We start from the raw sequence: 66,724 nt of genomic DNA on the forward strand, positions 1-66,724 counted from the left end.
AGCCCAAGCTGGACAGGATTCAGTACCCTCCAGGTCCCCTCCTCCACAGCGGCCTCATTACCAAGGAAGAGTTGCTCGTTTCTCAGCATTGGGTTTTCTCAGAAAGGAGAATCTTTCTGTTGCCTCCAGCAGCGCCTCACTCCCTGCTTCTTCGGTAACCAAAATGCAGCAGCGCCTGGTCCCCACTGATGGGAGGAGGTATGTGGTAGTGAGTCATCGCAAGGGCCAGGTGTGAATCCCAGCTTCACCGCCTTCGCGCTGCGGCTGTGAGCGCGTTGTCTCTCGTGTCTTGTCTGAAACAGGAGGTGATAATGCCCGTCTGCAGGAATCTCATGAAGACCAGAGGGAAGAATACATGTGCTCGTGCTTAGCGGAACATGTTAGGGCCCTGTTGATGGGAGTTCCTCACTGCTAATGTTTTAACCATTCCAGGCCAGACTGAGAAGGAGCCAAGTGCTTATTTGTGGTAGACATCCAGTGCATGGTCAGTGAATGAGTGAATGAACGAAAGCCTCCCTTCTCAAAAGGTAACCGCAGCTTACATCTCTGCCATCCCTTTCCTTTACATTCACCTGCCCAGCCGCCCAGGGATACTTCGGGGCCTTGTCTGCATTTTACAGGTGGGAACCAGGGCCCAGGTGCACATGCACATCTGTCTGAGACAGACCAGAAGGGGAGGCAAGGGCTTCAGGTGTGGCCCCTCCCTTGGGAGACCTCTTTCCCACTCCCCCTGGACTTCCTGCCGCCGCCCCGGTGCTAACACATTTTCCTCCTTACTGTGACGTCAGTATATGCTCACGGCAGAAAATCAGGAAGAAATGTAGTCACTCCCTTCTACCATTCTCGGCCCCCCCACCAAGACAAGGTAGAAAGCAGATCTGCAGATCACCTGGGCACCTTTAATGTTCTGCATATTGAGATGAACCTTGGAGGAGCTTTTAAGAGGTAGAAGGTGTAAATGCAAGTTATTAGGAAATGTGTGCAGATCCCTAGGCCCAGACCCCAAGCATTTTTTTTTTTAAGATTTTATTTGAAAGAGAGCCAGCGTAAGCAGGGGAGAGGGGCAGAGGGAAAGGGAGAAGCAGACTCCCCGCTGAGCAGGGAGTCCGATGATGTGGGGTCCGATCCCGAAGGCACCCGCTGAGCCACCCAGTCGCCCCAGCCCCAAGCATTCTAATTTACTGTGATTCTGGGCCCAGAAGTTGACATTTTTAGCCGGTAGATTCAGGCCACAGTTTTACAAACCCTAGTCTCTGACCAAAGCCCGTGCTTTACCCTGAAGAATTTCAGATCCCCAGGAATCCAGCGATTCAGGCAGCCAGGGCCTGAGGCACTGGACCATTAGGCTGACCCCTGAAACTGCTAACTGGGGAGGGCAGCGGCTGAGAGCCTCACGGCTCCACGGGGCTCAGGCAGGCAGAACCCAGACTCCTGAGTGAGCTCTGTCGCAGCAGGAGGCTCTTTGATTTTTTTCTCTTTTAAAATGTATTGCACACAGAATGCACAAAATGTGTGCTTCACCTTTGAGCAGTACAAAGCAGATTGATGCCAGACTCCCGGCTTGTGAACAATCTCAGAGCCTTAGACCCAGGATGGTAGAGCCAGCTCGGTGTCTTACACATCTTTAATTTTCCAAGTTTGGTCTCGAATCGGTCCTGTGCTTCCCGCTTGCAGGAGGCAGCTTCACAGCCCATGTCCCTGGAGCCCTGTCCTGGTCCACGCGTATCAGGACACGCCCACGGAGACCTGCTGTAAATCAGCTCAAACAAAAAAAGGCACAAACTGAAAAAGCAAAATCGTCTGAAGTTCGCCATTTTCTGAATATCCTTCTAATCACCTCTCCCTCAATGCCGGATCTCTGTGTTTTGAAATTCTGAAGTCCTAGATATAAATTTATTGAAAGAGATGTGTCGTGAAACACCTTTATAAGATTGTAATTCATATTTTCTGGACTACATAAACACTTTATTTCTGGAACCCATACATTGCCCGCTTACATTCATGTCCCAAATTCTCTGTATCCCCATCTCAGACAATACGTATTTGGCAAGAAATATGTTTTTTGTTTTAATGAAATGTATTTATTGAAGTACAGTGTATACAGAAAAAAGTACAAATTACAAATGTGTAGCTCAGTCCATTTTTTCGAAAGAATGAAGTAGACAGGCTCCTATGACCACCACCAAGCTCAAAACATAGACTCTTAGGGGCGCCCGGATGGCTCAGGTGGTTGGGAGTCTGACTCCTGATTTGGGCTCAGGTCCAGGTCATGATCCCACATCGGGCTCTGCGCTCAGCACAGAGTCTGCTTGTCCCTCTCCCTCTGCTCCTCCCCTTACTCACTCTCTCTCAAATAAATAAAATCTTAAATATATATATATATATTGGGGCACCTGGGTGGCTCAGTCGTTAAGCGTCTGCCTTCGGCTCAGGTCATGATCCCAGGGTCCTGGGATCGAGCCCCACATCACGCTCCCTGCTCAGCAGGGAGCCTGCTTCTCCCTCTCCCTCTGCCTGCCGCTCCCCCTGCTTATGCTCTCTGTCAAATAAATAAATAAATCTTTATAAAAAAAATAGAGACTCTTAGAACACTACTGATACCCACGAGTCCCCCATGCCCACGCCCTGGATTAGGACTGCCTGGTTTTTGAGCTTGGCAGAAATGCAAGTTTACGGTACATAATCTAATTGTGTCTGAGATTCATTCACATCATTGTGTGTAGCAGGTTTTCATCCATTTCTGTGTAAATAACAATATCAAGGAACCGCACGGTGGGTGCACGTCACTGTTGATGGACATTTGGGCTGATACGGACGGTGCTACTCACACTCTTGTACGGGCCCTTTCGCGCACACAGGTGCACGTTTCTCACGATTACGTGTAGCGGTGAACCTGTTGTTGGCGCGTGTGTGCGGCTTTTTAGGGGGTTTTGCCGGTTGAGCATCCTGCGCACAGTGTGTGAGCGGTCCTGTTTCACTAACACCGGGTGTTGTCGGTCCTTAATTTTAGATGTTTCCATGGTGTAGACTGGTGTCTCATGGGTTATTGGTTTAAATATGAAAAACAAAATGATACAGCTTCCAGAAAGTCACACAAGAATATACTCATGACCTGGGCTTGGCAAACATGTTTAACCAGGATGTATAAATCAATTGTACTACATTGAAATCAAGAACTTCTCTTCCTCAGAAATCATAATCAGGGTGGTGAAAAGGGAGGCCCCAGAGCAGAAGATATTTATAATTTAGTCACCACACAAAAAACTTCAGTGTGTCCATCCAAATATATTAAAAATTACAGATCTGTTTTTTAAAATAGTTAGACAGCCCAACTGACCAGGCACTTCCCACAAGAAGACACCGAGGTGGCCAGTAAGCATATGAAAATGTGCTCAACTAATGTCACCAAGGAGAAGCAAATTGAAAACACGGGAATCCGCTTCTTTTTTTTTTTTTTTTTTTTTAAGGTTTTATTTATTTGACAGAGAGAGACACAGCGAGAGAGGGAACACAAGCAGGGGGAGTGGGAGAGGGAGAAGCAGGCTTCCCGTGGAGCAGGGAGCCCGATGCGGGGCTCGATCCCAGGACCCTGGGACCATGACCTGAGCCGAAGGCAGACGCTCAACGACTGAGCCACCCAGGCGCCCCGGGAATCCGTTTCTTAATGGGAAGAAAATGTCAGGAAGCCAAATCCTCTACGAGTGCACAGCTCAAATGCCCTGGCCATCCCAGGACAACATCACACAGCCGTGACCCGGGGTCAGGACTCCTCCAAAGACACAGCCACCTCCCGCTTCTTCAGTCCTGGGGTCACGGATGCTCGAGACTCAGCTTTAATACCTGGCCCAGGCAAACAGGGAGCAACAGTTACGGGGTGCAGGCCTCAGCTGGGTTTCTCCTCGCGACATAGGACGTCTACCTCTGCAGATCTTCAAGGAAGACAATTCGTGTGGCCTGCCGCCTCCACCATCCCAGCCTCCCACCTCGTCCTGCCCTGCAGCTCCGAGCTAGTCTTTCCAGAGTGGAATTGTTCCTCTTAATCACCTATAATGCCTGGAATTTACCCAGCGCCTGCCTTCTGAGGAGCTCAAAGTCATTTGCAGATCCTGCTGGTAAAATGGCTGCCCCGTGGTCAAGCTCTCTGCTAAATTACTTCTGTGCTAAGAGGTAGTTTTCACAACGGCTCCTCGACAGTCCCGGAGAACTGGGGCGCCTTTATGAGCTGGCTCTGTGCTGGCTGGAGCCCCAGGAGGAAGGCACTGTTCATCGAGGCTCTGCAGGGTTATCCGGGAGGGATGGTGGTCTCCATAATTACGGGAGTGTGCTGATCCAGGTGGGCTGATGCACCTGCAGACCCAGCCTCATGCTGCACCACCACTCACGCCTGGGCAGAGGGAAACTGAGGCAGGGCTGATCCCAAGCAAATGGGGAGACTGGACGCAGAGAAGAGGGGAGTGTGTTTTGGTTGGGGAACTGGGAGAGCAAAGCAGATGGGGAGAAGCTCAGGACCCCAAAAGTAAGTTAGGACTTACCTGCATATCTTCCCCTTTTCAGCCAGGGGTCCCTTGGCTCCCTTCCCAAATGCGTCTCCCAAGCAGCCCACCATTCAGACAGGCCCCATGAAGGCAGGGTCTCGGACACCCTTCTGTGGACCCATCCCTTCCAGACAGGAAGGGGCTGACATCGAAGGCAAGAGCCATCCCTCTGGGGAAGATGGAAGCCGTGGGCAGAAACATGTCCTGGGGGATGCCCGCCTGAGCAGTCAGAGAGGCAGGACTGAGCCAGGACCAGGGTGGCAAGGAGGGGTCAGCCCCAGGAGCTTGGGTCGGGGAGCTGGGGTGGGCGCGGAGAAGCAGGGCATCAGTGCCGAGGGAGGCTGGCAGAGGATGCAGGAACCCTCAGCCAAGGGGCTTGGGCCTGGGGGCCGGGGTTCCAGCTGACTAACTGGGATCTCGCCATTTCCATTCACACCCCTGACACCTCATGGAGGAAGTGTGGATGCTGCCCATACAGGCTCCGTGGGGTGGGGCAGGGAGGGAATATTCCAGAGACTCGGGAAAAGGAAGCCTTCCTTTGTGCAGTTTCCCTCCGTGCTGGTGACCAAGAAGCTCCCTGTGGTAAGGGAAGAGGTGGGATCCCTTCCTACCCCCTCCCACCTGGCCTAGTATCTCCCAAGAAACTGTCAGCAACTGCTCCAGCTTGCTGAACCCCACCCCCGAGGGCACCAGACCCACTCCAGAACCCCAGAAACACGTTGCAGGGAAGAGGCCTGGACGAGCTCCCCTAGCAGAGCCTGGCTGTCTCACTGTCCTTGGGTTAATTTGGGTATGAGATTGAGGGGCACTGGCTAAGTCTGACGCTGAATCAATCTTGTCGTTTATTGTCCCCGCTCCCCCAGCGCCGCCAGGTGGGGCAAGACCTCCCCGGCACCCCAGACAGTTCGGCCCAGGCTCTGGTTTGCTGAGTCACCGGGGAAGGTGCGCCACAGGGTGACAGCCACATCACAGCTCACCTCCACCCTCAGAGAGACGGATCTGCCAGCGCCCGCCCCCCGAGCCCCCAGGACCAGCAGAACTGTTTAGAGGCGGCACACTTAGCTTTCATTAGGTAGAAACTAACATTGCCCCAGCGCAGGCAAAACCTCCCCAGTCAACTGGAAAAGAGGAGGTGCCACCGCAGGGCCCCTCGACAGGCCTGGCCACCCAGCAACCCAGGCTCTGACAGGGTACGAAAGCCCCAAACGCAGGGCCTCCTTCCTGCAGCGCGCCCGAGCAGGAAGTGTCTGGTCGCCAGTTGGCAAGCTGGGTCGGCGTTGGCCCGGCCTCCGCGGCTGCTGGGCTCCTGGGACAGGGACTTCGACCCCAGCTGAGGTCACGAGGGCTGAGGAGGCCGAGGCTAGGTCGGATGACCCTCCAGGCCTTACCGAGTCTGCATCCCGTGGGCCCCGAGCAGGAGCTGGCCATGTCCTGGAGACGAAAGAATTCCAGAAGTCTGGACCAGGCTGGAAAACCGCCACAAGGCCATTTCCCTCCCGCTTCCAGAGGTGCCTCGGGGCTCCCTTGCTTACCCCAGAGGCCTTGGGTTCAACTCCGCGTCAGCTCCTGCCCCCTAGATCAGCTCTGTTAGGACCGATGCTGTCTGAAGTGTAGCGGGGAGCGTGGAAAATGAGCAGAGGCCGAGCTCGGCCATCAGCAACGTTTCCACCCAAGGATGCACAACCCAGCAGGCCATGGGCTGAAGCATCAGGATGGCAGGGCCTCCCATGGGGGCGCCTGGGTGGCTCAGTTGGTGAAGCGTCTGCCTTCGGCTCAGGTCATGATCCCAGGGTCCTGGGATCAGCCCCACAGCGGGCTCCCTGCTGAGCGGGGAGTCTGCTCTCTCCCCCTCTCCCTCTGCCCTTCCCCCTTCCCCCTTGTGCTCACTCTCTCACGCTCTTTCTCCCTCAGATAAATAAATAAAATCTTAAAAAAAAAAAAAAAGGATTGCAGGGCCCCTAAAGAAACTCTAGGAAGGGCAAGTCACCAAGGTGTCCCACAGCCCCCTCAGGGCCTGCCTGGACTGAGTCACGGGTCCTCGAACACTGAGGCATCCCATGGGGACCAGAAGACCCTCTGTCTGGCCCCTCTCCAGGACGATCTGCCTGTGGTTACGGCTGTGTTTCTAGGCACAGGGGTGGGGTCTGGGCCCTGGGCTGCCGAGCATGAGCACACCCCCCCCCAACCCCCACCCCCTGAGCCACTCCACGGCCTCGGGCTCCGGGGTCCACAGCGGCTGTAATTCCAGGAACACTCTACTCCTGAGGGCTCAGAGCCTTGTGCAATGCTTCCATCCGCACTCCAAAAGGCTCCGAAGCTAAGTGGCAGCCTGGGGAGCTCGCTGGGAGAAGAGACCCATCTGCTCACTGCCTTCCCAGAACCGGCGTGGCAGGTGGGTTCGGGTGGGCCTCGCAGGCCTGAGCAAGCGTCCTTGGCTTGTCCTTGGCCATGGCTTCCTGGAAATCCCTGCTCTCTCAGCCAGCCTGGTCTTACTACCACCGAGCACAGCTCCTGCCCCGTGTGACGTCCTTGCGGCTCTGTATATCCAGGTGCCCATCTGCTCTCTACCCTGGCCTGTTTCGGGTCGAAGCCCCCAGGCCAGGATCAGGTTGCTTTCTCGCCCTGGCTTGTCTGGCAGCTCCGGTGGCCGTCCTTGGAGCCCTCTACCTTCTCCCACCCACGTGCAGGTGCCCCTCCTGCTGCCGGCTGTGTTCTGCCCTTCCGAGCGCCGGGCCACAGGCGGCCTGCTCACAAGGGGAAACCCTCCCTCCCAGGCTAGCAAGTCATCGGGGCGACCAGCGTGAACCAGCGTGGTGACAGCGAGCCTGATATACCCAGACTCAGGCACTCACTGGGTCTTGAGGCAGCTCACCCCGGTTCTGATTGCCAGAAATTTCCCCTTCTGTTATACATAAACCAGCCCCCTTCGAACCCCAGTGTCAGCCCCCAGGGCCCCACAAGAGTCCCACAGCCACCTTCCCAGGAGAGCCTTCCAGAAACGGTGAAGTCCTCCACCTCTCCCCCGCCCACCCCCGCCCCCCATCGTGGTTTTGATTTCCTTCACCATGTGGGTTCTATCTCCGGTTGGTCCATCCCTCTATCCTCAAAGCCAGGAACTGGGGATATGAGCCAGGGATTAATTGCACAGAGTAAGCTTCCGAAAGTCACGGGGGCCATTGGAAGGTCTGAGCTTAAAGATAATTTCCCTTCTCTGCAAAGGCCAGGCATTTAGTCCAAATGGGCAGAGTCAGGAGAGGGCCAGGCCAGCAGGGGACAGGGAACAGCTACAGCCCAGATGGCCATCCCAGAAGAGCGAGCTACTGTCCCCAGCCTGAGACGCAAGACGGCCACTGATCTCTTCTCCTAGAGGTAAGGGGGCTGCTGCTGGGGGCCTTGCAAGGGGCTTCAGCGCAGGGCTCGGAGGGAAAAGCAGCCTCATCCACCTGCCCCATCTCCAGACCTCTCCAAGTTTGGGGGAGGAGCCCTCCTTTTGTCCTCGCTCTGCGACTTCCCATCAGTATTGAACACCGCCATCTGGGTGCCCAGCGCTGTGCCAGGCACTTTCCTGGACCTCTTCTCGGGAATTTTTAAACCTGTGTTTTTATTTTCTTAGAGCAGAAGCCATATATACCGCTGGGTTTTTGTTTTGTTTTGTTTTTTAAGATTACAGAAAGTTACAGCAGAGAAAGAAGCAGTAATGCGTCTCCTCTCACCCCACCAATCCACGGTTCAGTGGGAGTCGTCCCAATTTAAATTAAAAGGGATAGGAATTCAGTAGCAGGCAGAAAAGAAAGTTCATTTTCTTCTCGCTGTCGCTGGCTGTGCCCCGGGAGGAAGACGGTGCTCATCTGCTTGCACAGTGGCTTGGCTGGGAGAGGAGAGCCCGCTGCCCAGCAGAGAACCTCCAAGCCTTCCGAGTTTCGTCTTGAGGGGCAGGGAGCAGTGACTACCTTCCCTCCCCAGCGAAGGCAGCCAGGCCTTCCAGGGGAGTGAGCTGCTCTCCGGGGTCCCAGGGCACCTTGCAGGCAGACATAGGACCCAGAATCCCTCCTTCTGTGCACACCCCCATCCCGCTACATATTTTTATAGCTGGGAGACCTAAAGGTGGGGCTGCTGGTGGCCACGTCCTCAGCAGCGTTTACCTTAGTGTTAACTTGGGGCACACCTTTGAACTCGGTGCACTTGGAGGGCCCCTAAAGTCCGTGGGTGGCTCTTGTCCATTCCGGGGACAGCCATCGGCAGCCAGAGTGGGCACCACCTGCCTCTCCAGGGATTAGCCAGGGACCCAAGCATGGGACGCACCTGGGCACCTGCAGACTTGAAAAATGGTTTCAATCTCTGGAAAAGGAAAGCAAATCAGCACTGATGAGAGGCAATATATGGAAAGGGTGAAAATGCCAATCCTGAAAATGGCCGGCTGAGCTCAAATCCCGATTCCACCTTCAACCAGCTGGTAACACTGGGCAACTCAGCTACCCTGCCTCAGTGTCCTTCTCTGTAAAATAGTCTTGTCTTTAGGCCAGTTATTTTTTTTTTTAAGATTTATTTATTTGAGAGAAAGTGTGCATGCGTGAGCATGAGCACAGAGAGGAGCAGAGGGAGAGAATCCTCAAGCAGACTCCCCGCCGAGCACGGAGCCTGACCCGGGGCTGGATCCCAGCACCCTGAGATCAGGACCTGAGCCGAAATCAGGAGTCGGCCACTCAACCAACTGAGCCACCCAGGCCGGTTCATTAGTGTCGGGAGCACAGTAAGCAGTCAACAAACACTCACGAGTGCTGTTGATTCAGGGCTCCTGCTACCGATGCTGGTCACGAAAACATGGCCACACTTTTGTTCCACCTAAGCTCAGGGACACAGGGACTCTTATCCCCTCTTTGAGACGTGGAAACCAAAGGGCAGGGAGGACAGGTGACCTACGCAAGGCCGTTCTTTAATTCGTCTTTTAATTCAGAGGGGCTTTAATTTTTTAGCATGAAATATCTCAAGTACAGGGGTGCCTGGGTGGCTCAGTCGTTAAGCGTCTGCCTTGGGCTCAGGTCATAGTCTCAGGGTCCTGGGATGGAGCCCCGCATCGGGCTCCCTGCTCGGCGGGGAGCCTGCTTCTCCCTGTCCCACTCCCCCTGCTTGTGTTCCCTCTCTCGCTGTCTCTCTGTCAAATAAATAAATAAAATCTAAAAAAAAAGAAATACCTCAAGTACAGAGAATACCTTCTCGTGCACTCTTGCATTCAACACCTAGGAGCCTCTTGCTGTCGTTGCTGAACTTGTTAGAGTTAAAATGTTGAGGGGCGCCTGGGTGGCTCAGTCGTTGAAGCGTCTGCCTTCGGCTCAGGTCATGATCTCGGGGTCCTGGGATCGAGCCCCGCATCGGGCTACCTGCTCGGCGGGGAGTCCGCTTCTCCCTTCGCCTGCAGCTTCCCTTACTTGTGCTTGCGTGCTCTCTCTCTGACAAATAAATAAAATCTTAAAAAAAAAAAAAAGTTAAAATGTTGAGCTAAGACCCCTTTTGTCCTCCTCTCCCCTGCGGGAGTCAACCACTCATCTGAGGCTGGTGGGCCTCCTTCCCCCAGAGCCCACTAACGATGCCGTGGGAGCTTATATGCCGCTTTGTCTTTCCAAAGTGTTCCGATCATCATCCTACCGTCCAAGTTTGCGTTTTCCCGCTCAGTAAGCCTTTGAGTATTTCCCAGGTGGACGCCCATAGGTCTGGTTCATTCCCCTTGGCCGCTGTACGATCTCCCGTCGAATGAATAGGTCATTTGTGAGTGACCGTAACGTACCACAGACTGTCTATTCGTTCTTCTGACAAACAGCAATCCCTAGTTGGCAGTTTCACCCACAATGCTAGGTGAATGCCCTCGCGCCTGCCCACTCCCGCCGGCTTGTGTGGGTCTCCCGGGACACAGGCCCCCCAGTGCAGTGGCTGGGCAGCAGGGGACAAGCTCCCCAGATACTGCCTGGTTCCTAACATTGCACGAGCCGGCCAGAACCAGCACCTTGAAGTCGTCCGTCGGGCAGGCATGCAGTGGCTTTGCCTCGTGGTCCAGTCGTTAAACGCTGGCCAGCCCCTGCAGCTCGCCAGGGGCCGGGCGTCATTACCAAGGGACAAAGCAAGGACCAGAAACCCCGTCTCCTGAGCCCACGTAGGAGACTCTGGACAGACCATCTCTGCCCTTGCATCCTGTAGCCCCTCCCAGCACTGAGTTACGTAATGGGCTGTTTACATACCGGCCCCCCCGCCCCCCCACCGCAATGCCACCGGGCCGTGAGCCCCTCCAGGGCAAGTCCCGGTGTCACTCTTTTTGGTATCTCTAGATCTGTGGTGCCCGACACGGCAGCTGGCAGCCACGTGTGCCTCCTGAGGACTTAAAATGTGGCTGTTCTTTTTTTTTTTTTTAAGTAGGCTCCACACTTGGCGTGGAGCCCAGCGAGAGGCTTGAACTCATGACCCTGAGATCAAGACCTGAGCTGAGATCGAGGGTCAGATGCTTAACCAAAGGAGCCGCCCGGGCGTCCCCGAAATGTGGCTGTTCTGAACGGACACGCGCTCTAAGTGTAAAATACATTCCGGCTTTGGAAGACTGAGTGCAGAAAGAAAGAACATAAATTCCCCTCTTAATAATTTTTATATTGATGACGTGGTGAAAGGATCATTTTCTGATCAACCGGGTTAAATGAAAGAGGCCCTTAAAACGAATGTTGCCTCTTTTTACTTCTCTTGACAAGGCGCTAGGAAACCTGTAGATGGCACCTGTGGTGCGAATTAGATGTCGGAGGGACAGTGCGGCCCTGCACTCCGCCTGGCCGGCCCTCGTGGCGGGTGCCCTGGGCAAGTCTGATGGATGAGTGAGCGAAATCAGATGCTTGAGACGGGCACATCGCCCTGTCGCCGAGCACCCCACTCCCCCCAGGCTCACCCGTGGTGCTCAGATGGTGCAGAGCTCCTTACCTGAAAGCCCTGACACCCCTCCCTTCCTCCCTGCCCCTCCTGCCCCCAGGAAGCGGGGGGTGGGCCGCGGGAGACCAGCTGCCTGGGAGAAAAGCCTGGGCTCTGCCGAGCCAGCCTCCCCAGAGCAGGGCCTCCCTGAAAGGCCCACACTGACCGGGGAGACAGTGTCCTGAAGAACAGCTCAGGTTCCTTTGCGGTCTAGTGAGCACCCTCATCCCCTTCCCAGCCGGGGCATGTGACAGCCCTACCCTGCTGGCACTGTCCCCAAGCCCACGGGAGGCCAGGCCCACGCTGTAGAGGGTTGTGAGCCAGCTGGTCTGCCTGCCCAGGGTCTCGGGAAGAAGAATGCCCCTCGGCCTGGTGCCCAGGCCCTGCACTCCATGGGGCCACTTTGAAGCCCTGAGAAAGGTTAACTTTGAAGCTGCCATGGCTGAGCCGGGTGGGGCGTGAACAAAGAGCCCTAAGGCTTCCCGCTCTGGGCTCCCTGCAGAGTCAGCCCTGAGCAATGGGGGGCCAGGTCTGAATTGTCGGGGATTCCCCTCTCCTTCCAAAGACGTGCAGAAACCTCACCCATCTACAATCTTTGGGAAGAAATCTATGTCACTTGAGGTTTCGGGGGAATGACTGTTACCCCAGTACACATATTTTAATGGTTTTAGTGGGAAATGTTTACCAGTGATATTTATCCTTTTCTCTGTGACAAATGGAGACCGTTGGGTCCAAGGCTGGACCGTTGAATGGCGACACCCTCGGGCCCCAAGAGCATGGAAGGCTGTCTTTCTGCTGTCTCCAGTGGCCACATTTTCGGGGCCCCCAGTCTGCTTTTCCTAGTTCTTCATTCTCCTCCTCTGGTACCAGAGTCTTCATCAGCTCCTGCTGCATCAGGGCATCTGCCGTCCGCGTCCTTCCCTGACCTCACTGTCCCCCAGCCCATCTAGGTACCCTCTGAAGTGACCCCTACCAAGCTGAGCTGGAAAAACCAAACTTACTCAAGTGTGTGTAAACTATGCACTGGGTCTTACCTCTGACCCCTGAGCGGTCTTTGGACAGGTGAGGTCCCCAGACATCCCACACATGAATGGCATTCTGTCCTCATAAGCACACACTGGTATATGAACGAGAATGTCGATCAAGAGCAACAATTCCCTACAGATCACAAAGTACCAATCTTTTTGTCTTTAAGATGGTTCTAAGATCTGCTGTTTGCCTGAATTTGGCAAGATCAAAATTAATTCAACAAAGCAAACTCAACCCATGGGCTGAAGGAGGCACAAGACTGGGAGCCGTCCTTGATTCCTCCTGTCCCCATCCTGTCTACTGGGCACAGATCCTATCCTGCCCCCCCCCAGGGACCCCCCCTCTGCCCCCCAATCCACTAGCCACAGATCCTATCCCTGCCCCCCCCAGGGACTCCTCCTCTGTCCCCCTCATCCACTAGCCACAGATCCTGTCCCTGCCCTCCCACCCAGGGACTCCCCTGTCTGTCTCTCCACACTCAGGACCTCAACCCCAGACCAAGTTGGGGCCTCCAAATCTCCTGCCTTATGAGGTTCCACCCCAGAGCCCAGTACACTGATGAAAATTTCACCCACACCCACCATCAAACACCACTGGCTGCAGAGCTTTTTTTTTTTTTTAAGATTTTATTTATTTATTTGAGAGAGGGGGTGAGAGAGGGCATGAAAGTGGGGTGAGGGGCAGAGGGAAAAGCAGACTCCCCACTGAGCAGGGAGCTCGATGTGGGGCTGAATCCCGGGACTCTGGAATCACGACCTGAGCCAAAGGCAGGCACTTAACCCACTGAGCCACCCAGATGCCCCGGCTCCGGAGCTTTCTAGAAAATACTTTTTGTGACCTTGCACTTGCAATCATTTGGCTATAAGTAACTTACCAAGGTCAAAGTAGGTAGTGAGTGCTCAGCAATCTTGCACACTCTGAACGCTTGTGAGTTTGTCATACTGAAGTTTTGTGAAGAGCAAAGCTAAAACAAATGGATCACATTTCCATGTGTTTTAAAAATTTTATTTATTTATTTGAGAGAGAGAGAGAGAGAGAGCACAAGTGGGGGTAGGAGCAGTGGGAGAGGGAGAAGCAGGCTCCCCGCTGAGCAAGGAGCCCGATGCGGGGCTCGATCCCAAGGGCTGGATCCCAGGGGCTCGATCCCGGGACCCTGAGGTCAGGACCTGAGCCGAAGGCAGACGCTTAATGACTGAGCCACCCAGGCGCCCCACATTTCCCTGTCTTTATTACCTTTTGTAATTTTGCAGCTTTCTCTATATGTTAGAACCTATGGATTTTTTTTTTTCTTTTACATTTTGCAGCTTTCTCTATATGTTAGAATCTATGGATTTTTTTCTTTTCTTTTACATTTAACCTTTGGACTGAGTCATCCGTTGTCCGCATTCAGTTTCCCAGGAGACGAAGGGTGTGAAGTGGAGAGGGTCCCGGGCCCCCACCTGGCTGCACGCAGGCGGCCAGCAGCCCTCGTCTCCGGAGACCGTCCAGGCGCCCAGCGCTCAGGCAGACATGTGCCGAGCCGCGTCCCCCTCCCTTGTGAAGGCAAGGACGGGGCACCCCTGCCCCCCTGCCCTGGGGGAGCTTTCTGTCTCAGGACGTGAAGAGCGGGTCTCTCCTATGGCGGCAGACCGACTGTATCTGTTGTGTTTATTGTTCCTTTTCTCCAGCCCTGGCCCCACCTCACGGGCCGGCCTCCCTGCAGCAGAGCACACCTGCCCTCCAGCACGCCCCTCTGACCCGGCCAGTCCCCTGCGGAACCCCCATCACCCTCTCTCCATTGTCAGGACGGCCAACTCCAGAGCACGCCCCCAGGGCCCCGCGGGGTCCGGCCCCTCTGACCTCAGCCCCTCCACTCTTCCGCTGGGCCTCCCAATGGCCTTCAAGGCGGGCTGTCACTCTCTTCCTGCCATCTTCCCGCAGGACACCTTCTTGCCTTGTCCCTGGACCCACCATCTGCCCTTCCTCCCCTGAACTTGGCTTCCGCACCCCCATCACCCGCAGAGCTCTGCATACCGGCCCAGGGTCTCCATGAGGCAAGGGGCTTGCTCGTTCCCCAAATGGCCGGCACCTGCCAGAGGGCGGCCACCTGTGAGATGCGCAGTAAGGAATGAAGGAATGAATGTGGCCCGAGTGCAGGAAACAGCAGACTTGATGCCAAACCCCACAAGTGCCCCTAGCGCCCGGGTCCCTGGCAGAGTGACTGTCCTCTGCGGACTCCCCCGGGTGCCAGGCGATGCTCCTCCTGCCTCCTGCCCACAGGCCCCCACCTCCCCATCCTTCCACTCCCCTTCCGCTCTCCCCACCCTGCTGCCCGTTCTTCTAGGGCCCACCTTTTGCCCTCTTGCCTCCTCCCTGCCCGTGTGAGGGTCCCTGGCGTCCCCTCTCCTTCCTGCAGGGCTCTTCCAAAAGCCCCAGAGCCCGACTAGTGTTCTCGAACCTGCTGGCCGCCTGATCATTCCAGGCCCCACGTTCCCAGGGCGGGGGGGAGCCTGCCTCTTCCGAGGTGTCTCCGTGTCCTTGTTGCGTTACAGGTAATGGGGCGTCACTTACGTACCATAGAAGTCACCTGTTCCAGCGTGCAGTTCAATAACCCTTAGTAGGCGTCCAGCCCCCACCTGCCCATCTGCAGCCCTCCTCATTCTCAGCCCAGCCCTGGCAACGGCCAGTCCGCATCCTGTCTCTACACACCTGCCTGTCCTGCACGGTTCGGGTGAATGGACGCGTGCAATCTGAGCCCTTTCCTATCTGGCTTCTCGCACCGGGCATAGCGGTTTTGAGGTTCGTGCACGTTGTGGCGTGAGTGGGCGCCTCCTTCCCTCCTCCCCGCGGACCACTGCGTGTGCGCCCACCCCGCACTAGGAGGCCGCCTGGGCGGTTTCCACCAGTGGGTTGCTGTGAATACAGCCGCCGTGAACGTGCGTGCGCGGGGCTTTGTGTGGACGCAGGCTTCATCCCACCCCTCTGGGGGAACCGGTGGGGTCTATGGTAGACGAATGTTTCAGTTTTTAAGAATCTTTCCAGCTGTTTTCCAGCGTGGCTGCGTCATTTCACGTTCCCAGCGGTCAGGTCAGATCTTCGGCAAGTCCTCACCGACACCTGCTATTTCCCTTTATTATTATTACAGCCACCTGAGTGCACCTCATCGTGGGCTTGACTTGCATTTCCCTAACGACTAATGACCTTGAGCTTTTCTTCCTGTGCTTCCCGACCGTATGTGTATCTTTGGTGGACTGTCTATTCAAATCTTTTTTGAATTTAATTTTTTAACTTAAATTTAAGTTCTTAATTGGGTTCCTTGGCTCCTTGTTACTGAGTCCAAAAGCTTCTTTGTGTGCTCAGTCCTTTCTCAGGTACGCGACTTGCAGATACGTCCTTCCAGTCTGTAGCTAGTCCACTAATATCTATAACGGTGTCTCTTGAAGGTTTTAATTTTGGGGACGCGGCCATTGAATCTCGTGAGTTTCTATCTGTTGGCAGACGCTGCTTTGCCTGAGGGCTGTGGCAGGCTGGGCCCTCATGGGCCGGTTTTCTGCCCTTTCCCCCACGGGCAGCCCTGATCATCCCTGGGGGGAACGGGGACAGCCGTGCTCTCACACCGACTCTCACCCACAGTGTGTGTGGAGAGCAGAAGAGTGACCCCTGACTGCCGGGGGAAACCCAGGCTCTGTCACCCCTGGCCCAAGACCTGGGGAGTGGGTTGAGGCACCACAACCCTCAGCCCCTCGCCCATACGGGGGGGGTAATTATAGGGTCTGCATCAGAAGGCCACTCGGCTTACCGCAGTGCCCACGGGGACGCAGGGCTGAGACTCGGTCCCTGCAGCCCCAGGCCAAGCCCTCGGCCGTCGGCCCCATGAGGGAGACCAAGCCGCTGACATAGAGCCTGCTCAGCGAGGCTGGAGGGCCCTGGGCATTTGGGGAGCATGGGGGAGGGAGCCAGACCCAGCCTGGGCTTGAGAACGGGGCGTCTCAGCCTCCCCCACGGTGGGTTAAACCCCCCCGTGGCCCCTTCTGACGGCCTGGGAGCTGCGAGGGCTCTCAGGGGACCCTGTGGGGCAGAGAGCCCAGCACTGATGGGGTGTCCCACCGCCCAGCCACCAACTCCCTGTCTCCTGGGGCCTGTCTCCCCAGGGCCTGCGTTTCTTTTTTAAGTTTTACTCCGAGAATTTTCAAACATAGACATGGAGACATTTGAGGAAAAGTAAATTATCGTTGTAAGACTCGAATTGGCAGGAATGTCTCCAGCCAGTGTTTAGTTATATCTAGAACACTTATTGTGTCCTGTGTGAAGGAGAATGCATTTAGTGTAATATAGGAAATGAATAAAAAGGAAAAATTGTCATTAAAAAAAAAGAAGAGAGAGAGAGAGGATAGCACAACCCGTCCCGTGGGCCTGTCACCCGGCTCCAGCAATGGCCTCGTAGGGGGCTCTCATCTACTCTCCCATCCACTGGGTGAATTCCATGGGGTCCCATCAGTCCGTTCTCGCGGCCCCCATTTCCAACATCCCGCTGTACCGTGCAAGCACACACATGCACAAAATCTCCTCCGACAGAAAGAGCCGCCTGCCGCCCACTCCGTCCTGGAGGGTCCTGGTGCGAGAGGCCGGCCCTGCCCCTCTCCAGCCGGGCGTCCCTGGCCCACCTCTTGGAGCCCCATTTCTGCATCTGGAAAGTGGGACATCAGGGCCCGATGCTGGCCAGGAGCCTCCGTAGGCAAACCCCCCGGACGACCACAGACTGCCCTGGGTGCCGAGGTGTACCGCAGGGACGGTCGGCCTCAGGCAGGCAGGGAAGAGGAACGAGAGTGGGGAGAGGGACAGAGGGCTTCGAATATCTGTAGCAACAACAGCAGAAACTCAAGCAAATGTAGCAAGTTGTAGGTGTACATTTTCTCAAGCTGTATGCTTTTTGGACATTTGGAATAATTCATAAATCTAACTGCAGCATGCTAAAGCCAAGCTTACAGAAAGCAGTAACTCAGATCACGTCTATCACTTAGTAGAAGCTTGTCTTGGCTCTGTGGCCGTGTAACAAAATGTCCCGAAACTAAGTGGCTTAAAACAACCACCACGTTATATTCCCCACCCCCCAGCCCCGTTCTGTGGGATGCCCGGGCCCAACCAGGTGGTTCTTGGGCAGCTCATGACATGGGCGGGGACTGCTGTCACCTGATGGGGACTTGCCTATGCTGATGACCCAGATCCCTGCAAAGCCACCTGTGACAGGCTGGTGCTCCCCACGTGCGGGCCGGTTGTGCCGTAGTGACAGGAAGGCCCAAGCTTCTCAGACCCATGTGTGGGGTCTCCTAGGAGGCCGGTCTGCAGGAACCCCCACCCTGCCGCCACATCACAGGCTGTCCAGAGTCGGGATGATCTCCATCCCTCCCCCCCACCACCACCCTGGCTGAGCCTCGGGCCTGCCCTGATGTCCCTCCAGGCCCAGAAAGTGTTCAGGGCGGCCACCACGCCTGCCCTCCTCTTCGCTGCCTCGGGCCCCGTCTCCCGAAGCAGCCCCCATGTCACCACCGCCACTGTCCTCATCCAAGCTGCCACTTTATGACAATGGAGGAGGGGCACCAGCAAGCCGGGCCACAGAGACAGAACCAGCCTCCACCCGGGTCTGGGCACAGCACCCTGAGGGAGATGCTGTCCCCTGCAGCTCCCCCAGGCGACTGCGCTGGTTTGGCATTTTGGCAGATGGCTCCCTTTGGGAATGGGCTCCAGCATCTGCTTCTTTACTGAGGACTTGGGGTTCCTCATTCACTCATTCAAACCCCATTGGTTCTGAAGTATGGAGCACCACACTGGGCCGGGGATACGACGGTCAGCAAAGCGGACCTGGTTCCTGCCCTCTGGGGGCTTACCGGACAGTGACAGACCTTCAGCAAGCTCGCCAGTGAGCCCAGGACAGGCTGAAGTTCCAAACGGCAAAGGGCCACTTGCTCGGGGCTCTGAAAGTCGGGAGGGGGCTCTCGGGGCAAGGGCAGGGGGGAAGGAGACATTTCAGGAGGAAGAAGTTGTCCTACAACTCTGTCCCTTTTCTGCCCTCCTCTGGCCATACACTGAACCCAGAATCCCGCAGGAAGCCTTTCCTCTTGATGCCTTCCCAGGGGCTTTACTCCAAGAGCCTCTTCTCATCCACCTGCTCCAAAGTTTCAGCTCCCCAGCCCCGCCCTTCACAGCCTCCTACTGTCATGGTTTTCTGCTCAGCGCACAGATTCTAACATCCGTGGGGACAAGGGTTTTCGACTGTCTCGGTCACTCGCTAGAGCCCGGCACACGGTGGGCACGCAGTCCGTGCTGAGAACTCTTGTTGAAGCATGCACAGGAAGCTGTCCATGCATGCATCCCGTGGGGAGGAGTGGGGAGAAGTTGCTCTCGCGGCCATTCTTCTACTTCCTCTGCGGACCAAGGGGTTCTGTGCCGAGAAAGAAGGGTTTTGGGGGACAGGTGTCGGGGGCCTGACTTCACAGCCGCCCAGCCAGGCCCACACCTGAGGAATCCACACTGCTTGTGCTGCGGCACCTGCCTGGTCCCAAAGCTCCAGGTGATTCTGATCACAGGCAGGTGTGCGGCCGCTGCCCTGGCTTGGTCTCCAGGGTCTGCGGGTTCACGGCCGCCCAGCCCCCTCTTCGGTGATGGCTGCTGCCAGGTGGGGGTGCAAGGTGAGCTCACTGAGCCTGCCTCTCCTCCCAGAACCCACAAGGGCCCCACCACCAGCTTCCTGTTACCCGCCCACACCCCCAAACGGAGACCAAGTTCCTGGAGGTGGTCACCTCACCTGGCTGCCAGGAAAACTGTGTCCAAGTGGGCTCTCTCTCTTTTCTTAAAACAAAAAGGGTTTTTTTTTTTTTTATTTTGGAAAAACATCTTTTTTTAAAAGATTTATTTATTTAAGTAATCTCTACACTCAATGTGGGGTTTGAACTCATGACCCCAAGTCCACCAACTGAGCCAGCCAGACGCCCCTATGTTGGAAAATTGCAAACACACAAGAAGTAGAGAGAATAGCTTAACGAGTCTCCACATAACGTCAACAGTTATCAACATTTCCCATCATTTTGTCTCTCTCCTCCCTCTTCCATCTTTTTATTTTCCTGGACACCTTTTTTTTTTTCTTTAGATTTCACTTACTTATTTGAGAGAGAAGAGAAAGAGAAAGAGAGTGAGCACACGAGCAGGGGGAGGGGCAGAGAGAGAAGGAGAAGCAAACTCCCTGATGAGCAGGGAGCCCAATGTTGGGGGGCTCGATCCCAGGACCCTGAGATCAAGACCTGAGCTGAAGGCAGATGCTCAACCGACTTGAGCCACCCAGGCGCCCCTTTCCTGGACACTTTTAGAGCAAATCTGGTCTTCATACTAATTCACTCATAAATACATTTCCATATGTATCACTAACAGAGAAAGGCTTTTTTTTTTAAGATTTTATTTATTTATTTGAGAGAGAGAGAGTGAGCACATAAGCAAGTGGGGGCAGAGAAGCAGGCTCTCCGCTGAGCAGGGAGCCCGACGCGGGGCTTGATCCCAGGACCCTGAGGTCATGACCTAAGCTGAATGCAGCCACTTAACCAACTGAGCCAGCCAGGCACCCCCAGAGAAAAGATTTAAAAAGCACGATGATTGGGGTGCCTGGGTGGCTCAGTTGGTTGGGCGTCTGCCTTCGGCTCCGGTCATGATCCCAGAGTCCTGGGATCGAGCCCCGCATCAGGCTCCCTGCTCAGCGGGAAGCCTGCTTCTCCCTCTCCCACTCCCCCTGCTTGTGTTCCCTCTCTCGCTGTCTCTCTCTGTGTCAAATAAATAAATAAAATCTTTAAGAAAAATAAATAAATAAATAAAAGCACGATGATACCACTGTCACATCCATTCAAATTAGTAATAATTTCTTAATATTATCTAATACCCAGACTGTAGTCCATTTTCCACTATTAGTTCACACATACCTTTTTACAGTGGGTTTGTTCAGGATCTGTACACATTTCACACACTGCACTTGGTTGATTTGCCCCCTAAGTCTCTAGTCTTCCACATGGGCTCTGACACTACATTCGAGGTTCTCCATGGGAGCAGCCAATTAATGTCCCTGGGAGGTTTTTTTTGTTTTTTAATTTATTTATTTATTTATTTATTTATTTGAGAGAGGGTGCACGCCAGGGGAGGTGCAGAGGGGGAGGGAGAGAATCTCAAGCAGGCTCCACACCCAGCATGGAGCCGATGCGGGCCTCGATCTCACAACCCTGAGATCATGACCTGAGCCGAAATCAAGAGTGGGACACTTCACCGACTGAGCCACCCAGGCACCCCAGTGTCACCTGGGAGTTTTTACAAAACACCCATACCTGGGCTCTGCCTGGACCAGTTAGGTTGGGATCCCTGGGGTGAGCCTGGGCCTGAGTATTTGCATTCATTCACTTGTTAAGCCCCCCGCCCCCGCCCCTGCCCCCCCTCGGTGATCCCGGTAATCCCTGCATGCTGCTAGGGCTGGGAGCCATGGAATACACTCCGGGATTGCACCCCCCAGGGGGCAGGTGACAGTGTCTAGTTGTCACAGCTTGGAGAAGGGGAGGGGATGCTAGTGGCCTCTAGTGGGTGAAGGCCAGGGATGCTGCTCAGTATCCCACAGGGCCCAGGACGGGCCCCCATGACAGCGAATGACCCAGCCCCAGACATCAAGCGCAGACATTGAGAAATTCTGACCCTGAAACACAGCCCCCACTGTTCTCAGGGGACCGAGGACTCCTGGGGGAGGAAGCAAGTTAAACTGGATTCTTTCCATTCCTCATCTCAACCCACACAGTTGGCAAAACCCATCCACCTGGCCGCCTCTCATTAGCAGTCACCCCTCCCGAGACTGGCAGCTCCTCCCTCCTCCCTCGGCTTGGGGCCGCAGAGCCCACTGGTTGGGTGACCTGTGACATCCCTGTGCCACAGGCCCCGGGACGTGGACAGAATAAGTGTCTCCCCCTCGCAGGGCCGTCCTAAGCAGGTGGTGCCGGGGGGGGGGGGGGGGTCGCGTGCCTAGGTGGCGCTGTCAGTGACAGTTATCCTATTTACCGTGGTACCCCCGTGCCCGGCGCAGAGTAGGTGCTCAGAAAGCATGTGTAGAAATAATAAATCCCCATTTGTCCTGGTGGAAACTGAGGCCCAGAAACAGGCTGATCTCACAACCAGCACCGAGCATTCATTCAGCCTGCTGAGGACCTCTCTGCCTGCAGAAAAGGCCTCGCTGGTGCTCCACCATGCCGGAACCAGAACCTGGTGGCTGTGCCCACCGCCCCAGGGGCTCCCCCACCCCTCTGTCACCACCATTAAAAGGAGACAATTCAGAGCAGCCCTGCCCCACAGCTCACAGCCAGGACACGAGACCCTGGACAGTCCCCTTTCCCTCTGAGGGTGCGGAGTGGGGACCCTCGGAAGGAGCATCCTGTCCCTAACCCTGCCCCCTTTTGTCCTTCTTTTGGGGGGGGACATGATACATTTTCTACCTGTCACTCCGGACTTGATATAAAAGACTGCAACATTTTTAGGAATGACTCAAAGGGAGAACACACAGCTAGGATGCTGACTCTGTTTCCTGCAACTCAGTTCCTTCCTGCTTTCGCCAAGGGAGGGCCACTGTCCTGCTCTGTGACTCAGTTTCCCCTTCCAAGCCTCCAGAATTACATACCGTACAGGGTGTGGAGATCTTGTGGGCATGACGGCCTTCTGACAATGACATAAAGAACCCACGGTCGGGGGTGCTTTTCTCCCTCCTGGCTAGCTGGGTAGGTGCGGGCAGAGACCTTCTCATCAGGGAGCCTCCTAAGAAACCCATTTGGATAAAAGGTCTCCACACCCACCCGGAGGGGAACTGGAGACTTACTCCCAGCTGGGCATCAGCAAAACCTGAAGCTGGGGCCGCGGGCCAGGAGGCAAGTCTTCACACCCCCCTCTTGCTGCACCCCGGGTTCACCTCCAGAAGTGAAGAGTGAAAGCCTGTGAGGAGAGTGGAAGGGCCAGACCCTAACACCAGGGAGGCTGCCTTTCGATCACGAGGGCCATCTGAAGCCCCACGGTTTTCCCAAGATGGGGCGGGAGGGGGGGGGCGGGGCCGTGTTGCTTACTGTCCCCAGGGCCCCGAGCAGGGGTAGGGAGCTGCGGATGGCGAGATGGTGGGGCCTCCCACTTCTCGCCTCCCCCCTCCGCAGCCGGGCCATGGGGCCCACTCAAGTATGGCTACCTGGTATGGGAGAACCCTGGCGCCCCTTTCCACCCAACCAGGGCTGGGGTGCACGGCCTCAGGGAGCCTGGCAGGCAGCCCCGGGGAGGTTCCCAAACTTCCCCCGGACCCCACCCTCCACCTCCTCCCCAGGCCGGGCGAGAGGAAACTGAGGCGGGAGGCCGGAGGCGCGGGCGCCGGGCGCGCCCCTGGCACGGTCCCCGGGAGGCGGCGGGCGGGCCTGCTCCGCCCCCGCGCCCGGTCCGGGCAATCCGGCGCCCGCGGGCTGGGCGGGGCCGCAGGCAGCACCGCCCCGAGGGGCCGGGGAGGGGGCGGCGGGAGGCGTGCGCGCGGTGGCGGCCCGGAGCGCCGGCCGGGGCGGAGCGGGGGGCCCCCGTGCACTGCCCGGCCCGGGCCATGACCCCCGCTGCTCTCTCTTGCAGGCTCGTCGCCCCGGTCCCCGGAGCCCGGCCACCGCCGCCGCCAGCGCCCGGGCGGGCCCCGTGCGCCCCGGGCGCGGCTCCGCAGTGAGCCCCCCAGGAAGCGGTGAGTGCCCCGCGCCGCGCGCGCCCCGCTGCCTGGCCCGGCGCTGCCAGCCACCCTGCCAGAGGACGCCCGGCTCCCCGAGAGCCGCAGGCGACCAAGCGGCGTCCACGCCCCGCCGGCTCCGGCGGCGGGAAGGGCGCGCCCGGGGAGACCAGGGGGTTCCGGGGGGGGCGTTGGGGGACCCTCGAGGTCCTGGGCGTCCCCCCAACTTCTCGCAGACTTTTCTGCGGAGAGGCGGATTTGGGGAAAGTTGGGTCCGGAGCTCTGGTTGTGCTGCAACTTACCCCGGGCGGGTGGGGGTGTGTCCGCGCGTAGACGCCTCGGGCCCCCCACTGTCCACCCGACACCTCGCGCTGTCACGAGTTCCTCGGGAACGGGCCAGACCGCCATTCCTGAGAGCTGGGACGGAGCCCGGCCGGGGTGGGGGCAGGAGGCCTCGGGAGGAACCATTTCCCCTCTATCGAGTATTTCAAGCTATATTATTTATGAGCCGCCTCACTTAGGGGCCCCCTTGGCGCCCCGGGCATCAAAGCAGGTTTGCAACCGCAAAGGGCGACCAGTGTGAACGCACGCGCGACTTCCCCCGGCCGGCTGAGCTCAGCGGAACTGGGGGAGGCTCTCAAGAAGGGGGACCCGCAGCTCCGCTCGCCCGGCCGCGTGGGGGGCGGGGTCAAGGGCGGTCGGACTCGGTCCGGAGGCGCCGGGCTGTGGGGCCACGGAGGAACCGCGGAGAGAGGCAGTCTCTACTGGCTGAGCAGCTAGTGGATCACGGAGGAAGGGCAGGTGCAAGGCGCTTCTGAGAGAAGCACAAGCGCCCCATCTTACAGATGAGGAAACTGAGGCTCAGAGAAGCAGAGCTGGACGGGCAGGCCCTGGCGTTTCCTGCCCCACCCCCAGGAATCCCCTCACCTGTCCAGGCCACACCTACCTTGGGTTCTTTGTCCCCACCCTGGGTACCGGTTCCTCCGGATGGATGGATGGATGGATGGATGGGAGGGAGGGAGGGAGACAGGGAGGGAGGCCCGCGGTATATTTATGGAAAGACTTAATCCCTCTGCAAGCCCCAAGGAGGCTGAAAGCTTCACCCACCTAATCTCCTCTCCCTGGAAGCCCTTCCCTTGCTTGTGGGGTGCAACTCAGTGGGCACTGAGCCGGAGTTTAGGTCACCTCTGAGGACTGGAGCCAGGACCTTCCCCTCAGTGGGTGTGGAAAGGGAGCAGTGCTATTTAGTGTGTACCGAGCACTTGCGGTATTCCAGAGCCCACAGTCCCCATCACCTGCCTGGTCCTTTTCATCCTCTGACCAAGTAGTGGTGTTATCCCCATTTTACAGATGAGGACACAGAGGCTTGTAAAGGTCATAAGGCGGGTCAGTGGCAAGGCCAGGCCTTGAACCCCTAGCCCTGACAGTGAATTGCTCTTGAATATGGCAGGGGCTAGGCCAGGCCTCTGGGACCAGCAAGTGCAACACCTCCCCCCCATTAAAATATTATGAACGTGTAATACACACATGGTAAGGTGCACATCAAAAGTGTATACCAGCTCCGGAAATAGAACTTCCCTAGGAATGTCCTCCTGCCCCTCCCAGCGGCAGTCTCCCTTGGGAGCCAGCAGTGGGTCCCATGTCTCCCACAGGCTGCCACTTCCGAAAACCTTCAGGTGAGCTGGCAGGTGCTCACTGCTGCGGGCTGGTACTTCGTGGCTCCTATCATCAAGGCTGCCATGAAAAACAATTGCATGTTTTTGGGGGCACCTGGCTGGCTCAGTCAGAAGAGCATACTCTTGATCTCATGGTTGTGAGTTCGAGCCCCACATTGGGTATGGAGCCTACTTTAAAAAAAATTTTTTTTTTTTGAAAATTTTATTTACTTATTTGACAGAGAGAGGGAGAGAGATTGAGAACGAGCAGGGGGAGCGGTAGAGGGAGAGGAAGAAGCAGCCTCCCGGCTGAGCAGGGAGCCCGATGTGGGGCTGGATCCCAGGACCCTGAGATCATGACCCGAGCCGAAGGCAGATGCTTAACCCATTGAGCCACCCAGCCGCCCCTAATTGCACATTTTTAAATTAACCCTGTGGTTAATTAATCATTAACTTGACTTCTAATAGCATACCCCTTATTTTTAAAGAAACATTTTTATTGACATATAACATATGAAAAGCTACACAAACCATAAGTATTGAGCTTGATCACACAGAGGCTCAGAGCAGGCAGTCGGTGAGTATCTTGCTCAGAGTTACATGGTCAATCACAGCGAGGCCATGGCTGGACCCCAGGTGGCCCAAGACCCTTCTCCATAACAGAAAAATAGGTGGGGATTTCAGTGGGTGCTTTGCCTCCCCGCCCCCATCCTCTTTCACTTCCTGTTGGTGAGCTGCTGTGGGCCAAGCAGCTGTCCCTGCTCCCCCCCACCCCCAAGAGAGGAGCTTGCAGCCTCCTGCAGGTCCATGGGCTAAGGCCAGGGAGATGCTCATGTTTGCACTCTGTGTACCAGGATGAGAGGCATGTTAACGCTTGTAGCATCTGTTCCCAGCACAGACCCTTTGGCTGGAATTGCAGGAATTCTAATCCTGTTACAAAAAGCAAGTGCCTTTTCTAAAGAAGGAAGAAAACCAAGATGTTCCCTGTGCTTACTGGGAGCCCAGGGTGGCCAGCCTGTTAGAACCTTCTTCCCTGTATTTGCAGTGAGGAAACAGGCGAGGAGAGCTTGCCCACGTGCCCCGGCTGGGAGTGGCACCTGGTTCCATCCTCACTCGGTGGGTCCACCCACCTAGGCCAACTGTCACATTCCTCAGCTATGATTCTTCACCCCGGCCCTCTCCTTGGGCTTCAAGTGAGCTATTGGTTAAGCAGCTGCCACACTACGGTGAGTCATGACCTCCAGAGGATCATTCCGATTCCGTCTAGGAGGTGGCTCTGCAGAGACCAAGATCAGACTTCCAGCTGGACCCGACCTTTCACTCACTTTCCCTCTCCAGGCCTCCGTGTCCTCATCTGGGAAACCCATGTGAGCACCAAGACCACCTCTGTCGAGAGCTGCCAGATTTTGCAAATAAAATACAGGATGCACCTGGCACGCGACTCTTGATCTCAGGGTTGTGAGTTCAAGCCCCATTTGGGTGTACAGATTACTTAAAAATAAAATCTTAAAAACAAAACAAACAAAAAAACCCGGACACCCAGTTAAGTTTGAATTGCGGATTCATGATGAAGGATTTGGGGTCTGAGCATGTCCCATGCAGAAACAGGGCACTATATATTTTATCTGGAGCCTTCTCTGTCCGGCTCCTTCCAGCTCTAGATGCGTATGATTCACTCCAGAAAGACGTCCCCTCACACTCCAGAGCCCAGCCTCTGGTCCACAGAAGTAGTAACTGAAGGGAGTCAGCCCGCACTGGGGCCAGACTTCAAGAAGTAGCGTCCCCCCAGTCCGTCGGTGGCTCTGTGTCTGGGACACAGTATATCGTAGTTACTTTTTACTTTGGGCAGCGAACACGCTGTCTTCCTTTTCTCCGCACTGCAAGCGTGTAGAAGGTGAGTGGGGGAGCTCTCACCGCTGTGGGCTGGCAGTTTCTTCCAGGCTGCTGTAAAAACAGTCACAGACCGCTCGGCCACGTGTGTCCTTCCCCTGGAGATGCTCCTGCTTTTAGCGCACGCCGCGTGGCGTGCAAAGCAGCTGACAGCCATCTCTCTCGGCGGCTCAGAGCAGAGGCAGACCCCGCAGGAGGAAGGGTGTATCGTCGCCGTCCCTGCCGCGAGAGAGGACCCTGTGGTGGCCATTTGGCAGTAGAGCCATTTGTATGCCCGGGTGCAAGAAAGAGCCCGTTCTACTTCAAGCTGTTGTGCAAATAATTAACAATCTGATATTTCAAAGGGAACATAAACAGCCCGACGCAATAGGAAAGGGAGGTTTTCCACACTCCTGCCAAAGTGTGGAAGAGGGGACATTTATACCTAAACTAGCGGTTCTCCTGGGCCTGACTGTACTTGCGCCATCTTGCTGAGCGAAGGGGGACCCCTCCCACGAGAGCTTTGCTTCCCTGCCATCAAATCTCTTTCCTCATCGCAGAAACCCGTATCTTTGTAACGAACGCAGCGCAGAGCCGCGGCGTATGGGATGATGGGGCCCTGAAACCGAGCGCCCCCGGGTGGGGCTTCCTAGCCCCGGGACCCCTCGGAGCTCCATCCCCCGCCCCCCCGTCTGTAAAATGGGGTGGTGGTAATGTTTCTCTCTTAGGGCATTGTTAGGGTGGAGTGGAGTAATTTTTATAATAATCTCAGCCCAGGACTTGGCCTCTTAAAAGCATTAGCCAGGTATCTGTCAGCTCTCGTTATTGTGATGCTGCCCACGGAGGGGTCTGAGGTAGAAGTGGCCTCACTCGCCCCAGTCAGGCCTCCATTCCCCCAGTTGTAGAATCAGGCTTCAACTCCTCCCATTCACGGGGCTCTCTCCGCAGTCTCTGCCGGGCCTGGCCCTCGGTCAGCAGCCCCATCACAGAGGGAGTGGAGTGGATCGCCCGTGGGAGCAGCCCAAACCGGGGTCCCCTACGCAGGACACCCCTAACGCAGCACCTGCGCGGGAGTGCCGGGGACAGGACCACCCCCCAGGCTGGTGGCAGGCTGCCACTTTGACACAGAGCCTGGGCAGCCCGACTTCAGCACCTCCGGCTCAGAGAGGGAAATGACTTGCCTGAGGTCACACAGCTCTTGGACCCTGGTTCGTCCTCGTTCCTCCAGGCCGTTCCCCACCCCCTGCTGCCTACCTTCTGTCCTGTGGGGAGGTAGAGGCAGGGTGGCCAGAGTTAGGGCCCGTGCACTGGGACAAGACACGTCGGTTTGTGAAAATTCTCCATTGGGGAATTTTAGAAATCGGACACAGAAACGCTGCACACTGACATGGCCCCTTGATGTGACCTGGCCGGACCCTCACGCAGCTTCTGGTCCCTGTGTCCCCTGAACCCAGGCTGGGGCCACTCCTGCTTCCTCCTCCTCTTGCTTCCTTGATCTGCCTTCTTTCTTCTCCCTCCCTCTCCCCTTCCCCCCTTCTCCCCCCTCCCTCCCCTTTCCCCCCTTCCTCCTCCTGTCTCTCTCTCTCTCCTTCCCTCCTGAATGTTTTGAAATGGGTGTTTTTCAAGTCACAAGACAGCTTTAGAGACGAAACCTATCAATTCAGGACAAGTCTTGGGGAGGTGGTGCTCCTGGCACAGAACAACACAGCCTTCCCCAGACCAGAGCCGCGGTCCCCTGAACGCTCCTCCAACTGCATCAGAGAAGTCTCCAGGAAAACACGGTCTGATGCACAGAACCGCGGTCTGGGCCACCACTGGGCAGGCGGTGGCGTCGGGCACGGAGGCCGCGGGACCCCTGCTGCTCTTGTGTCTCTGCTTTTCTTTCCCTGGTTGACTTCTCTTGAAATAGTTTCAAGCCTCCAGAAAAGTTGCAGGAACACAAAGTGCTCCTCCAGGTCCTTTCCCAGAGACGAACACTTAGCCACGTTTGCCTTGGGGTCTCTCTCCGTACGTACACGCGTGTGCTGATCTCCTAGCCGGACCACCGAGTTACGCTGCAGGCGCGGTGGCCCCGAGCCCAGACACCCGGAGCAGCCTCTTGCAGACTCGGTCCGATGATCGAGATCAGAAACCTGAACATCGGCTGCATCCTGTCACCTCAGAGACAGTTGTCTCTCTTTTGACTATTTTAGTATTAGTTGTTTTTTTTAAGATTTTATTTTTTTGAGAGAGAGAGCACGAATGGGAGGGGCAGAGGGAGAGGGAGAAGCAGACTCCCAGCTGAGCAGGGAGCCCCACTCGGGGCTCAATCCCAGGACCCCGGGATCATGACCTGAGCCGAAGGCAGACGCTTCACCGACTGAGCCACCTGGGCACCCCAGCATTTTTCAGACAAACACAGAAATACGTCATGAACTCCCACCTTTCAGCTTCGGCGCCCGTGCCCCAACTGCGCCATCCCCCTGCGCCCACAGCACGGGGGTGGCTTTTCTGGAGCATTTTACAGCAAAGTCCTAAGGCCTTCCCCGTAAATCACTGTCTAAACCCTGGGACGGGTCACCCACAAGCGCACAGTGAAGTCGGGGTGCACTGCGCACGGTGTGTCTACTAGGCTGTGATGTGTGAGCTGCTCACAGTGGCCAGTGGGGGTCCTGGGTGTGTTCGTGAGCCCGATCTCAGGGCTGCAGACCCCTGGGCCGGAGACCCAGCCTGAGGAGGGTTGGGAGAGACAGAGGTAAGGTCTATGCCACCCCTTGCTTAGCCCCCACCCCCAACCCCGGGAAGCCCTGTAGTTGAAAATGTTGTGGCTGTAGGGTCCCAAGTGCTGGGTTTGAACCCTGAACCCACCTCTTGCTACCCATACAACCTTGTGCAAATTAACTAACCTCCCTGTGCCTCTGTTTCCCCCTCTGTGGAATGGGGATGGGGATGGTCCCAATGTTTCAGGGCTGTTGTGAGCACTAACTGACCAGGAATCTCGGTCCAGGGGCTCTGACAGGCACACAGTGAACGCTCAAGAGAGAACACGTGCTACTCCCACAGGCCTGGCCTTGGGCTCTCTCTTTCTCCAGCCTGGCCCTTGCTCCTCCCCTGAAGGAGACCCTGTCCTAGGCATCGCATCCTGCACATTATTAGAATCCCCTGGGGAGCTTTTAAAAAATCTCAGGACCAGGCCCACACCCAGGCCAGTTACCCCAGAATCTCTGGGGTGGGACCCAGGTGTCTGCGTTAAGTGCCCGGGCGAATCCCCTCTCTTGTAGGAGGCAATGCTCAGTGCCTCTGCCGCAGTAATGAGCATCCCCTGGGTCTTGTTGAGATGCAGCTCCCGAGCCTGCGGGGGGGTGGGGCCTGAGAGCACGCATCCCTCACAAGCTCCCGGTGTTCCCGCGCTGCTCGTCAAGACCGCACTCCGGATAGCACGGCCGTGGACAAAGGCCCCAGCTGGAAGCCACGACCTGTCTTCCCTCTGTGGCTGTTATAAATAATAGCACTGGACACCTCTCGGGCTTGAGCTCTGTGCCCTCCTGGTAACTCAGTCTTCCATGCTGCTCAGTGAGCCCGCCAAGAGCATCACCCCCATTTTAAAGATGAGGAAAGTGAAGTCTTGGTTGAGGAACCGTCCCCTGCGGTCACCTGGCTGAGCCAGGCTCTGGTCCAGCCAGGAGGACACACAGCTCCAGGGCCTGCCGGCAAGTTAAGAGATATTCCACCACTGTCTATCTCTCTCCTGGCCTGTCTCTCTCCCTCCCACTCGCTCGTGCTCTCCGCTTCGTCTCCAAGCCCCCCAGCCTGTCTCCAGGCCCCCTTCCTTCCTACCTGTCCCACAAACCCAACCTGGATGAAACTGAAGCCCTCACCCTGGGTTTCCCCAAGCCAGCCCCTCCTGGTCCCACCAGCTCCTGAGCTGCATGTCTCCCAGACTCCCAGCTGCTCCTCCACACCCTCATTGTCCCCCCACCGCACCACCCCCCCGAAACCCCCGTCTTCCATCCTAAGGCTCCACAATTTCTGACCCAGAGCGAGCTTCTCCAACCTTAACAGGCACAGGGCTCCCGGGGGGCCTTGTTAAAATACCGATTCTGGCTCCATGCATCTGGGCGTCCTGAGATGCTGCACTGCTAACAAGCCCCCAGGGGGGCCAAGGCTGCTGGTCCGCCAGCGCAGCTTGTGTAGTGAGCGCCTGGGGGACCCCAGCACTTCCTAGCCAAGGATGCCAGCCTCCGGGCAGGACGGGATGACGGGTTTCAGAGCACAACATGGGGCCTCGGTCACACCCGCGTCGGAGATCCGAGGGGCCCCTCTCGTGGCCACCCTCCACGCCTCTCCCCGCCCCCAGCCTGGCACACAGGCAGCTCCCTGTGAATGGAGGGATGAGCCTCACAGGCCCCAGACCGAGGTCGGGGCAGCCCCAGGGCTGGAACCCCGGCTCCCTGAGCCTGATTTCCACGTCTGTGAGTGGGAACGGTCGTAGCACACCCCGGGACTGTCGCTGAGGGTGGTCACGAGCACACAGGTGCTGAGCACCATCAGCTGCTGCCTGTTTTATTCATCACTCAGAACACCAAGGACGCATCCCATTGCTGGCCGAGGGGGGGAACAGTGAGACAACTTTAACTCCCTTGGACTGAGGCTAGGTGCCTTTAATCTGTTAGATCTCCAAAGTACGTGCCTCTTAAATGAGGGGTGGGGCCCTAACAAGCGGAGCCCATCATGGTGGCCTCAGGGCCGCTGGCCCCGCAGCCTGGCCGAGGATCCTCACATCCTCCAGCTCCTCCTTCTGAAGCCAGCCACCTCTGCAGACCCTAAAAGAAAGGCCAGGTCAGCCCCCGGCCCCACGCTCACCTCCACTGCACCCCACACTCGGATCTCCAGTATATTCAGCTCTGAGGCGCCTGAAAGTTTTTTCCACCGCACAGACTCATCTTTGAGCAAACCCCGGCCCAGCTGTAGTCAGCACTCACCCTGACCTCGCCAGTCTGGCGGTTTCTCTCCCCACTACTTCCTGTTGTGAGCCCGGGGGACGGGGGCGGGGCGGGGGCTGGCCGCACGTGGCCGACACCGACGAGCCCCTTCTCTCTCCACAGGCCCGCAGAGGTGCCGCCATGGGGCTTCAGCTGTCCTGCCTGAAAGGTAAGGGGGGCAGCTCCCCACCAGCTCCTCTGGGGCTGGGGAGTGGGGGGAGGCGAAGGAATGAGGCCGGAGAGAGTGGGAGGGTACACCCTGGGGGGGGGGCCGGCCACCACTGAAAGCACCTGTACCCAGCAGCTGCCTTATAAAGGCTTGCTCTGACTCTGAGCGCCCCTGCAGGCCTTCCCTGGCACGGACAGGTGAGTGGTGTGGGACAGTCGCCATGCCCCTGGGCCGTGGCTTGTCCCTCAGGGGCGTTAGTCCCAACCGTGGAGAGTAAGGGAGGAAGAGCCCCCGACAGGCACACCCCGGGGTGTTTGCTGTCCACCCCGCGGGCCTGTTATCACTGACCTAGGAGGTCCGACCCACTGGGTGCTGGGGAAGGCCAACAGGGAGAAGGTCCCAGAAGGACACAGAATCGCTGTGGAATGTGGCAGGTGTTGGCAGAGGCAGCCCAGACCCCTGTCCTGTGCCCTAGACCTTTCTGTCCGGCGTCTGGATGGCCCAGGGGCACCTCAGACCAAAGTGGCCCACGCTCTCCCCTTGAAGCCCATTCTTCAGCGACAAATGCTCCCCAGCCGGAAATCTGGGAGTTGTTCTGATGGCCCCTCGCCCACGTGTGGCATGCCCAGCCGCCCTGACTCACCTCCTGGATGCTTCCGAGGTGCCCCCGACCCCATCCCTTCGCCGCAGGAGGTCAAGCGCGCGGGAAGGTCCAGGCCAGAGTGAAGGACCACCTTCGGTCCCGCTGCTGGGATGGGTGAGCTTAGGAGAGCATCTGGTTGGCCCCGCTTAGGGCTTATGCTCCGCCCCCTTGGCAGGGGGTGGGGCATCTTGATGGACAGTTCCTCCAAGACACCGCGCAAGTGCGGGGCAGTGGGTCCCCTGGAGAAAACCAGAGTGTCGTTGGCAAGGTGGGGAAGCTATGCTGGAGAGCCGTGCGCAAGCCACTTCCCTCCAGGGCCTGGCCCCTCTGAGACCGCAGGCTGAGCCCACGCTGGAGTGGGGGGCATTTGCGGGCCGAGAATCTGGGGGGGTGGCCGGCCAGGGGTTGCATCCAGTCAGGGCCCCTGGAGCTCAGGGACCCTCCTCCCTTAGACTTCGCGGCAGGTGTCCCCAGGGCCGGGCACAGGGTGGGCATTCAGGACAAGCTTTTGGTTTTGGTTTTTAATCGTGGTAAGATATATGTAACCTAAAATCTGCTGTCTTAACCGTTCTTAAGTGTACAGTGCCCGAGCATTAAGTACATTCATGTTGTTGCGCCAGGTGTCCCCACCACCCACCTCCAGACCTTCTCCACTGTCCCCGGCACACACCAACTCCCCAGCCCCTCCCCTCAGCCCCCCTCCCACCATCCTACCTTCCGTCTCTGTGAATTTGCCTATTCTAAGGGCCTCCGATGTGAGCAGTGACCCAGTATCTACCCTTTCCTTACTGGCTTATTTCACTCAGCAGAATGTCCTCAAGGTGTCAGAATAGCCTTCCTTTTTAAGGCTGACTTATATTTCCCGTGTATAGACCACCTTTGGTTTATCCAATTCGTTCCTCCGTGGGCACGGGGCTGCCTCCCCTTTTGGCTGCTGGGCCAGGACATCTTTGATGAGTTAACCAAGGCCCTGGAGGGACCCCTGGGGCTGCTTCCTTTCCAGCCCAAGGCGGGGACCACCCAGGGGAGGAGACCCAGACACTTCAGACCCGGAGAGCCCCTGGGGAACATCCCATGCCCCCCGCAATTTCCCTCCCTACAGGACTGAGAGCCCTGGTGCTGGGGGGCTTTTAAAAGGGCCTCCTTCCAGCCAGACCCTGGAGGAGCAAAGGGCTGGAATGTTGCTGGAGCAGCGAGGTTTGCTCACATATTTTTCACTGCAGCTCGTTGGGGCCTGCCACCGGCCCTGGGCTGCCAGCCCTCTACCCACACCAGCCTCACCCAGCCCTGATGTCGGGAGGTGGCAGGTCTCTTGGGTGTGACAGGCAGGGGGAGGGGGGCGGGGGGGCGGGGAGCTGAGCACCAGACCCTCTCTCCGTGCTTCACCAAGACGACCCAGGCCCACCCGCCCAGAGGCCCCAACGCTCCTTCTCCCATAAGGGACGGGCCACAGCCCAGCAACTGCAAAGCGCCAGGTGCCCCTCGGCCCCTTCCCTGCACACCCTTGTCCAAATTACCTTCTCGGCCCTCGCCGCCTGGGCCCTCCGCCCGCAAGCGTGGTGTTACCCCACTGTAGGGCTGCGACATGTCTGTGTGTCCTGTCTGGCTGCCACTGGTATGTCTTTCCACACACTCTAACGCCTGGGTCACATCCCGCCAAGCGTTGGTCTTTGGGTGGTTTCCAACTCGTTGCTTTTGTAAATCGTGCCGTTTTGAACATCTTTGATTTCTGATTTTTAAAATCATTATTTCTTTGGGATGAATTCCAGAAATCAGAATGACCCAGTCAAGTAATTAGAATACATGGTGAATTCTTACTGGGGGCTCAGCCTGGACAGGGCCCTGTTCTGTGCATATTCTGTGTGGATCCGCTCCCCTGTCTCCACGACAACCAAGTGAGTCCTCCTGGGATCCCCAGTTTCCAGATGAGGAAGCTAAGGCACAGAGAGGCAGTGCCGTTGGCCCGAGGCCACACAGCTGGGACCCGGTGGGATCTGAACCCCGGGAGCGCTGGTTCCAGAGGCCTTGTTTCAACCACCACTGGTATGGCCTCTCCAGGAGGAAACATTTTAAGTTGACATTTGAAGTAGTCGCTGTAGCCAGAAACGTTATCAACACGTTCTCATTCATCTTCACAGTCGGTAAGATGGTGTCAGAGTTTCCTGGAGCTGCCGAAACGTATTACCCCAAACTGAGGGGCTTCAAGCAACGGAAATGGGTTCCCCCACAGTCTGGAGGTTACGAGTCCTAAATCGAGGCGCCAGCAGGGTCGCCACGCTGTCTCCGAAGGCTCCAGGGGAGGGTCCTCCCTGTCTCTCCCGCCCCTGGGGGCTCCAGGCGCTCCTGGGCGTGTGGCCCGTCCTCCTGGGTCGGCCTCTGTCCTCACACGGCCTCCTGCCTGTGTCTCTGTGTCCTTTCTCTTAGAAAGACACCGGTCTTCGGACTTAGAGCCAGCCTTAAATCCAGGATGATCTCATCCCAAGACTCTTAACGAATCACATCTGCAAAGACCTTATTTCCAAATAAGGTCACGTTCTGAGGTTCTTTGTGGACGTGGATTTGGGGGGACACTCTTCACCCCACCATGAGTCACTTCACCCCTGAGCCCCGCACACGCGGGGCAGGAAGGTGCTTCTCCGGTCTGATGGCAAAGACTCAGCCCGAGGTGGGGACCTGTGGAGGGTGCGGCACGGGAGAGAGGAACACAGCTGCGCCGAAATCCTTCTGTTTCCGGTCCCAAAGGAGAGTGGGTGCAGCGGAGCACTGGGAGTGGGGTCCTGCTGCCCAAGGGCCTGGCCACGGCAGCTGTGACATGTGGGAGTGCTCCGTTGTCCAAAGAGCAGCTTCCCCGTGCCCTCTGGCGGAAGGGCTGGCTTTGGTCCGGGCATCACTGAGCCAGGAGCTGCTCCCAGAATGGGGTCCCTTGATTTGCCTATTTTGTGCTCACTACAGCTGGGCAGCGTAGGTGACTTCACAGTGGGGAGACTGAGGCACAGGGCCACTCTCACTGGCCCGCGTCCCATGGCCGGTTGGAGGGGCTTGGCTCAGTAGGCAGGGGAGGGGTGAGTGGGTTCCCGGTTTGTGGGTTTGTGAGCAGCAATAGGGGCCCCAGAGCTGAGGCCTCAGCATCACCTGGGAACTGGTCAGACGCATGGGCCCCTCCCAGACCTACTGAGTCAGAAACTCGGGGGGGGTTTTAACAAACCCTCTGGGGGATTCCAGTGCTTGCTCAAGTTTGAGAACAACTGGTGACCTGCCTCTGGGGTCAGAAAGATCTGAGTTCAGATCCCAGGTGTGTCCCTGACCAACTGCAACCTTGTACAAATCTCTTCACATAACAAAGCCTCAGCTACCCCATCTGTAAAATGGAGTGATGAGTGGGGACATTTCCTGGGCCAGGTTTTGAGGCTTATCTGAGATAGACTGGCACTGAAGATGGTGCCCAGTGGACAGGGTTTCCTGTCTGCCCTGGCCCTCTGTACCTTCCCATTCTGGTGGCAGCTGCAGGTGCAAGGGAAGTCAGTCTGGAGGTGTGGGCTTTCCTGTGGGGGCCACCTCGGGGGCCGCTGTGGTCTCTGGGGTTCCCCGGAGGGTGCCAGAGCCAGCCCTGGCCAATGACAGCGTCGCCGAGGAGACAGGCTCTGGGCCGGGCTGGTCCCAGCGGACTGTCCTTCTGGGGACACCTGGGACCAGGTGGCAAGGGCACCAGGAGATGGAGACTGTCCGGGCTTGGTGGCTTGTTCATGTGTTTTAATGACTATTTTTTAGAACAGTTTTAGATTTACAGAAAGTAGTTTCAGATTTACAGTTTCCCCTCTAGTTAAGGCTTGTATCGGCTTGGTCCCTTCATCACGGCCCCTGAACTAGTCCAGATATATTATTACCAATAAGGCACGTGCTTTGTTCAGCTTTCCTGTTCTCCCCTCAGGCCCCTTTGCTGTCCCAGGAGCCTACCTTACAATTACTTGTCACATCTCAGGCTCCTCTGATCCTGACAGTTTCTCAGAAGCTCCTCTTTGTGACCTTGACCGTCTTGAGGAAGACGGCCATCTGTTTGGGAGGACAGCCCACTGTTGGGATCTGGCCGATGCTAGTGGGGTCTTTAGTCTCTTGTGCCAAGCAGGTGACATGGTGATGGTAGGGACTGGGGACACGGGTCTGCCCTCCCCGGAGCCCCTGACTGTCCAGGCATTTCTCCCACTTCCCTTGCAGGGGGCTCAGGGCCTCTCCTCCTCTTGGCCTGTAACCCAGGCGTGGGTGGTTGGGGGCTGGTGGTCACGATGCCCATTTTTGCCTGGTATTAGGAGGCCTGAGACTAGCCTCAGATCACAGCGAAGATGAGCGTCACAACGCATACACCTTTTAGGACAAACTCTTGGTTCGAGCCGTCCGACGCTGCGGGCAGAGCTGGTCGAGAGACTGCTCACTGCACAAACATCGACTGCATCCCTACTATGCACCCACCCAGGGCCAGATACGGGGCTTCAGACATGAGCAAGGCGGCTGTGCTTCTGGACCGCATGGAGCTGGGAGAGAGAGAGAGAGGTGAACGTTACTCAGTGCAGCCGCCTGAGTGCCGACTGCCGCGTGCTAGGACAGAAACCTGTGGCCTGGCCCAGGGCAGGGGTGGCACCAGGGAAGCAAGCAAGCCTGGAAGAGCTATTCTGGGAGACGGTGGAACCAGGGGCAGGGAATTTGGGGTTTACTCCAGTGGGGGCTGGGGGCTCCACATAAAGAGAGGAATAAAGGCATCCATTCGGCTAGTACATTTTGAGCCATTTTCAGAACGCTTTGGGGGGCTTCATATGTTTAAAAGGAAGGCGACATGGTGGGGCCCGCATCGAGGTAGAACGTGGCCAAGGTCAATGTCTTAGTGTACTGAGCTCCCGTGTTCCCATTTGTGCAGTGGGCTGCAGCTTCCTGCCCACGGGGATCCTCGCTGCCTGCCTAAACCCCCTCCCTGTGGGGAACAGAGCCCAGACCAGCACTGTGTTCCCACAAGACCTTCCATCTGTCCGGCAGGCAGCTGTTGGACATCCACTCCGGGCCAGGCACTGCACCAGGCCCCAGGGAAGGGCTAAGGACGGCTCAGAGCCCTGTCCCCACACAGGAGAGGCAGAAACGAGTGCGTGAACACAAGATCCAGGCCGGCGGGTTGCGTGGTGACAGCAGTAAAGGGAACTGAAGTGGTGTCATACTGTGCACGAGGCCCCGACCTCAGAGCCAGCCACACGGAGGCAGGGAACAGTGTTCCAGGCAAAGGGAACAGCGGATGCAAAGGCCCTGAGACAGGGACAAGTTTGGTGAGCCGAAGGGCAGTGAAGAGGAGGGGCGTGTGACAGGAGTGAGGGGCTGAGGGGCCAAGCAGGAGTTGCTGAGGTCCCTGGGGCAGGCAGGGCCGTGGCAGCTGAGGTGTGGTATCGAGAATTTCTTGTATCAATAGTAGGGAGCACTAGAATCAGGGCAGACCGGGGGTCTAAGCCTCCCAGGCGACTCCGACTTGCAGGGATGCACGTTGGAATCACATGGGAGGCTTTCACAATGGTGCAGCTCTGGCCCGTTCCCCAGGGGGTGGGGATTCAGTTGGTGTGGGTGGGGGTCCTGGGCACCAGCGTGTTTATGAAACTTCCCAGCTGATTCTCCTGCGCAGCCCAGGGTGAGAACCACTGTCCGGGGCCAACATCCTTGCTTGTCACATGGAACCTGGGCTGGGGGCTCACTGCCCAAGGTGACAAGGTTGGCTTGGCTGGAAACCCAGGAGGCAGGGGCTCAGAGGGCAGGGAGACCCCCACCTGCTCCAAGGAGGGGTGGATAATCAGAGACTATCTTAAATGCCAAAGCAGATGGTACTTAACTTGGCCCCGCCCTGTCCCCATGGGAGAGCCAGCAGCTCTCCTGGCTCATGGCCTGGATTTAGCCCCATGTCCTGCTTAGGCTAACCAACCCCCCCCCCCAAACCCTGACACCGCACCTACTATCCTGAGGAAGGAGGGAGGAATGGCCGAGAGGGTCACAGTCAAGCTGGCTGGCCTGGGGAGTGCTTGAGGACCAATACTCAGGGTAGGCTTGGGCTTCCGTGCACAGGGGCTCTGGAGCTGAGATGGCCCTGCACAGTTGTCCCAGATCGAGGGGGACAGGCCTTTTACCTGCCCGTCTCCTGGACATGCTGGAGGGCTGTGTCAGGAGGGGCATGACCTTGGGCAGGGCTGAGATGAGGAGAGTGAGGGTGTGCCTGGCCCTGAGGATGGGGCCCCCTTAAATTGTGTACCCTAAGTTCCTTGAGTGCCCCTCTTCAGTCCCTCCCAGCTTGGGGGCAGGCAGGTCCTAGGGAACCATCGGCATGCAGCACTCCAGCCCCCTGGGGACAAGCCTGGGCCGTAAAGCATGACATCTACTCAGGCCACAGGACTGTGGGGCCAGAGCCTGTGGGCCAAAAAGGCACAGGCCCCAGGACGCCTGTCCTCTGAGTCCTAGCCACCCCCACAGCCGGCCTCAGCTGCTGGCGGCCCACACTGGTGTCCTAACCATGCACTTCCCATGTGTCAGTCAGAAGGGGGGCCGTGCAGGGGAGACCATGAAGGTGGGAGAAAGGACGGCAGCTCCGTCTGAACAGCTAGGGAACCATGTCCCACACGCATGGTTCAGTGAAAGGAACAAGGGGCAGAACGACAGGTCTAACACCACCATGCATGTTGGAAAAAGGAAACAAATACGCCTGGGAGGGTGTTTGTACATGGAGACAGAGAATGTTCTGGAAGGAGACACAGGAAACAGTAACCATGACTGCCTCCAAGGGGAGAAGCTATGAAGAACAGGGTGGCTGGGGGTCAGCCAAGAGCAGGGCCCACAGGCTGGAGTCTTCATCGGCCGATGTCTCTGGCCTGGAGGGACCAGCTGAGCCCAGCGTCCCCACCCCCAGAACTCTGGGAACTTCACTCTCGACTTACCTGGGCCTGGTGACCACACACGGGGCCACTCTCCTGAAAAGGAGCACTCCCATCCCCACTCCTGCCTCTCTCTTCCTGTTTACTCTCTCACCCCATCACCTTGATCAGACCTTGATCAGACCTCTCCCAGCAGCATGGCCCACCTTCTTCCTTCCTCCCTCCTAAGTCCATCTGTCTGTGTGAGCCCCCCTTCAGAAAATGTTTTATTTCTCTTTTTCATTACTTTATTTTCCGAATATATAAAATACCTCTGTGGTACAGAATGTAAAATGTACAAAAGCATATGTAATAAAAAGTCAGTCTGCCCTTGCCACTCTCCTAGCCACCTGCTTGGAGGCAGCCATAGTTACTGCTTCCTTGGGTCTCCTTCCAGAATATTCCATGCATGCACAGACATGGTCCTGGGCATATCCCTCTCCTCTTTGCAACATGAGTGGTGGCATTAGACCCGCCGTTCCGCCCCTTGTTCCTTCCATGGATCTGCAGGTGCGGGAACGGGCTCCCTCGTGGACAGAGGCATGGTAGTCCCTCGTGTGGCCCACGCTCACGGTCTCACCGTCCCCAGCCCGCCTTTCACCCGCCAGGGAGCCTGGCCGTGGGACATTCCGCGGAGTAGCCCTGCTAGGTCGGAGGGCGTGCACCCTTGTCATTTTGAGAGTTTTGCCATGTCACCTTGGGAGTTGCAGCTGAAGGCCCTGCATCCTCCACGTGGGGAATGACTAAGCTAACAGTGGTAACGGCCTTTTTTTTTTTTTCTTTCACTCTTGCTATCTCGGGGAAGTTTCATTTCTGCAAGAAAGGTTTGCCTTCTTACTGATGTACGACACACGGGCAGAGCAAGGACGCAGGCTGGGAGGGGGCCACACACCCACCAGCGTTCTCATCGAGAAACAGACCCCTCCCCTGACTCCTACCAGCCCAGGTCACTTGCTCCCGCCTCTGTCTTTTCCCTGCCCCCAACCTCTGTGTGTGTCACCTCTTCTGTCAAGCAGGGAGCTTCAAACCGCCCAAGCCACACCCGAAACTCCTCTGAGACCCTCCTCTGGAGTCACTGGGGACAGCCAAGGTGAAGGCACGAACTTCTCCCGAGCCTCAGTTTCTGCAATGTGAGGGCTGGGGTGCTCTGGGACGGAGCTGGGGGCACTTCCTGTCTGTCACCCTTGCACGCGGTGCAGCTTGTCAGCAAACAATTCTACAGCCAACACGGGGCTGCCTCTGCTGGGACGGGGCGTGTGCCGTGGGCAGCAGTTGTGTGACCAGGGGCAAGTGGTGCAGCCTGTCTTTGCCTCAGTTTCCCCCACTGTCAGGTGGGGCCACTGCAGTCCCCTCAGGGGTGTTGCTTAGATAATCTCAGGTGCTGACACCTGTAGGGGGCACAGCAGGCCCTCGATACAAGGTGATGGGGGGTTCTCATCATGGCTCCCGTCTTTGCTCTGGGCCAGCGCTCGCTCGAGCCGTGGGCGGGGCTCCCCTCCTGCCCCCTGCAGAGGAGCCTGTGCCCCGGGAAGGCTCTCCCAGCTCGCACTGGCCCCAGCAGCATGCAGGGCAGGGGCTGCCCGCTGTCCGGTATCTCTGCACCCTGCCAGTGCCAGATCCCAGAGCATCGGCTGCCCTCTGAGCCCGGGAAAGGCCCATGTGGAGCTGAGGGGGGAGCTGACCGGGGAGCACACTGAAGGGGGCAGCCAGGCCTCCCGGGCGGAGCCACAGCCTCAGCTGTCCGTGGTGGCACGTGCTGCCGCTCTGCGTCCCAAATGCCAAATGCCACTTGGGTCTTGAGCTTTTGATCTGCTCTGCTGTGTGGCCGCCCATCCGTGGCCCCTCTCACGCATCAGCTGCCCACTGCTGGGAAGACACGTCCCCATCCTCAGGGCTCGGGCTCCCCCAGGAGCTCACAGGTTTGCTCAGGATAGCCTCGCTCACCTCCTGCCTCTGAGACGGGCTGGACACCTTCCACTTAACATCCCACATCCTTAGGGGGGCCCTGCAGCTCACAGGTCACTATCCTGGGCGGAAGTTCAAATCTTTACCCTAATAAGGGAGGCAAGGTGGATAGCCCCCTCTGTTATCCCCTCTGTGAGTTTGCCAACAGAGGCTCAGAGAGGGTAAGAAAGTTGCTCAGCCCACACAGCTGGTGGAAGGCAGAGTAGGGCCACCCCGCTGCCCCCTCCCGTGGCTCCGGCCCGGCCACAAGGGACAAAGGAAACCAGCAGCTCTCCGGGGCCTGCTCAGAAAGGCCGAGCTATTGTGGTGAGTTGTAACAGCCATGACAGTGGTTCTTGACTTCTCATCTCGGCGGTGGCGGGAGGGGGTTGCTCCCCCCCCACCTCATTACCTAGAGTTGTCAGATTTATGGGGGGGGGGGAACCATAAAACAGAATGCCCAGTTCCATTTGAATTTCAAGTAAACAAGGAATAACTGTCTAGTATAAGTATGTCCCAAATATTGCACGGGACTTATACTAAAAAATTATTTGTATTTTTTTTTTTTTTTTGAATTTGTATTTTATCTGGTAACCCCACCCCCCAAGAAAGGCTGGCTGCATCTGGAGACATTTTTTGGCATCACAGCCAGAGGGTGCTACAGCCTCTGGAGACCAAGGCCAAACCCCCTCCCGTGCACAGGGCAGCCCCCTCACAAGGCATGGGCCACGGGGGAACCGTGAGCTGCTCACAGCAGGGACTCCCACAGGCAGGGCCGCTGCCGGATGCTACGCCTTTCTTTGACTTGGGTTCGCACTGCACCCTCACCCCCGTGGCCGAGACCCACGAAGCCTCCCGGAGAGGCTGGGGTCCGGAGCCGGGGCCAGGAGCCCACCGGAGTGCGCCCTGGCGCTGGGCGCGGGCAGGCAGGCAGCCTGCAGGTGGCAGGGAGGGGGGCGCCTTCGCCCCACCTCACCGCGCCCCACCCTCTCTCCGGCTCCCCCTCCCGGGCTCTCACTCCAGCAGCTCATCCCTGACGCAAGCTGGGGCTTTTTCCTTAATTAAAAAGAGATTTAAAACATCCACGGCGGGCTCCACTGGGCCGGGGCTGCCTCGAAAAGGTAAAACCGCCCTCACTGCCCTGCCTCATCCATAATAACGCAAGGCTTTCTGCTTAATTGGAATAAAAAAAAAAGATTAAGTGCATCTGAAACCCTTGGAGGCATTTGTCCGCTTGTTTTTTGAAAGACCTACACTAATTCCAACATCCGGTCATCTCTGAGGAATTAGTGCTGGCCCCGGAGCACCCCGTTCCTGCCCCAGGGCCTTTGTGCCTGCTGCAGCTGACCCAAGTGCCCTCTCCTTCCCTCCGCTTCTCCTGCCGCCCTCCGATTGGCCCCTCTGGGAAGCCTTTTCTGACTCCCCCCTTCTGACCCAGTCCTGCTGCTCCTTCCCATCATCTGCTTCTTACTACTGACCCAGGCTCTGGAAAGTGTTTGCCTCCTGGCCCTGGGAAGGCAGCTTCCGTGTCAGGTCCCCCAGGACCCTGGGCACGGCCTGACTCCTCTATGCCTCAGTGCGTCCATCTGGAAAATGGGCTTCTTCCACTGTCGGCCTCACTGGGAGGACCACGTGATGACTCCCTTCAAGGAGCTCACACAGCGCGCCCCCCCCTCCCACCTCAGCAACGTGAGCCCTCCGGACTGCAGCTTGGCGGGGCCCTCTCGGGTTTTTTCCAGGTGACGCAGAAATCTTTGGGGCCTCACTTCCGCACACTGGGGCCTGGAGGGTGGAGGAAGGCACAGTATGGGGGGAGGAGCAGAGAAACATGCTGAGACTCTTTTCTCGGGAATGACGCCTAGCACGTAGGGGGTGCTCACTAACTGCCTGCCGACTGAGCACCTCCCCGGGGCCCGGCTCCGTGCCTTAAGGGAAGGGAGCGTCAGGTGAGAAGGCCGGGGCCAAGCGAGGCGGGGTCCCAGCCAGCCAGCCGGCAGAACTGAGAGTCAGGGTCCGGAGCCCCCGGAGCCCCGGGCCGGTCCGATCCAATAAGGAAAACGTGTCTCCGAGGGTTAAGTTGGAAGCAGGGATATTTTGGGGGAGCCGCCCCCACTCCAGCTGTCCCACACCGAGGGTGGGACCAGGTCCCTGACGTGCGCTCAGGGGGCTAGGAGTAACAACCTCTGGGTGGCACCCAGTAGGTGCTCAGTATTGGCTGAATCAATGAATAAGTGCTGGGATCAGAATCTCGTGCTATTAATCACCACTGATGTTTACTGAGCGTGCTCCGCAGGGCCGACTCTGTGGATTTCTCACCTGCAAAATGCCCATAGCGTTTGCACCCTCCTTGGCTGGAGTGTGGACTTCAGTGTGGGTCTTAATCCCCCCTCAACGCCCCCTGGAGGTGGGGACGATTATTTACCTTCATTTTGCCGGTGAGGAAACAAGGCCCAAAGAGGTAGAGTCATTACCAGGTGTATTGAAGCCCAGGTGTACGTTCTGGCCTCCACTACATCGTGAGCGCAGCAGAGTCACTGTGTGGGCGACGGTGCCTTTGGGAAGAGTGGACACAGTCCCAGGGACTTGGGCCCAGGCGGAGTCTCCAAGCTGGGTGCCGGTCCGAGTGCCATTTTCAAAAGAAGCAGCAGAGGGCACCCTTGAGCCATGAAGCCTGCCGAGGGCAACAGGTGTAGGCTGCGGCCTGGGAGTGGCCTGGGGGCTGCTGAGAGCTGCGCAGGGAACTGGGGCATCCTGAGCAGAGCACAGGCCTGGCTCGGGGCTTCTGAAGGATGAGAAGTGGTGGCTGATGCCAGAAGGGGCAGGGCGGGAGCTCAGGTGGGAGCGACCGGGCCTCTGCGGGCCCTCCTGGCACCTTCTTTCTCTGAGCCTTGGTTTTCTCGCCTGCAGAACAGCCGTGGGCCCAGTATGCACCCTCACACTCCCTGGTGTGAGGAAGCGGCCTGGTCCCCAACCCCGGTCTCCCCCAGGCGCCAGCCAGCCAGCGGGCTCACCCTTGGCCACGTCTCCCGCACTGGGTAGCCCCACGGCCCATGCCAGGTACTTCATGCCTACAAGACCGGTGTAACCCCTTTTACAGCCAGAAAACAAGCTCAGAGTGGGGCCCTGTGCTCACACAGTCACCTAGCTTGCGGGTTCCCTGCAAGTTAGACTCACCTGGGTGCTTTTAAAAATCCTGGCAGCCCCAGGGGCACCTGGGTGGCTCAGTTGGTTAAGCATCAGCCCTTGATCTCAGCTCAGGTCTTGATCTCAGGGCCGTGAGTTTAAGCCCCATGCTGGGCTCCATGCTGGGCCTGGAACCTACTTAAAAAAAAAAAAAAAATCCTGGCGGCCTGAGTAGAGCAGTGAAATCGGGCTCTCTGGGGGTGGGGTCCCCATCGGTATTTTTCAAACTTCCCACGTGATTTCCAGTGAGCAGCCAAGATGGAAAACCACTCCCCTCGAGCTGGGAAAAGGGCAGAACCAGGTTTCAGAGGAAGTCTGGCCTCGCAGCCCAGCGTCTCCCCATTTCACCCGCAGAGAATGCTGGCTCCTGGAGGCCAGGGTTTTGGCAGTCTGGCCTGCTCTAAATCCAGGACCAAGAACAGTGTGTGCCCCAGAGCAGGGGCCCAGTCAAGGTCAGGTGACCTCCACCCGCTGGAAATCCTCCCGCACAGGGTCCCTATTGCACCCCGAAATCTTTCAATATTTCTGGGACGCTGGGGTCTGCTCCCCACCCCCTGCTTCCTTGGGGCCTGGCCCCCTGGAATCCCAGCCAAGCCCACCTCTTCAGGAAATGGGCTTTTAATGGCCTGAGGCAGGCACGTAATTAACAAGTAACAATTCTGGCTTTAGCACAAATGAGCTCCTTGTCTGGGGCAGGGTTGGCATTTGTCTTTAATCCCCAAAGTAGGCTTTATCTCCTGAGAGCTTTTTCCCTCCTGCTCAGCCACCTCTGCTCGAAGCTGGGCGGCCCCCGGGGGGGATTTGAGAAGTGCTGGAGTCCCGCCCTCCTCCTTTTCTCCCTCCTCCCCTCCCCTCCCTCCTCTCTGCCTTGAGCATCTCTCCAGGGCCCACTGAGTGACCTGATGCTTCCTGATTAAGAATGTGGGCTTTGTCGCCAAGCTCCCAGAACCTGTTAAAATGCAAATGTGGGGCCCCGGGAGGAGTGTGGCTCTTCCCTATTAGCATTTTATTTTAGAACTTGGGAATATTCGCGGAGGAAGGGGCCTCGGAGAGGGAGCAGGGAGGCTCCCTCCTGTTAACAGATAACAATAATCAGAGCTTCCTTTTGTTGCCAGCACTCCATGAGACACTCTTTATGGATGATTATAGAGAAAGCTAACAGGGATTGAGCACCCTCTAGGCCCCTGGCTTGCTGGGCAAGGGCTTTATGTGAATTCATTCATTTCCTCGAGCCCAACACCCATCCGAGGTGAGGTACTGTCACTTAGAACAGCAGGCGGGGCTCAGATTTTGTTCTTGTCTTTGGCATTAAGCAGCCTCAGGCTTTTGAGTTTCTGTTCCTGCCTGTTAGGACCTCAGGCAGGTTTCAGATCCACACTCCCTGACTTCTGGAGGTTACAGGGCCTCGGGACTGGCGGCCCGCAGCCCTTGGGCCAAATCCGGCCCGCCGCCTGTTTTTGTCAATAAAGTTTTATTGGGGGGCGCCTGGGTGGCTCCGTCGGTTTCAGCATGGGACCCTTGGTATCAGCTCAGGTCATGATCTTGGGGTTGTGAGTTCAAGCCCCGCGTTGGTCCCTGGAACCTACTTTAAATATAAAGAAAGAAATAATAAAGTTTTATTGAAACGCAGGCCCTCATTCATTTGCCTGTCGTCAGTGGCAGCTTTCCTGTGACAATGGCAAAGTGGAGCCGTTGCAGCAGAAGACTGCAGAGCCCCAGAGTAAAAAATACTTCCCGCCCGGCCCTTTCAGAAAGTTGGCCAGCTCCATCATATAGAATTGTGGTTACGAGAAGCACCAGCTTGCAGAGTCAGACAGGTTGGGCTTGGGTTCCGATCCTGGCCTCCACCCCACACCAGCTGTTCAACTGAGTGCAAGTGCTTTCTCCTTCTGGTCCTCAGTCTCCACATCCATGAGATGGGGCTGGTTACACTTCGCACCTCAGCGGGGAGCAGTGAAGACCGAAGGAGAAAGCGCCCATCGGGCTCTCAGCACCGTGAATGGCGTGCAGCAAATAATCCGTAGATGTCAGCCATTAAGAGGGGTAACAGGACCGCCTCCTCCGAGCGGCTTCCTTTGCATTACGTTCTGGGTTGTACTGCTTTCAATCAAGTTGGCGGCGGCCTCAGTGGGTGCTCCTGAGGGGCTCGGAGTCTGATGAGGAGACCTGGCCTCTTCCCGCAGAACTAACTGGCCTGGCCGATTCTGGGGGGTGGGGGTGGGAACCACCCAGGGAGGAAAGAGGATCGGGCTTCAGGGCTGGAAGTCTGCTGTGTTCACCGGGAGGGAGCAGGCCGTCTGCCAGGCATCGTGTCATCCTCTTCCCACAGACGTGGGTCCGGCCACCCAGTTTTGTCAGTGAAAACAGGAAGTCAGAGGGAACACAGTCCAGAGAACAGCCTCACTCCTGACAGCAGCTGCAGGCTCAGGGGTTCGATGATTTCCTAGAAAGACGCACAGAACTCACTGGAGGCTCTTGTGCTCGTGGTGATGATTTATTACGGGGGAAGGGACACAGATTCCAACCAGCTGAGCCGAGGGAGTGTGTGGGGCGGAGTCCAGGAAAGTTCCAGACAGAGCTCCCACATGCATTACACTCTTGGTATAAACGTGTGATACACACACACACACACACACACACACAATGGTGCCAACCAGGGAAGATCGCCTGAGCCTTAGTGTTCAGAGTTTTTACTGGGTGTTCTGGGCTGAATTGTGGCCCCCAAAATTCATATATTGAAGTCCTAGCCCCCAGGACCCTAGCACGTGACCTTATTTGGAAATGGGGTTGCTGTTGCAGATGTAATTAGTTAAGAAGAGGCCATGGGGCGCCTGGGTGGCTTAGTTGGTTAAGCGACTGCCTTCGGCTCAGGTCATGATCCTGGAGTCCCGGGATCGAGTCCCACGTCGGGCTCCCCGCTCAGCGGGGAGTCTGCTTCTCCCTCTGACCCTCCCCCTCTCATGCTCTCTGTCTCCCATTCTCTCTCTCAGATAAATAAATAAAACCTTAAAAAAAAAAAAAAAAAAAAAAGAGGCCATCCTGGAGTAGGGTAATAATCCGGTATGGATTATTATGGATTATAATCCGTGATCCAATATGACTGGTGTCCCCATGAAAAGGGAACATTCAAACAGAGACTCACAGGGAGAAGCTGTGTGAAGATGAAGGCAGAAATCGGGGTGATGTGTCCGTAAGCCAGAGGACACCAAACATTGCCCGCAAACCACGGAGAGCTGGGGGAGAGGCATGGGGCACGGTCTCCCTCGCGGCCTCACAAGGAGCCAGCCCTGGCGGCACGGAGCTCTCGACTTCTGGCTTCCAGACTGGGGGAGAGTAAGGTTCTGTTGTTGGAGCCCCACAGTCTGTGGTCCTTTGTCACAGCAACCCAAGGACACAAGTACATTGGCACTCCATTACAAAGGCACGGTTGATTGCCCATGAGGCAGATCTGTCTCCAGTCCCTTTGGGTGTCACCCAGAGTCCGTGTGGCTGGACTCTCCAAAGTGACCAGGGCCCCCAGGCAAACAAATCCTCTCCTGCCAGGCATGGCAGCCCAGGGGCTTAGAGGTGGCCTCCCAGAAGCCGAGCACAGAGGCCAGACCTCTTTCCCACACAGAGGCCCAGAGAGGAGACGTGACCTGCCCAGGGTGGCACGGATAGCGAGCAGTTGGCCTGATTTAGAGCCAGTGTGCTCACCACTGTGTCCGTTGCTGGCAGCTTTTCTGAGCACACGGCCCAGGTCAAGCTGCAGATGGGCCAAGAAATTGGCCTGATTCCATTGCTTTAGGTCACCTGATGTTCATGCTTTTGTGGATTCAAACAGGCTGTCTTTGACAGTCCAGGCATGAACTGCCCGTCAGAGGGGCACCCCTTAGGTGGCCAGAGGTCACCCTGAGAAGCCCTCTGTGATTTTTCCCACAGCACAGTGGGTACTGTGCATTCCCACTGCGCACCCGCCATCCTTCCTCCTTCTGTGGTCAGGGCGAGCTATGGGGACCACATCAGCTTCCAATTCTGTATGACAAATTACCCTCAAACCCAGTGGCTTTAACATGTATTATCTCTGTGTCTGTGGCTTGGGAATTCAGGAACAACTTTGCTGGGAGCTCTTGGCTCAGGGTCTCTTGTAGGGTGACATTTAAGCAGTCAGCAAGGGCTGCAGTGTCATCCAAAGACTTGACTGGGCTGGAGGACTCCCTCTCCTGGTGGCTCCCTCACAGGGCTGTTGGCAGGAAGCCTCAGTCCCTCACCACACACTGCTTGTTTGTCCCCACAGCATGGTGGCTGGCTTCCCCCAGAGCAAGAGGGCAAGGAAGAAGTCGCAGTCCTTTGTGACCTTGTCTTGGAAGTCCCACACCATGCCTTCCGTCATATGCCGTGTGCAAGAATCCATGCTAAGTCCATCCACACAGAAGGGGAGGTGGATCAGACTCCACCTCTTGGGGACATGCTTGAGAACCACTGACCCGCCCCCCCCCCAGGGGCCATTGAGGAGCAGCGGGAATAACAATCACCCCATTCCCCAGCTCCTGCTGTTGACTAGGGACCCAGATGCCTGAGCAAATGTCATGAAAAACAAGGGTGAAAAACAAGGTGGTGTGGGGTCTAGAGACAAGGATTTTTACACGCAGTTCGGCAGTGCCTGAAGGTCATTTCCAGTTTAAAGCACTCCACTTGCTCTCTCCCAGGCACTGTGTGGGCCCAAGGGAGACAGATGAATGAGACACTGGCCGTCCTCCAGATGCTCACGGTAAAGGGAGACAGAATTAAGAACGAATGTTTCAGTACAGTGTGATCAGTGCTGCAAGAAGATTGATGAATGAATCGGTGTAGGTGGACAAAGGAGGGAGGGATCGCATGTGCTGGGACATCTTCCCCAAAGAAGAGCCTATTTTGCTGGGCTTTGAAGGGTAAGCAGGAGCCCATTGCCCTGCAAAGGAAGAAAGAACATTCCAGGCAGAGAGAGTAGCATGTGCAAAGGCCCAAAGGCATTGGGAGCCCAGGCTTTTGGGGAACTGTGAGCAGTTTGGGGAGTGTGGGCAAGTGGCAGGGAATGAGGCTGCAGGTAGTTCAGGCCAGATTGTGAAGGCTGGCTATAATTTATGATCAACATTTCCCAAAATGTATTTCACAACTCATGGTTCTGTGAGATGTTAACAGGCATTCTTTCAAAAACAGACCCCAAGGTTACTTAAGTTCAGGAAGCCCAGGGTTGAGCTCAATGAAAGCTGCTTCCCTACTGCAGGACTTCTCAGAGCCTTTAATTCTCTCTAACATGCAAGAGAATCTCCACGAGAAAGATAGATTAGATGGGATCCAGTCAACATTCAAATATGTGGTATTCCCAAACTCATGTGATTGTGGGACCCCTTCCTGAGGGAGTCTCAGGAGGCCAATGTTCTAGGGAACACACTTTGGGAGCTACTGCTTATAGCTGGTTGTCAAGAGTTAGTGAGGGTCCCGCAGGTATGTGGTATGATCAGGTTCGCAGTTTCTGGCCCAGAGACTGGTTAGGGGCATGGGGAGGGAGAGAGAAGGACTGCAAAGATGCTGAGGGATGGCACCTGCGGGCTTGTGATTGGTTAGTTTGTCTCGGGGGTTGGAGGGTGAAGCAGGAAAGGGAGGAATTGTGGCGCACACTCTGGTTTCTAGCGCATCGTGGTTCCACTGACTCAGAGGGGAAGCATGGAGCAAGGCGTGTGATGTGGATGACTTGGGGGTGCTTTTCTGTCAGCTGGAGGTCTGTACCCGGGTGTGGCCGGGTCACCTGAACCTCATTAGCAGCAGCCTGCAGGACCACAAATTCACGGCTGTGGAAGAAATGGACAGATGGCTGGGAAAGCCCAGCTTACCCAAACTGACACAGGAAGAAACAGAATACCTGACCAGCCCCCTGTCGCTGAAAGACACCAAATTTGTAACCTAACGTCTCTGCCCAAAGCAAATGCCAGGCTCAGGCAGCTCCGCTGGGGAATCCAGTCCAATGCGTCAGGGACAAATGAGCCCCATGTCACAGACACCCTTTCGGACGGTGACGTGGGGGAGAGGTATTGGCAGGCAGGGCTCCGCGTCGGTCGGGCCGCGTTCCCGTTCGAGCTGCGCGGCTCGCGTCCGTGTAGAGCCCTGTTCTGGGCGCTGGGGCCACGTCAGTGGACAAAGTGGGGACAACTCAGTGCCCTCCCCGAACGATGCAAGCTTGGACAGGCCATCCAGTGGGGGGTCCCTCCCCGTGTGTGCAAAGTGGAGCGGCGGGGAGGGAGGGAGGCCGGCAGGCAGCCCACGGCGGGCAGTTCCAGGCGGCCACTGATGCTTGTCTCCCTGTCGTGTGTGTGTGTGTGTGTGTGTACCTGTGTGTCCCACGGCCTGCCCTCTCAGGCTTTAAAATGTGTGGCGGTAGCAGTAGCCATGACGAGGCCCCCGTCCTGAGCGACAAGCACCTGGACGTGCCCAACATCATCATCACCCCCCCGACCCCCACGGGCATGATGCTGCCACGGGACTCCAGGCAGACAGGTGAGGCGCCCACCACCGCTGCCAAGCTGTCTGGGGGGCCTGGCTGGGGACAGCTCCCGGGGGGCCCCCCTTTGTGCCGTGGGTCTGAGCTCACGTCCCCACCTGCCGGGGTTTGTTAAAAATTTATGCTGGGATCTGCGTACGCTCCACCGAGGGCCCCTCGCACGCACCAGCCTCAGCAAGATGTGGCCTATTAAGTAATTAGCTAGACAGCCCCTGCCGGCAGCCGGGGCGCGTGATGGATGGGGCTGGGCAGGCCCAGCGAGGTAATGGATGGATGTGCCTTCCCCTGCCAGCTGGGGACTAGTGCTCCGTCTGGCCGGCCACAGCAGTTCCGCTGGACAGGACAGCCTTGGAAACACACCACGTCTGGGCCCAGCTGCTCTCCGGGCCTCCTAGATGCTGCTCACTTAAGGGAGTGGGGAGGAGACAGGCTTGTTTCCAGAGAAAGGTGCAGACCCGTGCCCTCACCTGTGGGCACCGTGGACACTGTTGGAGCCGGTGGGACGGCTTGTTCATTTGTTCATCAAAGAGAGTTAGGGGGCCATACCTGTGCGAGGTGCTGAGGCTGCCGTTGTGAATAATAGTAATAAAAAATACTGATGTTAGCAGTGAGCAGTTTCTCATTGAATCCTCAGGGTGACTCTGGGCTAGGTCCTGTTTTCATCCCCGTTTTACGGATGGGCAAACTGAGGGTCAGAGAGGGTGAGATGCTCACCATAGAGCTGGTAAGTGGCAGGGTTGGGATTCAGACCCAGCCGTGTGATCTGGAGCCTGCCCTGTGGCCCCGAGGCTAGGCGCCCTCCCAGTGGCTCGCATCAGTCAGCCAACCAGCCGTCAGGACATCAGTCCTGCCTGGCTCTTGCTGGGAGCACAGGCTGACCAGGCTTGATGTGGGGGGGGCTGGGTAGACTTTTCCAGAAGTGCTGAGCTTGCCCACCAGGCCAGGTGATCGGGAGGAACCCACTGGACCCCCTCTGGGCCGGGCCCTATGCGGGGACGGGTGCTGGGCCATTCTCAGTAATGACTCACCCTGGGTCACCTTCCTTTATCACCCTCCCAAGTGCCAGGCACTGGGCTGAAGGCTTCTCACAATGTTTGTTCTCCTGCCAACCCTGAGGGCTGTGAAAACCACCCTTATCTCTAGTTTACAGATGGGAGACCTGAGGTCCAGAGAGGGACAATGACTCACCCGAGGGCACACAGCAAGGTGGGAGAAGAGCTGGGCTCTTGCTCTGTGTCCAACCAGAGAGCTCAGTGCAGGCAGCAGAGGCTCAGGCCCTTTGCTCTGCCATTAGGCTCCCTGCCCTGCCAGCCTTGGTGTCCCCATCTGTAGAATGGGGTTATAACCCCCGTCCCTGCCCCCGGGGCCAATGTGAGTGTGGGCAGGCTCAGGGTCACTTTACAGGGTCAGAGTCCCTGGCTCGCAGAGGAATTCCGAAACCCCAGAGAGGCCCCTTTAAGCGTAAGCAGCTGCAGGGGTGGATCAGCGCAGAGGGCCTGAACAGGCGTACCGTCCTGTCCTACCCCCCCGGACCCCGTGCCTCTGCTTTTCCCCTTTCAGAGAACGGAGGCATAGGATAAAAGGCACGGACCTCGGGGTCAGAGAACCCTGAATTCACATCCCTGCTCTGTGACTTAGCACCTTGTGACACTGAGCAAGAGGGGCTACCTCCCTGAGCCTTGATTTCCCCATCTGTAAAATGGTGCCTCAGAGAGGTTGGGGAGGATCCGGTGACAAGGACAGGGTCTGACTTCACGCCCTGCACAGGGGCGGTGTTGTTCATATTCTCACCAGTGGTATTTAGGGCAGGAGGAGAACTCCAGACCTGGGTAGCACTTCTTCCAGTGTTGCTGGCTCCCAGTGATGATCAGAGACCTGGGCCTCCCCAGGCAGTGAGGGGTTGGGCCCCCCTGGCTGGCTTGGAGCAGGTCTCCCCCGCTCTGGGCCTCAACTTCCCATCTCTAGGACAGGGTCATGGAGGTCCTGACCTCCCGTCCAGTCCCGGCCTTGAAGGCACCTCCCCGAAGATGCTGAGCCAAGGGTGGGGCCCAGGGGTACAATCCGAGGAGCCTCAGCCAGGGCCCCGGGCGAGCTCTGCATTGGGTGTGGGCGGAGGGTGCGTGGGGAAGGCCCACAGACCCAGTGTCACCCGGTCCCCTGTCAACAGCCGTACCCGCCTGTATGTGGGGGGGAGTTCGGGGTGCTGGTACAAAGCAGGGAGCCCAGAGGCCCTGGCCTTGGAGGTCTGGGGGACAGGGAGCCTGGATGTGGTGGGTGCCCGCCCAGATGCTGACTCCTCGTCTTCCTCCTAGTCTGGCTGGATGAGACAGGGTCGTGCCCAGAGGATGGAGAAATAGACCCCGAAGCCTGAGGAGGAGGCACAGGTCGGAGACTGTCCTGCTGCAGGGGCCCCCAACCCCACATGTCCCTGGGGGCGTGGCTGCCCGGGACAGATGCGCTGAGCACGCCGGACCCTGGATGGGAAAACGAAAGAATCCGGCACCTGACCAGCTGCAATGTGGCAAGAAGAGCAAGGAATCAGCCGGCCCTGCCTCCATGCAGAGCCAAGTTTCCCGGGCCCCGCTGAGCTGACCAGACCTCTCACGCCCACACGGTCATGGTGACGGCCACCGGGGTGGAGGGAGAGGCTTTCTCCTGGACAAACGTACCCTCCCTGAGCCCTGGGCCACACAGTCGGGTGTGCATGAGGTCAACACACGCAAGAACTTGCAGAGGAGTGGCTCCGTTTTTTACAAGTTGTTTTACAGATATCAAAACAGTCCGGAAAGTGATTTATAATTCCTTTTTTGCATTATAAATAAAGGTCATCTGTAACAAACAGTGAACCCTGCTTCTTGGGCTGGGCAGAGACGATGGAGCGCACGCAGGTACAGAGGTGAAGAGAATCGCTTCCTACAGAGGGAGGGGCGGGGCTGGCCAGTGTGTGGGGGGGCCTTCGGATGGGCATGGGCCCCCCCCCGATTCGCACACTGCCAGGGAAGCCTGAGCAAGGCCCAAGGCACGGACTCTGAAGTCACGTGGGCCCGAGTCCCAGCTCCGTCCTCGGCGGCTGTGGGATCCTCGTCATGATATGTGTCCAGGATGGGAGGCAGTGGTTCTGGGTTTGGTGTTCTTCGAGAACATCAAGCCCGTGGTGTCCCCGTTCCCTCCTAGACTGTTCTCATGGTGGCACGTTTGTCTGGCTTCTATCAGAGGCCCTGTGCGTCCCGCTGTGCTGTCCGTTTCCTGAAGCAGCAGATCCTGAGCAAAGGCTTTGTGGGGAAAGAGTTTATTTGGAAGGTGATCCAGGAGCACACAGGGAGGGAGGGGGGCAGTGCAGTTGGGGGCGGGGGAGGACCCCAAGACCACTCTCGGGTTCAGGAATTCACTAGAGGGACTCAGAACTCAGAAAAGCCACTCTGGCTGTGCCGTGTTTATGGTTTCTTACAGCGAAAGAATGCAGATTGCAATCCTCAAAGGGCAGAGATGACAAGGGTGGGGCCCAGGAGAGAGCACACGGGGAAGTCCTGCGGGCAGCATTTGATTCTCCAGCCTCCATGATGACGCACGCTCGGGGTACCGCCAACCAGGGGAGCGCACTGAGACGCCGGGGTGTCCGTGGTTTTCCCTGGGGGGTTGGCCACATAGACACGGCTGGCCGCCCACATGGTGACCTCAGTCTCCAGCCCCTCTGTAAATCACACCGTCAGACTGTTCTGCGTGACCGAGGCTCCAGGTAAACAAAGATAGTCTTATCAGGCAGGACATTCCTAGAGCCTCCAGGTCACCTACCAGGAGCCCAGGGCAAAGTCCCGATCTCTCTGGGGGGTCCTCCCTCTCCCTCTCCCCCCCCCCCCCCCCCCCCCCGCACGGTCTAAATAAATAAAATCTAAAAAAAAGAAAATAAGTCGCACTTCCCAGCATGTTCCCAGAGCGCACACACAACAGGTGCGCAAGCTGTTATTTCGCGCTCACGCAGCTGGAGGGGTGCCAGGCACAGTTCTGAGCACCTCTAACGCATAGGATACTCTTGGAGGAAACTCCTAGAGGTCACGTATTAGTCAGCTTTCTTTTTCGCTGTGATATTGCTGTGTACAAACAACCCCAGCTCTAGGCTGAATGTGTACTCACCCCCCACATCTGCATGTTGAGACCTAATCCCCAGTGTGACGGAGTAAGGAGGGGGGCCTCTAGGTCATGCGGCTGGAGCCCTCGGGAACGGATTGGTGCCCTTACAAGAGAGACCTCAGAGAGATGCCACCATGTGAGGTCATGGCCAACTGTGAACCGGGAAGCAGGCCCTCCCCAGACACCGAATCTACTGGTGCCTTGATCTTGGACTTCCCAACCTCCAGAAATGTGAGAAATACATTTCTAGCAACCCAAAGACACAAAGACGCCCGTGCTCCCCAAACTCACTGGCTTAAGACAGCGGAACTTCAGTGTCTCACTCCCTGGTCTTTAGGTAGGTGGGCCATGGCTCTGCTGAATGGCCGTGAGGAGCTGGGTTCAAATCGGCTCTGTGTGTTCCCTCCAGCTGTGGCCAGCCACTGCCCCAGTGTGCTGTCATGGAGGGTGGCGGGAGCACAGAGCCCAAGCCAGGCCACGAGAGTGTATTCTCAGCTCCTGCTCATGGCTTGGGGCCCCAGTCCCCGACTCTGGGCACCAGGGGGAATGCTGGGCCAGAGCGCTGGCGCTGGGCACGAGCCCTAAAGACTGGCTCGGTCTACATGCCAGGGTGCGGGAGGAGTCCCCGCATCTCCCCGGGCACAGCTCAGAGGCCTCCAGCCCACTCAGCAACCTGCTGTGGCTAATCCCGGCTTCATCCCGGGCTTTTAGTGCCCATGGCAACAGCAAGAGGGCTGTGAGCTGGAGCCCAGGCAGGAGGGGGTCGGTCAGAGGCGGCGCAGTCCCAGGATGCTGGATATGGCTTTCTTGCAGGGGCAGAGTGAGTTCCCTTGCTCTCTTGGCGCCCAGGGTGTCCGTAGTAGTCCCTGGCTTTGTGCCTCTTGTAGCTGGAGCCTCCATCCCTGGTGAAGCCAGCATCCTTAGGAGGGTGCGTGCTGAGTAAGGGGAGAGAGACCTTTCCTGGTGACATCTGCACCCCTAACCTGCAGCAAAGGCCATGACACTGCCCAGCACCCTAAGCCTCTGCCTACAAGCGAGCTCTCTCTCCCCACAAGGGAGGGGCGAGGTGGAGAGGGCTGGCTCAGTGCACACTCCTGCCCGGGGAGGGCATGCAAGTAGGGAGCAGGGCACCCCACTGCAGCTCTAGCATCCCACATAGGAGCTGTCAGAAAGAATGGGGGGAGTGGGTACGAACAAGGGCTTTGGTATCAGCAAGACCCATGTTGTAATGTGTCACTTTGGAAAGTCACTTGACCTCTCTGGACCTTTTTTTAACCTAGAAAGTGAAGATAAGATGGGGAGCATCTGAGGATTAAGTAAAATAGTCTACGTAAAATCCCTCCATGGTGCCTGGCAGGGATCAAACAGTCAATCCACGGGAGTCATTCTGATCAGGCAGGTCACCAACCCCTCTGGGCCTCCATTTTCATCTGGAGGATGGAGACAATGCCCCGAGGGACCTGAGGATTACTGACAGTGAAGGTACAAACATGGGGTGGGTGGTGAGAGTGGGGGCCCTGGAGCCGTCCACCGGGGACCTTACCTGCAGTGGGTGCTAGGGGAGCCCGCATGTCTGTAACAACAGCATTCCAGAGCAAGCACCTGGGGCTTTTTCGGGAGCAGAAGCAGGGGGGCTGGGGGCTCTCAAGGCCAGCTGGCAGTACCAGGGTCACCCCCTTTGGATGGGTTAGCAGATAATGAACCCCCTGACCCACACCACCACCCCTCCCCCCACCCCACCCGTGCTGTGCTCTTTGTGGTGGTGGTGAGGCAATGCTGAGGAATGTTCTGGACTACACTAATGCTTCTTGCACTTGAAGGTGCTCCCAGTAGCGATCTGGTTCAAATGCAGATTACGTTTTGGGAAGTCTGGGGTGGAGTCTGCGATTGTGGATTCCTGCTTCCTAGCCTAAATCCAGTCTGTCCCAATGCTCTATTTATCAGTGGGGGAGCTTGAGCAAGTTACTTTGCCTCCCCGAGCCTCAGTTTCCTTGATCTTCAAGTGGGGATGATAACTAGGTTTTCAGGAAGATTAAATGAGCGAATACACAGAACCTAGAATAACATGTGGCATAGGATCCAAAGAGTCCTCCAGAACGTTAGCAATAATGCTGACGTTAGCACAGCTGTGTTGGAGAAGACCCACCAGGCCCACCTGTGCGGTCGCAAACTTGTGAAGTTGTTCAGTTTTGTGTGGCCTTGGCCCTTCATGATGTAGCCCGGGGCACAGGGATGCAAGAGCACCTGGTTCTGGGGTTCACGAGCAGACCTGGTCTGGCCACTCGCTGCCAACAAAATCCAAAGTGGTAGGGAAACAAGAAAGGAATTTATTTCAGTGAAGCCAGCACTGGGAAGACAGTGGACTAGCAGCTCGAAGTCTGTCTCCAAAGTGCCGAAAATACTTCCAGTTTATCTAAGGAAAACGTGGGGCAAAGGTGGGTGGGTGCGTGCAGGTAGGCATGAAGGTCAAATGCATCCTGTCTTGGGTCACTCACGAGAGATCTCGCAGGCTCAGGGCGGTCCTTATCGCTCGAGGGGGTAGCTTCTGTTCCCAGCGTGGGATGCTTTGCCCTCAGGGTCTTCCACCTGCGCCGAGAGACTAGCTGGAAAGGAGAACCCAAACTAGCAAGTTTGAGGTCAGGGGCGCCTGGCTGACTCAGTGGGTGGAGCAGCGACCCTTGATCCTGGAGTTACGAGTTCAAGCCCCACATTCAGTGTAGAGATTACTTCAAAATAAAAACTTAAGGGGCGCCTGGGTGGCTCAGATGGTTAAGCGTCTGCCTTCAGCTCAGGTCATGATCCCAGGGTCCTGGGATCGAGCCCCGCATCGGGCTCCCTGCTTGGCAGGGAACCTGCTTCTCCCTCTCTCTCTCTACTGTTCCCTCTCGCTCTATCAAATAAATAAATAAATAAAATCTTTAAAAATAAATAAATAAATAAAAATTAAAAAAAAGTTTGCGGTCAGAATGGAGGCAGCTGAAGTCCTTTGTCAATGAAAGGTGGGGGGCTGCTTACATAGGAGGGGGTGGGTGGGGTGGGTGCCTCTTCGGGGCTGGTCTGGAATGATGACTTCCGTGAGCCCAAAGCATGGCTCCCTGACTCTTACTTCTTCAGTCTGTTCTTCCTTAAATACGTCCTGGGGGAAATGGATACTAATGTCTGTACTTTATTTTTCATTTACTCTTAATGCCAAAGTCGTGCACACCGATTAAAACCAACAATAACGCTTTGTGAGTGGCTCCCCCCCCAAAGTGTGTGTCGCGGGGTGTGACGCAGAGCCTGGGGTCACTGGCGACGAGGAACTAGATGGACGTCAACAGCTCTGACCCCCGAGAAGGCCCGTTCGCCCTGCCCCCGGCGTGTCCGGAGCAGCTCCCAGGTTCCAGGAGGCGCGGGAACGTTCCGGCCCACGACTAGGGATTCGTGCTGTGTGCCTCCAGGAGGGGCGGCGGGGAGGGGAGAGAAGTGTGAAAACAGATGGAAATGTAATGTTTTAATGACAGCAGCAGATGGCAAAAAGACACAAGCGTGTATTCGCACCGTGTCAGAGCCATTTGAGAGTGCCCGCCCTGCTCGGCGGTTCTCTCGCCGGCTCCCCCGCCCAACCCTGGAGGCCCGTGAGCTGCGGGGAGGGTCGCGCGGGCCCCCAGGAGGGGCGGCCGCCTGGAGCCACAGGTGGATGGGGAGCTCCCTTGGCCACCTGGGGGCTGCTGGGCTTTAATGGGCTCTGCTTTCACACAGTCCCTACTCCGGGGCGCCCTGGGGCTGCCCGAGGCCAGGCCGTGGCCAAGGCTCACCTGCACTTCTGCTCGCAGCCTCCAGGCGAGCCTCGTGGCTAGACCACACCCCACGCCGCCTGTGGCCACCAGAGTTCTCGTCCTAGAACGTGAATCCATTCTTGTCACTCCCCGACCTGACCCGCATCCCTCAGAAGGCCTCCCGTTGAGCTCAGGATCCTGTTCACATCCTTGGAGGCGGCTCACCGAGCAGGCCCTGGCGAGCTGAGCCCTGCTCGCCTCTCCGCGCTCCGCAGGTAGAACGGCTCCTCGCCGCGGGCCGTCTCGAGAGAGGCCCCTACAGCTAAGCGCAGAAGCCGCCACCGTGTCAGCCTTCCCAAGCCTCACGGGGCCGCAGGAGGTGGTGAGGTTCCGAACAGGTAACCACTGGAGCGGGTGGGCCCAATGGGCCGCAGCAGCTGCGGGCCAGAAGGTCGTGTTATCACCCCCGCCCTGGAGACCTTGGAGGGGACACAGCCCCCCAAGTCACGGTAGGAACTATGGCTCTCAGGCTCCGGGAGCACCGTGGGATGGGGGTCCCAGTAGGGGAGTGATCCTTCCCTATCATCAGGACACTGCTCTGTGAGAAGCCACGATGGGTTCTGGCGGAGGCAAGGGAAGGAAGAGGCACCAGAGGGGGGTGATCTCCATTCTGCATTTCTCTTTTGCTGCCCTGACTATGATTCTAGCCCCCTCCTTAGATGGGTGACACCAGCTGCCAGTCTCGGCTTCCTCTACCTTCTCCCCCTCAGGCTGCAGGAGCCAGGCTGGACTCGGTTTATCAGATCAGTGGCCCTCAGCCTTGCCCCAGAAGTTGTGGTTCCTTCATTCCAGGTGTGGCCTGGCTTCGGGCAGGTGATTCCCAAGCAGAAGCAGGGCGAGATGCCCTGCAGCCTGTCCGCCACCTCCTCCACTGGGCCGCTCATCATGGTGCTCGCCTGCTGGTCCTCTCACCATGAGGAAATGGCTCCCATGTGGCTGGGATTCAGACTTCGAGGTGAACTGATCAAGGATTGAATGAACATGCCCTGCGCGGATGGATCACAGGTCCGGCCCAAACGTGCTCAACCCAAGACCCACCTGCCCGGATGTGTTGGCGGGCGGCGGGCCCAATGCCAGGTACAGGCCTGCCTGACGCTTCAGAGGACCCAAGGCTCGAGGAGGTGGCTGATGCTGCAAATACTGGTCCACACGGGGTTAAGTGGCCACCCGACTGGACGGGACGGTGATAAGACACTTCTGTCATTGCAGAAAGGTCTGAAGTCCAAGGTGCCTTTCTGCCGGCCTAAATTCTACTGTGACCAAAGGTACCCGGGCACAGACTGTCCTGAAGGGGGCAGTAGGTTCAACTGCAGGAATGCTTAGGTGCCTGGGGGAACCTGGAGGAGAGATTTTTTTTAAGTAATCACACACCCAAAGTGGGGCTCGAACTCATGACCCCGAGATCAAGAGTCACATCTTCCACCAACCAAGCCAGCCAGGCACCCCAAGATTTTTTTTAACAAGGCCTTTTTTTTTTTTTTTTTCGGAATAACTTTAGGTTTGGGGCGCTTGGGTGGCTCAGTCAGTTATGCATCTGACTTCAGCTCAGGTCATGATCTCGGGGAGCTGGGATGGAACCCCACGTCGGGCCCCCGTCATCGCCGAGTCAGCTTGTCCCTCTACCTCTGCCCCTCCCCCCCAACTTGTGTGTGCCTGCTCTCTCTCCCAAATAAAATCGTAAAAAAAAAAAAAAGAATAAATTTACAGAATAGTTGCAAAAACAGTACAGAGGGTTCCCATAGAGTGCCCACCCAGTTTCCCCTGCCCTTAATCTTACTTTACTCTGGTCTATTTGTCAAAATTAATGAACCAATTTTGATATACTATTATTTTTTTAGGTGCAAGACTCATTTTTTTTTAAAGATTTTATCTAGCTAGCTAGCTAGCTAGCTATCTAACTATCTATCTATTTATTTGATAGAGCTATAGAGAGAGCCAGAGAGCACAAGGAGGAGAATGGCAGAGGGAGAGGGAGAAGCAGACTTCCCGCTGAGCAGGGAGCCTGACAGGGGGCTCCATCCCAGGACCCCGGGATCATGACCTGAGCTGAAGGCAGGTGCCCAACAAACTGAGCCACCCAGGCGCCCTATGGTGCAAGACTCTTTTCTTTCCAGTTAGTTAACATACAGTGTAGTATTAGTTTCAGGTGTACAACATAGTGATTCAACACTTCCATACATCACCCGGTGCTCCTCCCGACAAGTGCACCCCATAATCCCCATCACCTATTTAACCCATTCCCCCACCCGCCTCCCCTCTCTAGAGTTAAGAATCTATTTCTTGGTTTGTCTCTCCCTCTTTTTCCCTTTGCTCCTTTGTTTTGTTTAAATTCCACATATGAGTGAGATCATATATCATTTGTTTTTCTCTGACTGACTTATTTCACTTAGCATTATACTCTCTAGCTCCAGCCATGTCGTTGCAAATGGCAAGATTTCATTCTTTTTATGGCTGAGTAGTATTCCATTGTGTATATATACCACCCCTTTATCCATTCATCAGTCTGATGGACACTTGGTCTGCTTCCATAGCTTGGCTATTTAAGATAATGCTGCTATAAACCTATCCCTTCAAATTAGTGTTTTTGTATTCTTTGGGTAAATAGTAATGTAATTACTGGATCATATGATAGTTCTATGGTAAAAATTTTTTAATTAATTAATTTATTTAAGTAATCTCTACACCCAGCACAGGGCTTGAGCTCACAACCCCAAGATCAAGAGTCACACGCTCTCCCGAATGAGCCAGCCAGGCACCTCTCTATTTTTAATTTTTAATTTTTTATTTTTATTTATTTATTTTTTTTAAAGATTTTATTTATTTATTTGACAGAGAGAGACACAGCGAGAGAGGGAACACAAGCAGGGGGAGTGGGAGAGGGAGAAGCAGGCTTCCCACCGAGCAGGGAGCCCGATGTGGGGCTCGATCCCAGGACCCTGAGACCATGACCTGAGCCGAAGGCAGACGCTTAATGGCTGAGCCACCCAGGCGCCCCTCTATTTTTAATTTTTTAAAAAGGATTTTATTTATTTTATTTTTTTTAAAGATTTTACTTATTTATTTGACAGAGAGAGACACAGCGAGAGAGGGAACACAAGCAGGGGGAGTGGGTGAGGGAGAAGCAGGCTCCCCGATGCGGGGCTCGATCCCAGGACCCTGGGACCATGACCTGAGCTGAAGGCAGACGCTTAACGACTGAGCCACCCAGGCGCCTCTAAAAAGGATTTTATTTATTTATTTGTGGGAGTGAGGGAGGGAGAGCGCCAGCACATGTGTGAGTGGGGGGAGGGGCAGAGGGCGAGGGAGAGAGAATATTTTTTATTTTATTTATTTATTTCAGAGAGAGAGAGCGAGAGAACGCAAGCGGGGGGCAGGGAGGGGCAGAGGAAGAGGGAGAAGCAGCCTCTCCACTGAGCAGGGAGCCCGACACGGGGCTCGATCCCAGGACCCTGGGATCATGACCTGAGTCGAAAGCAGACGCTTAATGACAGCCACCCAGGCGCCCCCAAGGGTGAGAGAATCTTAAGCAGACTCCCTGCTGAGCACGGAGCCTTTCACTTCATGGGGCTTGATCCCCCCAACCCTGAGATCATGACCTGAGCAGAAACCAAGAGTCAGAGATTCAACTGACTGAGACAGCTAGGTGCCTCTCTATTTTTAACTTTTTAAGGAACCTCCACACTGTTTTCCAGAGTGGCTGCACCAGTTTGCATTCCCACCAACGGTGTAAGAAGGTACCCCTTTCTCCACATCTTTGCCGACGCCTGTTGTTTCTTGGTATACTATTTTTTTTTTTAAAGATTTTATTTATTTATGTGAGAGAGTGCGCACCTGCGTGCATGAGTAGGGGAGGGGGGAGAAGCAGACTCCCCGTTGAGCAGGGAGCCCGACACGGGGATCCACTTCAGGACCCTGGGATCACGACCTGAGCCGAAGGCAGACGCTTCACTGACTGAGCCACCCAGGTGCCCCCTGAGTCACTATTTTTTTAAGTAAACTCTACCCCCAACATGGGGCTCAAACTCACGACCCCAAGATCAAGAGTCGCACGTGCCTCTGACTGAGCCAGCCAAGTGCCCTTGGGTCACCCTCTTGAGAGTGAGTATGTACATCGTTTGGAATTATTCTGCGCAGTAAGGTTGTCCCGTCATCCCCATTTACATCATCTCCAGCTCTTTATTCACCACGACATGGGTCATTCCCGTCTTCTAGGGGAGGCATTTCTTACAACAGGGGATAGCGGTGTGAAGGTTCTGACCACCTGGTCTGACGCAACAGCCCGCCTCCACCACGCCCCTCCGGGCTGGTCCCATGCCTTTCGTGTTCCTCTCACCTGTGCGCTGTCTCCCCGACTTTCAGAGACCAGGCATGAGGATAGGTATTTGGAAGTCTTCTCTGGATCTTTTTTTTTTTAAAGATTTTATTTATTTATTTATTGGAGAGCGAGCGAGAGAGAAACAGCATGAGAGAGGAGAGGGTCAGAGGGAGAAGCAGGCTCCCCGCTGAGCCGGGAGCCCGATGTGGGACTCGATCCCAGGACCCTGGGATCACAACCTGAGCCGAAGGCAGTCGCTTAACCAACTGAGCCACCCAGGCACCCAGGAAGTCTTCTCTGGATCCTAAGTGTGGCTCACAGCTGGACCGGATTGGGGCCAATCCCTTCAATTCCCAATTTTCCCAATTATAAAAACCTCCTGGGAGCCAGTTACATGTGTGTGGTCACTCAGAAAGTCTAAATCTGGAGCTTAGGGGAGGGCGTTTTAAATAACAGCTTTATTGGGGAATACTTCACAAATTCACCCTTTTAAAGTCTACAGCTCAGTGTTTTTTAGTATATTTATAGAGCTCTGCAAACACCACCACACATTTCCATCACCCCTAAAAGACACCCAGTACCCATGAACAGCCACTCTCCTTTCCCTCTCCCCCAGCCCTGGCAACCACGAATCTAGTTTCTATCTCTACATCTAATCTAGTTTCTAGGTTGCTCATATAAGTGGACTCATAATATGTGGTCTTTTGTGACTGGCTTTTTCACGTAGCATCATGTTTTCCAGGTTCATCCACGCTGTAGCACGAAACAGTGCTTCGTTCCTGTTTGTGGTGGAATAACATTCCACAGTATGTAGAGACCGCATTTTGTTTACCCATCCCTCAGTTGATGGACATTTGAGTGGCTTCCACCTTTCAGCTGTTGTGAATCATACCTCTGGGAAGGGAAAGACATTTAACAAGCCTCCAGGTGCCCCTGATGTTTGCTCATATTTGAGACTCCGAGGCGCTGTCCTGTTGCAGTGTGCAGCACTGGACACCTTACCCGCTGTCTGGCTCTCGCAACAGCCCAAAGAGGTAAGCAGCAGCACTGCCCCCACCCTATCGTCAGGGACAAGGACACTCAGGTGATGTGGACACTGGGCTCGGCTAGTTCTCCTACTCATCCCGCCCTGCGTGGCCTCTCTGAACCTGGGCTTTCCCACCAGCTCTTTTCCTTTGCTCTTTTCCAGGCTATGAAAAGCAGGGAGGGAAGCCTTGCCAACTCTGGAACACAAATATTTGCCAGTCAAGAAAACATTCCCCTATCAGTCAAGACCCAGACCAACTGGCACACGTGCCCTGCAGATGCCTGAGGGAGCTTCTAGTTTAGGAGAGACCAGGTGGCCTGCAGCTTCTCCCCCTCCCCACACACCCCAGGCTCCTTCTCATTCCTACCTCGTTTGCAGATGAGGAGACTGAGGTTCAAAGTAGTCACTTGCCCTCTGTCACACAGCATCCAGAGGGACCTTTTATTTCTTTTCTTTCTTTTTTTTTTTCTTCAAGTAATCTCCACACTCCACGAAGGGCTTGAACTCAGGATCCCAAGATCAAGAGGAGCTCCCTCCAGGGTGCCTGGCTAGCTCAGTTGATAGAATATCTGACTTTTGATCTCGGGGTCATGAGTTCAAGACCCAGGTTGGGTGGGGAGATTACTTAAAAAAAGTCACCAGCTCCACGGATTGAGCCAGCCTGGCTTTGTATTTGTCTTAATAAAATGGCACACAATGAAGGTGATTTCCAAAGCAGATAAATAGCAGACAGCTTGCTAGGCCATGTGAGTGGGCAGAACTTAATTATGGCCTTTTTTCATCTCACCAACAACCTTAAATGGGGCAGGTTTCAGGGAGCTTAGGGAGGAAATCATGGGGTTATCTGGGGTGGGGCAGATTTCCCGTGGGGATTCGGAACCCTGGAATCCTCCTGTCTCCTGTGTTTTTTCACAGGGCCTAATGATCAAGGGTTCAAATTCAGCCCACTGCCTGTCCCTAACAGCCTGCATTAGCAGCGTCACTCCCAGGAAGCTTTCTGGCCCTGGTTAAAATTCAGTTTTCTGTCCTCACCCCAGAGCCCTGAGTTAGAATTCTCCAGGAGTGCACGTTTACTTCTTTCTTTCGATTTTATTTATTTGTCAGATAGAGCACAAGCAGGGGGAGCTGCAGGCAGAGGGAGAAGTGGGCTCCCCGCTGAGCAGGGAGCCCGACGTGGGGCTCGATCCCAGGACCCCGGGATCATGACCTGAGCCGAAGGCAGACGCTTAACGACTAAGCCACCCAGGAGCCCCCAGGAGTGTGCATGTTAACACTCAGAATCTTCTAGGGGATTCTGACATAGAAGAGAGTGTGAGAACCACTGCTATTAGGTCTTACATAAGCGCACTGTATATAGGGACGGACAGAGAAACTCATCAGGACGTGCGGCAGCCGTGCAAACCTGCCCGTTCCTGAGTCTCACCTGGGGTGCTTGCCAAAGCACATACTCTGAGTTTCTGAATCGGAGGATGTGGTGGGGCGGGGGAATCTGTCTTTTTATAGGTCTGACCAATATGTGAAGAGAGGACAGAAGATTGTGAAGTTAAGGGAAACAAGGGTTCGTCTCACTCCGATGGGGCCTGGGCCCCGTTTGTCTAGCCAGGTCACAGCCATGACCTAATAATAAATGCATTTACTTCTGGCCCGGCGCGGGACCCAGTGTCCACGTGCTCCGAACTCCACCCCCAGCTTGACTCAGTGTAGGCGCCCGGGACAGGTGAAGGGACACGGAAGCGTGGAGGCAGCATCAGGAGGGCGCGCAGCGCCAGGTGCACCGCGCGGTGCCCCGCCCACGAGAGGAGCGCGGCGGGGCGGGGCCGGGCCGCGGGGGGGGCGGGGCCCCGGGCCCGTAGCTTGCGGGACCGAGCGCAGACGCTGTGGGGCGTGATCTGCTCAGCCTCGTTGACGTTCGCCAATCCGTGGGCTCGAAGCGGCCACGGTCCCCGCCTCCCTCCGCCACGGGGAGAGTGCCGCGTTGCTATTGGCTGGCCAATTGGCTGGCCTATTGCTATAGGCTTCCGGCGCGGGGGGGCGGGCCCCGCGTGTTGGCGGGAAAGCTGCGGCCACGGCCCTTTCCCCGCCGATGGTGAGGGGCAGCCAGGGGCGACGTGTCCCGGGCGGGTGGCTGTGGCCAGCATGGACGCGGCGGAGGTGGAGTTTCTGGCTGAGAAGGAGCTGGTCACCATAATCCCAAACTTCAGCCTAGACAAGATCTACCTCATCGGGGTAAGCGCTGGGTCGGCCATTTGCCTCAGGCCCCAGCGCCGGGAAGGGGCGGTAGTGTTGGGGCTTCCGCGGACACCCGCCCGGCCTCCGACTCGCCGAGTGGTCGGGGGGGGGGGGGGG

General features: G+C 56.6%; 2 protein-coding genes across 2 annotated transcripts in view; both read left to right on the forward strand.

Annotated features, from left to right (window-relative positions):
- The first annotated feature begins 31,864 nt into the window (after nt 1-31,864).
- On the forward strand, nt 31,865-53,484 carry CUNH16orf74 (chromosome unknown C16orf74 homolog). The gene is made up of 3 exons (XM_032389837.1): nt 31,865-31,880; nt 50,949-51,086; nt 53,403-53,484. The coding sequence occupies exons 2-3, from the start codon at nt 50,957-50,959 to the stop codon at nt 53,459-53,461; spliced, it is 189 nt and encodes a 62-aa protein (XP_032245728.1). The 5' UTR covers nt 31,865-31,880; nt 50,949-50,956; the 3' UTR covers nt 53,462-53,484.
- Nucleotides 53,485-66,423: 12,939 nt separating this feature from the next.
- GINS2 (GINS complex subunit 2) overlaps nt 66,424-66,724 on the forward strand; it is a 15,387-nt gene continuing 15,086 nt past the window's right edge. The window contains exon 1 of the mRNA XM_032389727.1: nt 66,424-66,604. Within this exon, the coding sequence (XP_032245618.1) occupies nt 66,515-66,604 (90 nt within the window). The 5' untranslated portion in view covers nt 66,424-66,514. The remainder of the gene's footprint in view (nt 66,605-66,724) is intronic.

Source organism: Phoca vitulina, unplaced genomic scaffold, assembly GCF_004348235.1.
Source record: "Phoca vitulina isolate PV1807 unplaced genomic scaffold, GSC_HSeal_1.0 scaffold56, whole genome shotgun sequence".
Taxonomy (NCBI): Eukaryota; Metazoa; Chordata; class Mammalia; order Carnivora; family Phocidae; genus Phoca; species Phoca vitulina.

What these genes read in the sequence shown, in the direction of transcription:
- CUNH16orf74 (XM_032389837.1), top strand. Translation starts at nt 50,957, where the DNA reads ATGTGTGGCGGTAGCAGTAGCCATGACGAGGCCCCCGTCCTGAGCGAC. An exon ending in ACGGGACTCCAGGCAGACAG is followed by an intron (nt 51,087 to 53,402) that starts GTGAGGCGCCCA and finishes TCTTCCTCCTAG; the next exon opens with TCTGGCTGGATGAGACAGGG.